Raw genomic sequence first — 72,089 nt, 5'->3', positions numbered from 1 at the left:
TAAGGGGGAAATCCTTTAAGACCGAGATGAGAAAAACATTTTTCACACAGAGAGTGGTGAATCTCTGGAACTCTCTGCCACAGAGGGTAGTTGAGGCCAGTTCATTGGCTATATTTAAGAGGGAGTTAGATGTGGCCCTTGTGGCTAAAGGGATCAGGGGGTATGGAGAGAAGGCAGGTACAGGATACCGAGTTGGATGATCAGCCATGATCATATTGAATGGCGGTGCAGGCTCGAAGGGCAGAATGGCCTACTCCTGCACCTATTATCTATGTATCTATCTATTTCTTTAATTGAAATCTGTGCTCCTAATTCATCTCGTTCCACCGCATCAAGTGGCGGAAGATTACAGTTATCAAGAAAGTTTGTAATTTTTCTCATTTCTGTTGATGTTTTGGATGTATATAAATTTTGATAGAATTGGGCAAATCTTTCGTTAAAGTCTGTTGGAAGTGTCAACAATTCACCTTTATCTGATCTGATTTTTTTGAATAGTATGGTCTCATTCAATTTTCCACTATTCTTTCTCACTGCCTCCCCACTCCCTAATGCTGACTCAGTCCTCACTTTCCCCATCCATCACTCATCTTTGTCCCTGATTCCAGTAACTGCCAATACTTCCTCCTCACCCCCATTCTCCATCCCCAATCCTGCCACTACTCCTAAGTGGCCCTGGTAAAGTTGCCCAATGGATCCCGATGCTGGCTGGCTGCCGTCTCCAGCGTGCTCTAGGTAGGTTGATGGGTCATCCTTTATGATTTACCCTCTCTGGGAAGATGCTTCATACTGCGACAAAAACCTGGACCCTGCTAGGTAGCAACAACAGCTGGATGGACCACTATCCATCCTGATCCATCCTTTCCATCAGCCTAGCCCGCAAACAACAGTGGCAACATAACTACAGCCATGAGAAATCAATGCTGGAAGCATCTAGGATGAGCTGACTCAAAGGCAGCTCGTCTCAGGCAGTGTCCCACGACAACCTGACAACTCACTATATAAGGCCAGCTTTACAATAAGACAAGGACGCCAGATCCACCCAAAGGCTAGATAAATTGGAAACATATCTCCAATTTAAGTCTTGTGCAAAGCATTGAAAAGTATCACACATATTCCAGCTCAAGGGATTAAGAAAAAAACATGATAATCAATATAAATAAAAAAAACCCTTTCATCTCGGTTCAAAAGCAAGTAATGAGCCTTAATGACCACCGTCCAGTGGCCTCCACCATCATAATTGTTTTAAAAGCCTGTTAATCACACACATTAACTCCAACTTCCCAGACAGTCTTGATCAACTGCAGATTTCCTATTGTCAGAACAAATCCACGGTAGACACCATCACCCTAGACCTACACTCATCACTGAAACATCTGGATAACATCTATTTATTGACTATGGCTATGTCTTCGATATCATGATCCCAACCAAACTCATCTCAAAACTCCTTGACCTAGTAGTCAGCACCCATTCCTGCAACTGGATCCTTGACCTCCTGACCCATATAACATAATTTGTGAGTAAAAGAAGGAAAACATCCACCACAACAATTATAAACACTGGTGTCCCGTAAGGATGCATTCTCGGCCCCTACTGTACTCCCTATACACACAAAACTGTGCAGCCAAAATCTGCTTTAGCTCCATTTACAAGCTTGCAGATGACACCACAAAAGTGGTCCAGATGGTGAACAACGATGAGACGAAGGGTGATAGTCAAGACAAGACCTCTCCTGCTTCTTCTTCTTCTTTCTTGTGGCGTGCACAGCCTAAAGTTGTAGGACAACTTGTTCTATTTTATCTTCCGTTTGTGCACGTCGAGTTGATTGCATTAGTCGAAACAGGGCGGAGCACGTGAAGATTGCAATCTTCCACCCCAACCTCTCCTTGAATGTCAGCAAGGCAAAGGAGCTAGTTATTGACTTCAGGTAACAGGTTGGTATTTGCACCCCAGTCAGCATCAATTGTGCAGAAGTGGAGATGGTCGAGATGGTCGAGAACTTCAATTTCTTAAGTGTAAATATTACCAACAATTTGTCCAGGACCAAGTACATTGAAGCGATGTGCCTTTGGAAGGCTAGAAACCACTCTGCGATCTGGAGCGAGAGAGAGAGAGAGAGAGAGCAGAGGTAGAGTTTGGGGCTAGGGACAGCGTACACAGTGTAGGCAACACCTGTCCCTATACCTTCCTCCTCGACTCCATCTAAGGACCCCGACAGTCCTTTCAGGTGAGGCAGAGGTTCACTTGCACCTTCTCCAACCTCATCTACTGTTCCAGATGTATATTGGTGAGACCAAGAGCAGGTTCGATGATTGTTTCGCTGAACACCGTCGTTCAGTCCGCCTAGACCTACGCGATCTCCCGGTTGCGAAACACTTTAACTCCCTTTCCCATTCTGACCATACAATCCTGGGCTTCCTCCACTGTCAGAGTAAGACCAAACACAAATTGGAGGAACAGCACCTCATATTATGCTTGGGTAGCTTTCAACCCAGCAGTATAAGTGGTGATGTCTCTAACTTCAAGTAACCCTTGCTTTCCCTCTCTCTCCATCCCTCCCCCATCCTAGTCCTCCAACAAGTCTGACTATCCTCCTGATTACATTTTACTTTGCATGCCTCGTTATCAGCTTCCCCTAGCAAACAATGATCTATTCTATATTTTCCTTGTTCTTCGTCCCCTTTGATCTCTCGTTTTCATACCCTTCAATACCCCTTGTTTCCCTCTACCTGATCTCATTTTAGTTAAGTGTATAACAACAAAATAAGAAGGAATGCCTTTTCTCTAGCCTGCATTACAACTTCACATGCGACTGCACATCCGTTTAGATATTTTGTCATCCGGTTCAGCACGTTATGGAATACCTCCTCCAAATCCATAGATTTGATTACTCTGGACATAGGTAATGGTTTCTGCAGCTTGATATAATTGTGGTGTTCATTGGCTCCATAGCAGATAGCTGAACATTCTGCAGGCTATGTTACTATCTGCTCCCTTCCGATGTTTGCATATGTGTGTCAGGCCCAAAAGAAACAGTTTTGCTTCAGCTGCATCTTTAGCCATCAAAATGCAAGTGCTCCTTCCAAGACCACAAGAAATTGTAGCGAATTGAGGCTGTAGCCCAGACCATCGTGCAAACCAACCTCCCTCCCAATGACTCTATTTACACCTCATGCTTCCTTGGCAAGGCCACCAAAATAATCAAAGATGAATCGCACCCTGGCCATATCCTCTTCACCCCTCTCCCATCAGGCAAAAGGTATAGCATTGGGAAAACCCACACCTCTAGATTCAGGGACAGTTTCTTCTCAGCTGTTATCAGAGAACTTAACCTTCCTACCAACAACTAGAGAGCAGTCCTGAACTACTATCTACCTCATTGGAGACCCTTGAATTCTCTTTGATCGGACTTCAATAGCTTTATCTTGCACTAAACGTTATTCACTTTATTCCTTTTATCATGTATTGGTACATTGTGGATGACTCGATTGTAATCGCTCGATTGTAATCATGTATTGTCTTTCCGCTGACTGGTTAGCATGCAACAAAAGCTTTCCGCTGTACCTCGGTATACGTGACAATAAACTAAACTCAAACATATGTGATTGACTGCATTCGCAACTCTTTGCAATACCCGACGGTCTTGGGCAAAGCAAATCACAGATCACCAATCTGTGATACATCCAGATAGAATGTGTTTTTATGGTGCAGCTATAACAATCGGTAAGGGTCATTGGACTCATGCCAAATTTCCTTAGCTTTCTGAGGAAAGGAGTCAAATGGTGTGCTTTCTTGGCCATGGTGTCTATGCTGTTCCATAATTGCCCACATGAGGGCAGTTGTGATCATAATTCATGATGGCAGCTAACAGCAATGTCGGATTAATTAAATTGTCCTGTGGTAGACAAAATTAAATTACATTGAAATTAGACCCAATGCAGACTCATTCAATCTAAGTAATTCTGTGCATGTAGTTCATACGCATTTATTATACACAGAATTAAATTTACTTGCAGCATCCTATTCAAATTTCTTTTGAAATAGAAACAGAGAAACATAGATAATAGGGCAGTAGTAGGCCATTCGGCCCTTCGAACCTGCACCGCCATTCAATATGATCATGGCTGATCATCCAACTCAGTATCCTGTACCTGCCTTCTCTCCATGCCCCCTGATCCCTTTAGCCACAAGGGCCACATCTAACTCCCTCTTAAATATAGCCAATGAACTGGCCTCAACTACTTTCTGTGGCAGAGAATTCCACAGATTCACCACTCTGTGTGAATTTCTTTTTCTCATCTTAGTCCTAAAAGACTTCCCCCTTATCCTTAAACTGTGACCCCTTGTTCTGGACTTCCCCAACATCGGGAACAATCTTCCTGCATCTAGCCTGTCCAACCCCTTAAGAATTTTGTAAGTTTCTATAAGATTTCTATAAGATCCCCCCTCAATCTTCTAAATTCTAGCGAGCACAAGCCGAGTCTATCCAGTCTTTCTTCATATGAAAGTCCTGACATTCCAGGAATCAGTCTGGTGAACCTTCTCTGCACTCCCTCTATGGCAAGAATGTCTTTCCTCAGATTAATCCTCAGATTAATTCCTCAGAGAAATCTCCAATATTAACCTCCCTAATCAGTGTGTAATTGTAAAGTTAATGCACGTAATAATGTTATGATTCCACCTAGAAACCCATCCCAAATAAAGAAAATATTTCCTGGTATCATTACCAAAACTTTGTGATAGTCTCTGCCTCTCACTCACTGGTAAATCGGGCGAAACAGTGATGCAGTGGTATAGTTGTTGCCTTGCAGCGTCAGACCCGGGTTCAACCCTGACCACCTGTACAGAGTTTGTACGTTCTCCCTGTTACCGCGTGGGTTTTCTCCAGATGCTCCGGTTTCCTCCCACATTCCCAAGGCATGTAGGTTTGTAGGTTAATTGACTTCTGTAAATTATTCTTAGTGTGTAGAATAGAACTATTCTATGTGATCACTGGTCTACGTGGACTTGGTGGGCCGAAGGGCCTGTTCTCCCGCTGCATCTCTGAACTAAACTATACACCTCTGATTTTTCCGTGAATATCTTGTGATTTAACAGTATTGGGATTAAGTTACCTTTGGGGTGCAGTTACAATAATATACAATCAATGCAAGGTAGTTTGGTTTAAAAAAATCACTAACTATAATTAAAAAGCAATATCAGGGCTTGAGATAACTGTAGCAAACTGGGCAAATCTGCAGTAATGTGCAGTCGTTCATCAAATTCCTTAATGCTCAGTTGTAAACTGAGATTCCTCCATTGGATTTTCATGCTATTGACTGGACCAAGAATATATTCAGAGCTTTGTATTCAATTTGGATTGGCAAGTAACCAAGACAAGTAGCCCGAGCCCACTGTACCAAGGAATTCCAGTATGTTGCTCTGTTCAGAGAGCCTCTGCTGCATCCAACAAGACGTTTGGAATTGGACTTTGACCAATGAAAACAGGCCTGGCAATCAGTGATGTAGCCAGCATGATTGCTCAAAGTTACAGATACCTTAGATATGTACATTAGGGGCGTAAAGCATTCTGAAGGATCATTTCAAGAGCTCTCTTGTCTTAGAAGATCGTTTAGCTACCCCAACAGCCTCAGCAAAAAGGAGTATTTTTTGATTATTTTGTCTGTCTGATGCCAAACCTAGCTTGATCTGAGTGTTAGACACAAAGTGATGGAGTAACTCAACGGGTCAGGCAGCATCTCTGGAGAAAAAGGACGGGTGACATTTTGGATCAGAACCCTTCTTCAGATCTGAGTGTTGCCTGATTCCACATTTATGATAAGCAGCCCCACTCTATCCATATTTCATACCAGCACCACCCGCCCACTACCCCTGTCTAGCCCATCTACCCATAGTCCAGCAATACCTGGCCACAACCTACTCCAATTGCCTCACCATTTGCCCACTATTATTCCCACACTTTGCCATTTAACCACATCATTCCACAGGTCTCTATGTTCCCCAAAACATTCCCTATAAATATCCCTTCCATAACCCAATGCAAACATCAACTCTTCCCAAGCACCCCACAGAAAGCCATAGACCATTGTACATAGCAACCTCCCCTTCATCACCAAAATCCCATCCTCAGGAGACACCAGAAGCCCCCCTGAAAATCTCCAACCTCCACCCCTGGCCATATTCCAACCCAACTGAAGACAAATGCAACACTCCAATGTTCTAGAGTGCACTTCATCCACTCTTGCTGAAAGCTGAGCCCACTGCAACCACCCCTTTCCTAGCTGACTCCACCAAGGCCTTTTAATTCCTTTAGCATTTTGATCAAGTGTGCTGTTTGCACGGCATTAAAGCTGACTCTGAAAATAGTGTCTGGCCAAAATCAACTCCAGAATTTAACAAGTTGCTATTAGGAGAATTCTGAAATCAATCCCACTAACTCAGTAGCAATCCTCTTGGCAAGAATTCACGCTCCTCCCACAATTCTATTAAAAGTCCTGCTTCGTGAACGATAATGCTAAGACAGGTGCTCTTATTTGTTTCTCTACTGACAAAACCATTAAACAATTCTATGTAAGGTCTAATGAACGAATGTAAAAGTTACAGATTCTTGATCTGAACTTTTGCAGTAGTGGGAATGTATTCACCGATACCCATCCCATACCCAAATAATAATTTGAGAGTCTTTTTGAGGTCAATGCCATTGATAATCAAATGAGATATGAATTGTCAGGTCGGTGGGGACACTGCGAGATGGCTGCCCTGCCAGCAGCATGTTCGTTATTTCAACATTTTTTGTTTTTTTTGGTGTGTCTAGTGTTAGTTTGGGTGCCTCTCGGTATGTCTTACGTGGGGGGTGGGGGTGGGGGGGGGGGGGGAGGGGAGAGGAAGGGAAAGGGGGAAACCGCTTTCGGCCACCTCCTCCAAAGAGGCGACTTTTTCCATGTCGCCTCCCTCGCGGCCTAACACCATGGATTGGAGCAGCCTTTCCTGGAGTCGGGCCCAGAGCATCGGCAGTGGACTTTCCATCACAGAGCGGCAAACCCTTGCCGGAGGTCGCCAGAGATGAGTGCTCCAATCGCTGGCCTGGTGTCATTGACATCATGGGACTGTGGTCTGCGGAACATCTTGCCAGGGGCGTGAAGTGGCCTTATCAACCGGAGCCTGGGATCCATGGCCGGAGAAGAGCTCCAACCACTGGACCGCGGCCTATAACATCCTGAAGCCGCGGTCTACGGAGCTTCTAGCCACGGGCGGGGCGTGGACTTACCATCCGGAGCCTGGGATCCATCGCCGGAGAAGAGCTCCGACCGCCGGCCTGCGGCCTATAACATCCTGAAGCCGCAGACTCCGGTAGGAAAGTGCCGATTCGGGACCTCCACCGGTGTGACGGCTACGGAGGGTCTATGGCCCCAACCACGGGTGAAAAAAAGAGGAGGACTGGCTGAACTTTGTTGCCTTCCACCACAGTGAAGAATGCTGTGGTGGATGTTTGTGTTAAATTTTATTGTGTACTAGACTAAGTGGGAGCCGTTGGGTCCCAGCATCACACAGGAGGGCTGGTCATCCAACGCAATATTCCACCTCTCCACCAATTCTAATATTGGTGGCCATTTGGGGGGAGGGGGGGAGCTTTCTGGAGCGCTAGTATGGGTGTTGTGGGCCGAAGGGACTGGTTTCCAGAGGGCTAGTATGAAAATTGTGCGCCAAATGGATTATTGGGCAGGCGTCTCAGTCGATCAAGCCTGATGTGCTGGCAACTCACTCACGGTTGGTGGGCTGGTAGTTGACTCACGGCTAATCCTTGAAATTCTATTTCAAGCAGGGTATAAGGCCACCAAATTCAAGTGCAGTTTCATACCATTTGAAACAGGGTGCAAAGCCACTAAAGACAGCGAGTCGTGACCTCTCCCTCCTCCATCTTGCAGCGACTGAGCCACACCCACATTTCCGGGTTTTATAACCCCTCCCCCCCCCCCCCACCGGAAAAGGTGTGGCTTTCATGGAGTGATTGACAGGAGAGAGATTCTTAACATTTAAAAAAAAACTAATAACACTTTTATTTTTCATTCATGGGAAGAATTCTCTGCATCTGCTCAGCGGAGGGGGACTGAGTAAGATGGCTAAAAATCACAGCCGTAAGTGGTAGCGTTTTACCTAAAATCAATATACAGTGCAAACAGGAAGTAAGTGCATTTACAGTAGTGCCTTTTAACTTCAAGCCAAAACACCCAAGCCACCATTTGCAGTAAGTAATGCCTTTCAACTTCAAGCCATTGCATCCAAGCCACAATTTTCAATAAGTGGTGGCTTTCAACTTCAAGCCACACCCAAGCCATCATTTGCAGGGAGTAGTGCCTTTCAACTTCAAAGCTCCCAAGCCGCCATTTGCAGTAAGTAGTGCTTCAACTTCATGCTACCATTAGCAGTAACTAGTGCCTTTCAACTTCAAGCCAATGCACCCAAGCCACCATTTGCAGTAAGTAGTGCCTGTCAACCCCATGCCACCATTTGCAGTAAGTAGTGCCTTTCAACTTCAAGCCAAAGCACCTAAGCCACCATTTGCAGTAAGTAGTGCCTTTCAACTTCAAGCTACAATTTGCAGTAATAGTGCCTTTTCTACTTCAAGACAAAGCTCCCAAGCCACCATTTGCAGTAAGTAGTGCCTTTCAACTTCAAACCAAAGCTCCCAAGCCACCACTTGCAGTAAGTAGTGCCTTTCAACTTCATGCCACCATTTGCAGTGCCTTTCAACTTAAAGCCAAAGCACCCAAGCCACCATTTGCAGTAAGTAGTGCCTTTCAACTTCAAGCCACAATTTGCAGTAAGTAGTGCCTTTCAACTTCAAGCCAATGCACCCACGCCCCCATTTGCAGTAAGTAATGCATTTTAACTTCAAGCCATTGCACCCAAGCCACCATCTGCAGTAATTAGTGCCTTTCAACTTCAAGCCACACCCAAGCCACCATTTGCAGTAATAGTGCCTTTCAACTTCAAGCCATTGCACCCAAGCCACCATCTGCAGTAATTAGTGCCTTTCAACTTCAAGCCACACCCAAGCCATAATTTGCAGTAAGTGGTGTCTTTCAACTTCAAGCCACACCCAAGCCATCATTTGCAGTAGGTAGTGCCTTTCAACTTCAAAGCTCCCAAGCCATCATTTGCAATAAGTGGTGTCTTTCAACTTCAAGCCACACCCAAGCCACCATTTGCAGTAAGTAGTGCCTTTCAACTTCAAACCAAAGCTCCCAAGCCACCATTTGCAGTAAGTAGTGCCTTTCAACTTCAAGCCAAAGCAACCAATCCACCATTTGCAGTAAGTAGTGCCTTTCAACTTCATGCCACCATTTGCAGTAAGTGGTGTCTTTCAACTTCAAGCCACACCCAAGCCACACCCAAGCCATCATTTGCAGTAAGTAGTGCCTTTCAACTTCATGCCACCATTTGCAGTAAGTAGTGCCTTTCAATTTCAATACACACCCAAGCCAACCGGGGGGGGGGGCTTTCTGGAGCACTAGTACGAATCATTTTAGAAACAATAGACATTTTTTTTGCAAGCTTTAGAACCAATAGTCTTTTTTTTTTGCAAGCTTTAGAACCAATAGACATTTTTTGCAAGCTTCAGAACCAATAGAGACGTTTTTTGCAAGCTTCAGAACCAATAGTGACACTTTTTTGCAAGCTTTAGAACCAATAGACATATTTTTGCAAGCTTTAGAACCAATAGACATGTTTTGCAAGCTTTAGAACCAATAGACACTTTTTGCAAGCTTTAGAACCAAGACATTTTTTTTTGCAAGCTTTAGAACCAATAGACATTTTTTTTGCAAGCTTTAGAACCAATAGACATTTTTTTTGCAAGCTTTAGAACCAATAGACATTTTTATTTGCAAGATTTAGAACCAATAGACATTTTTTTTACAAGATTTAGAACCAATAGACATTTCTTTTGCCAGCTTAGAACCAATGGACATATTTTTGCCAGCTTAGAACCAATAGAGACATATTTTTTGCCAGCTTTAGAACCAATAGAAATACTGTTGCCAGCTTTGGAACCAATAGACATTTTTTTGCAAGCTTAGAACCAATAGAGAATTTTTTTGCAAGCTTTAGAACCAATAGAGAATTTTTTTGCAAGCTTTAGAACCAATAGAGACACTTTTTGCAAGCTTTAGAACCAATAGACATTTTTTGCAAGCTTTAGAACCAATAGACATTTTTTTGCAAGCTTTAGAACCAATAGACACTTTTTTTGCATGCTTTAGAACCAATAGAGACACTTTTTGCAAGCTTTAGAACCAATAGACATTTTTTGCAAGCTTTAGAACCAATAGACATTTTTGCAAGCTTTAGAACCAATAGTCACTTTTTTTGCAAGCTTTAGAACCAATAGACATTTTTTTGCAAGTTTAGAACCAATAGACATTTTTTGCAAGCTTTAGAACCAATAGACACATTCTGCAAGCATTTTAGAACCACTAAGGGCACTTACATTTGAGTAGACATGTGTTCAGTGTTATTCACAGCTCAGAGAAACGTGACCCTCTGCCTTCCTCCATCTTGAAGAGTGAGTGAGGCACACCACTTCCTATTTTTATAGTCCCTCCCCCTGCCGCCAGTGGGGGCAGCACAGAGAATGGGGAGTTTTGTAAAAACATTAATATCTCTGTAATTTTTAATTGACGGGGAAAAATCCTCGGCACACATGCGGCGGAGGGGGGCTCTGAGCAAGGTGGCCAAAAATGACGGCCGTAGGTGGTGGCGTTCTCTCGGAAATCGCAGCACAGATGGCCAAAACCAGTCAAGAACAGACTTTTAGTAATATATACTAGACCAAGGGCTCCCACAACGCAGCAGTTCCCTACCCGTAACCCCCACGGGAGACGTGGTCCTCCAACTCAAGCGGCTCAGGAATGAGCAGTGCGGCTGGTTTTAAATGGCGTCTTTGAGGCGAGATGCGGGCGCCAGCAGCCGTTATGGTCGCTGGTCAGCAGGAGGCGACAAAATGAGTGAGTGGGGGGGGGGGGGGGAGAAGGATTTAATGAAAAATGTGGACATAAACATAACGAAATCTAATGAGGAGTGGATAGTTGGAATGAAAAGTGAAATGTCTACCGAAATGGCTGCTTCTATGGGTGAGAAGCCAGTTTATTTTTGAAATATTGTGGGGTGAGGGGGGGGGGAGAAGGATTTGATTAAAAATGTGTACTTAAACACGACGAAATATAATGAGGAGCGGATACTTAGAAAGAAAAGTGAAATCTCTACCGATATGGAAAAGATCTCGGCGATTGTGCGTCTGGATTCGGCGTGGCAAGGAATCAAAGGAAGAAATGCAGCCGGCAGCCGTACATGTAAATGGATCCATTCCTATTGGACATCTGCGAGCATCGGCCATTCCGATTGGACATCTGCGCGTATTGGGCATTGTGACATCACACGATGGAACGAATCGAAAGGCAGAAAGGCAGCCGGACGACAGGCGATAGCCACAGAGTTTTATATAATAATAGATAATATAGATAGATTGTGTGTTCTTTTTAAGTGTATCACTGCTGGCAAATTCATTTAACTGCATGTGATGTGCATGTGACGAATAAAATTGACTTTGACTTTGAGACTGATCCTGTATGATAGTCCTGAGATAATCTGTTGCCGTCCCTGATTTGTCCCAGTCTTTTATCGCCTCCTGTTTATTTTACCCCCTCTACTTTCCGTCTGATGAAGGGTTCAGAAACCTGTTTTTCTCCATGAATGCTGCCTGATCCGCTGAGTTACTGCAGCATTTTGAGTCGAACTTTGGTGTACACCAGTATCTGCAGTTACATAGAAACATAGAAAATAGGTGCAGGAGGAGGCCATTCGGCCCTTTGAGCCAGCACCGCCATTCATTGTGACCATGGCTGATCGTCCCCTATCAATAACCCGTGCCTGCCTTCTCCCCATATCCCTTGACTCTACTAGCCCCTAGAGCTCTATCTAACTCTCTCTTAAATCCATCCAGTGATTTGGCCTCCACTGCCCTCTGTGGCGGGGAATTCCATAAATTCACAACTCTCTGGGTGAAAAGGTTTTTTCTCACCTCAGTCTTAAATGACCTCCCCTTTATTCTAAGACTGTGGCCCCTGGTTCTGGGCTCGCCCAACATTGGGAACATTTTTCCTGCATCTAGCTTGTCCAGTCCTTTTATAATTTTATATGTTTCTATAAGAACCTCCCCCTCATCCTTCTAAACTCCAGTGAATACAAGCCTAGTCTTTTCAATCTTTCCTCATATGACAGTCCCGCCATCCCAGGGATCAATCTCGTGAACTTACGCTGCACTGCCTCAATCACAAGGATGTCTTTACACAAATTAGGAGACCAAAACTGTACACAATACTCCAGATGTGGTCTCACAAGAGCCCTATACAACTGCAGAAGAACCTCTTTACTCCTATACTGAAAGCCTCTTGTTATGAAGGCCATTAGCTTTCTTCACTGCCTGCTGTACCTGCACGCCAACTTTCAGTGACCGGTGTACAAGGACGCCCAGGTCTCGCTGCACCTCCCCCATACCTAACCTAACCCCATTGAGATAATAATCTGACCCCTTGTTTTTGCCGCCAAAGTGGATAATCTCACATTTATCTATATTATACTGCATCTGCCACGCATCTGCTCACTCACTCAACCTGTCCAGGTTACCCTGCAACCTCCTAACATCCTCTTCACAGTTCACACTGCCACCCAGCTTTGTGTCATCCGCAAACTTGCTAGTGTTGCTCCTAATTCCCTCTTCCAAATCATTAATATATATGGTAAACAGTTGCGGCCCCAACACCGAGCCTTGCGGCACTCCACTCGCCACTGCCTGCCATTCTGAAAAGGACCCATTCACTCCTACTCTTTGCTTCCGGTCGGCCAACCAATTTTCTATCCATGTCAACACCCTACTAAATACCATGTGCTCTAATTTTAGTCACCAGTCTCCCGTGCGGGACCTTATCAAAGGCTTTCTGAAAGTCTAGATACACCACATCCACTGGCACCCCTTCATCCATTTTACTTGTCACATCCTCAAAAAATTCCAGAAGATTAGTCAAGCATGATTTCCCTTTCATAAATCCATGTTGACTTGGACTAATCCTTTTAACTGCGATCTAAGGTCCCTCCTACACGAGTCTGACATTTAAAATTGTGATCCAAAAATAACACCATTCTTACTATGTTCTGCTGAGACTTTCTTGTTGATACTGCATTCTCTAATATCATAGTCACCTGTGCAAGCAAATCTATAAAATTCAGGATTCCGCTGGAAAAAGTGATTTGCAAACATCTTCTTTCTAAGAGATGCATCACGGAATCCATGCTTAGAAAGTCAAGCAGAGTAACACGAGTATTGCAGGCCAACCTTTCTCTGACCATTAGTTCAGCACACACAATAGCTCTCCAGTTTCCCAGCACAGTCTCTACCACCATATATATTATGTCCTTACTTGTCCGTGGGAATTGTTTAAAGGTGTTCACCATGTCCTCTCAAGCCTCTTTGTATGGGGTTGTAAGCTCTTCTGATAAGTTCTTAACATATTTTTAGATTATTTAAAGTTTAGTTTGGCAGACGTTAGAGAAGCCACAGGGTAATGCCCTAGGCCAAACCATCTTCCGTTGCTTCATCAGTTGCAGGTTCAGAGATAGTTGTTGATTGCACAATGTTGATTCACTGTTGATTGCACAATGTTCAACACCATTCACAACTCCTAAGATAAAGTAGTAGTCCTCATCCAAATTAATCAAGACATGGACAATAACCTGGCCTAGGCAGATAAGTGGCAAGTGGCAAGTAACATTGGTGCCACAGTGAGGATATCCAACAAGGGGAAATCCAGCTATTATCCTAAGGCATTCAGTTTGCATTAATGTCACTGTTAACATCCTGTGGGTTGCCACTGACCGTAAACTGAACTGAAGGAGCCACTCACACAATGTGGCTATAACGCAAGGTCAGAGGCAAGGGGACCAGGGGACCTGCGGTGAGTAATCACCTCCTAGCTCCACAAACCATGTCAACTACCTACACGCCAGGTCAGGAGTGTGATGGAATATTCTCCACTTGCCTGATCAATGCAGCTTCACTAACACTCAAGAAGCATGACAGCATAGCAGCCCGTTCAGTAAGGTGCTTGAGAGGCCGGCGAAACTTGGGCAAAGTCCTGGCAGACTGCAACCGAATGCAAGATCCGACGGACGACGACTGAATGCAGTGGAACACGTGGACTGCAGCCGACAGCAAGACCCAGCGGACTATGGCCTGCACAGGATAGCCTCCGCACCAGCCCATGCTCTGAGGGCCCGGCCGACCACAGACTGGAAGCGGAGCCCACCGAGCCGCCACTGCTCATCCCCCGAAGACCAGAGACATGGAGGATGCACCAGCGACGACGACAGATGCGACGGGAGAGGAGTGAGGCCAGTAAACGAGGAGAGGGAACTGAGGTCAGGCCTACCTCACCTTCAAGGTCGGCTGCGGGAGGCGCCCCCGAGGCACAAAGGTGAATGGGTGAGGTGAGGAGGGGACATTGATTGCTGGTCAACCAAGGTAAGTGATGGCTGGAGACCTGCAGCAGTCTGGGGCTTACCTGAATTGGGCACTGCTCTTAAGAACTGGAGTGTGAACTGGACATGGAAAATAGCACCAAAACATGGTGACACTCGCATGCAGGGTCAGTAGACTATTTCTGCACAATTACTAATCGGGTATTTAAAGGCAATACTATGCTGGACCGTTTGCAAGAAAATAATTTCACTGAGCGTTTGCACTTCACACATGTGATAATAAAGCACCATTGAAGCAATGCCACATCTGCAACCATTTATTCAGTCCACCACTGCTGCAATGTGACAGCAGTTTGTATCTTCTCCAAGACGCACTTCAGCGACTCATTGAGTCTCCTTGGATAGCACCTTCCAAACACGCAGCTTCCACCAGCTAGAAGGACAAGGGCTGTAAAGGTGTGGAAACACCATCACCTGGAAGTTGCCCTCCAAGACAATGCCATCCTCACCTTATATTCCTGTTCCTTCTAGGTTGCTGGGTCTAAATACTAGAATTCCTTTCCAAATAACATGGTGGATATACCCACACCTCAAGGACTGCAGTGGTTCAAGAAGCAATTTCACCAGCACTCTATCGAGCAACTAGGGATGGGTAATTGAAGGCTGGCTCAGCTTGTGAAGCCCACATTTCTTGAGTGAATAAAAAAAGGCAGGTGGAGTTTATTGGGAACCTACTGTACAGTGAGAACAATGCAGATACAGCATGGAAACAGGCCATCCGGCCCACCGAGTCTGCAATGACCAGCGATCACCCATCCACTAGTTCTATCCCACGTACTGGGAGCAATTTAAACAAGCCAATTAACCTACAAACCCGCTGCATATCTTTGGAATGTGGGAGGAAACCGGAGCACGTGGAGAAAACCCACACGGGCACAGGGAGAATGTACAAACTCCATACAGACAGCACCCGCAGTCAGGATTGAACCCAGGTCTCTGGCACTGTGAGCACCAACTCTACCTCTGCATCATTGTGCCACCCTCGCTGTGCCACTATGTTGCTCTAGTGATGTAGTTCAGTACCACACTCAGTGATGGACAGCTGTTAAACCATTCATGCATTTTATCAGAAATACCTACTTCTTTTAAAGACTTTTTCTTCCATTTTTATTTGATTCATTGCCCTGAGGTAATGCATATGGAAGTCTCAATGCTCTTGTTAAACTTGACAAGTTGCAATAGTCAACCATTAACATTAATCGTGGGTGAAATTCAAAATTATTACTTTTTAAAAATTATTTTTATTGGATTTCACAATTCTGGTGTGGCTTTACCATATAACCATATAACCATATAACAATTACAGCACGGAAACAGGCCATCTCGACCCTTCTAGTCCGTGCCGAACACATAATCTCCCCTAGTCCCATATGTCCCATATACCATATACACATAATCTCCCCTAGTCCCATAGTCCCTTTCTCCCCAGTTCCTACAAAATACAGTCAGATTGGACCATTGATAAAATACATGCTCGCATTTAAGATGTTGTGATTATTAATTTCCCTTTATAATTACTGGACACATTTCTTCAGGCCCCTTTTTACTACTTTTGGTGCAAATTAATGTGGCAGAGAGCCAGGTTCCCTGGCAATGAAGGGAAATACCCAAGGACCCACTGCTGAGCCTGAAGAAGGGTCCCAAATCGGATTGTCGCCTGCCCATTTCCTCCGGAGATGCTGCCTAACTGCTAAGTTACTCCAGCACTTTGTGTTTTGGTCCAGCATCTTAATTACTGTACTAACATGCATATTGTCAATGGTCTGTATGACTGTATTTAGTAGAGAAGGCCACACCAGAATTGTGAACTTCAGTGAAAAAAGAGAATTGATTCAAATTGTATCTCTACTGCTGGCTGATTGTAAAACTAACTGTCCCATTTCGCCAGCAGTCTGTGTAAATGATGAAAGTCAAATGTAACTGAAGAGAAAAGTAACTGGGATATGCACCTTTTGCTCAGATCTGTTTTGAAAGGATTTAGCCTAATCTGTGAAGCCATTGATCACAGAAGTATAAAGTTGCCTCGAAATGCTGGATGCAGTCCACTAAAATCTGCACGTTTGCCGTGGTAACAATTAAAAGCATGAGGATAACATAAGAAATTCAGGAAGAGCTTTTCAACCAAACTTTGGGAAACGCTTTACATAGATTACTAGTATGGGCAGCATCAAATAATTATCACAGCTGTCAAGTCGATTCCTGTCAACAAATTGGATTTAAATCTATTGCCCATTAAACTGGGGATGCTTGTAGATTGGTAGACTATATGAAATGAAACCTAATATGGTTTATTTGGTGTCACTAACGTGTCCATGCCAACAGGTGGCTTTGTAGTAAAAGAGAGCATCCTTGTATCAAGCAGCAGATGTGAAATCAGGAAAACATAGTGCAAAAAGACAAACAAGCTGGTTTAAGTGTGATTCTTCATTTGGTGCCAGAGCACAAGGAGTAGCCAGACAGTCGTGCAGTGAGATTCTTCCTTTGTAATAGTAGCAGTTGTTATGGTTCAAGAGAAGGCCAGGGTCAGGAAAAGCCAAATCACGAAGACTTGGAAGAGGATTGAACACGGCCTCTGACGGTAGGATAGTGTTGCTGCTGTGAATGTGGCTGCCTCACATCTCCAGCGAACTGAGTTTGATTCTGACCGCTGGTGCTGTTCACGTGGAGTTTATATATACTCCCTGTGACCATACAGGATACCCCCTGGTCTGCTGGTGAACATTCACATCCCAAAAACTCACAGCTTGCTTGGTCAAACGGCCACTTTAAAATGAACTTCGAGTGTAGATGAATGGTAGAAATTGGTGGAAGAGTAGGTTATAGGGAAAAGAATAATGGGAAGGCGGGGTGGGGGTGTAATGGGAAGGAGGGCACAATGAGAAGGAGGGTGCAATTGAATTGCTGTGCAGCATGAATGTGATGGGCTCCATGGCCTCCTATGTCATAAGGAAATAATAAATCTCACAATGAGAGCAGTTGCTGAGTTGGAGCCTGTTTTATTCCATAGCCACCATCCTGTCTATGCTGTTACAAGAAAAAAAAACGGGGAGAGGTAAAATATGCCACAATTCATTAGATTCCACACTGCACCCGTGCCGGTGAATAATTTTATCATTAAAATGCCTCAACAGTTCCTCCTAAGCCAGTGCTCCAGAGCTATTCACGGTATTGTAAGAGAAAGTCTGAGTGAGGATTTCATGAACATTTATTTACACAGTCGCAACATTTTCTAGTTCTGACGTCTTCTAGTACGAGTACTTCTAGTAATGACGTTTGAAAAGGCCACGAGGTTTCTACGCTCCACAATTGAATGTGTGAGTGTGTCTGGCTGGGGGAGAGAATGGAGCTCACAAGGTGCAGCAAAAGCAAATCCATTCATTTCAACAGAGAAACGGATGCTAGGGAGAAAGTAAAATGTAGGTAAAATGCAATTAAAATGCTTTGTTATTGTTTATTTTTATGTTTAAGTGTTTACAGCATTCTGGCTTTTGATTAATTAGTTTCGACTGTTTTTGAACATCAGAAAAAGCACGGCTTGGTCCATGAATGTTTTGTTCATGTGTGTTGCCTACCCCTACTCAGGGCTGACAACTCTCACGCTTTGAGCGTGACACTCACGCATTTCAGCCAATTCTCACGCCCTCACGCTGAAGACAGAATTCTCACGCTGTCTTCAGTCCCTGCACAGCAAAGATCCTATAGCGGAGCTATAGGATCTTTGCTGCACAGTTTGTCTCTTTGCGCCACATGACAGCGATCTACACTGATTGGGGAAGCGCGTCGGTCCCGGGCAGCGGGTGTCAGCGCTTTTGTGCGCTTCCGGCTGCTGCGGCAACCTCGCTCCATCCCTCCCTCCTGCCCTTGAACTCACACGGCAGCGCAAGCGCCGCCAATCCACGCTGCACCGTGCCCGCCAGACTCCCCATTAGGCGGCCGGGGAAAGAGAGGGAGGAGAGAGGGAAGGGAAGGGAGAAAGAGAGAGAGAGAAAGAAAAAAATGGAGGGATGGAGGCAAAGAGAGACAGGGGAAGGGAATGTAGTAAGGGAAGGAGAAAGGGGAGAAAGAGGAAGCGTGAAGAAAAAGAGGGAGGGTGAGGAAAGAGAGTGAGGGGGAGGAAAGAGGGAGGGATGGGGGAGGAAAGAGGGAGGGAGGGGGAGGATGGAGGGGGGGAAGGAAAGGTGTGTATGTGTCTGTTTCCGTGTGTGTCTCCTTGTGTGTGTGTGTGTGTATCTACCTGTGTGTGTGTGTGTGTGTGTGTGTGTGTGTGTGTCTCCCCGTGTGTGTGTGTGTCTGTCTCCCTGTGTGTGTGTGTGTGTGTGTGTCTGTCTCCCTGTGTGTGTGTGTGTGTGTGTGTGTGTGTGTGTGTGTGTGTGTGTGTGTGTGTGTGTGTGTGTGTGTGTGTGTGTGTGTGTGTGTGTGTGTGTGTGTCTCCCTTTGTGTATGTGTCTCCCTGTGCGTCTGTTGTCACATCCTGGCCTTAGACAGGGCTGCCAACTCTCACGCTTTGAGCGTGAGAGTCACGCATTTCAGTCAATTCTCACGCTGATGACAGAATTCTCACGCTGTCTTCGGTCCCTGCCCAGTTTGTCTTTTTGCGCCATATCACAACGATCTGTGCGGTCTGGGGAAGCGCGTCAGTTGCCGGCTGTGAGTGACGTCGCATCTCTTCTCTTCTCTCTTGGTTGGATGTGCAGCCGCCGACAACATGAAGCAGCCGGAGGTAAAACTAACCAGGTGAATCGGTTGTAAAACATGGGGAGGACCACAACGAGGCCAAACATATAGGACAGGGTTCGGCAACCTACGGCACACGGGCTGAATCTGGCCCGTAAGCCGAAAAACCAAGTTTTTTTTCAATTCGTTTTCGCAGGGTCGGGGCAGGCGAGCCGACCTGAGAACTGCAGCCAGTCCCTGGGACGCGAGCTGATCTGGGAACGGCAGCCAGTCCCTGGGCACGCAGAATGCCAACTTGAGTATTATGGACAAATTGGGCCAGCCACGTACATGTTGTATAACTCTGACTCTATAAAGATCTGAATGGGCTTAGAATGACCATTTAAGCAAAATTGCCCCCACTTTCCCCATTTTGATTCTTGAGATTAATATCCCTTTGCTCTGTTAACAGCGTTAAAGTACTTATGAGGTCGAGTCAGGAAAGGGAACATGTTATTTCTTTTTAGTTTGCTTTAATTTGTTAGCTGATTGTTTGTTGAGTGCCATAATTTCTGAAATGGTCGTAACTTAACTGTTATAAAGCAGTAATAAGTGATTTTTGTCCAAACAATTGGAACTTGCATAAAATGTTTGCATTATTAGCAGGACTGCCAACTCTCACGCATTGAGCATGAGACGCACGCATTTCACAAAATTCTCATGCTCTCACGCTGATCACAAAATTTCTCACGCTCAAATATCTGCGGGTGCTGAAAGTTCAAAATAAAGCAAAAATTGTTTTAGAGGTGAGTAAAAACCATGAGGGGAATATCAGGTAAATGCATAGTCTTTTTCCCAGGATATGTGATTCAAGCACTAGTTTAAAGCTTGGTTTAAAGCAGGGCTATCAAACTACCAGCACCAACCACCCTCCCCCTTCCTCCCTGAGGCACGGCACACCTCCCACCCTCACCTCCGGCGGCTCTATGTCCGTCGACCGCTCTGTCCACACCCCATGGAGTTTTACCCCGGCCCGGAGCCAGGAGCGGACCGGCTGAGTGGGGGCGTTGGTGCCGCCTCCGGAGCCTACTATGGGAGGGGGAACACCCCCTCCCACACCCTCCCGCCCTCGGTCGCTACGCTCCCTCGCAATTTCTCACTCTCAACTCTCACCCAATGTTGGCAGCCCTGCCCTACTCCAGGCCTCTGTCCCACATGCCATGATCATCATATATAAAACATCACCATAGTCCAACAGACATAAACGTTGCAGCAACAAGTCTTTTTTTGGCTTCAAAAGAAAAACAAGATTTGTTTCTAAAGTAAAAACCTAATTTTATCTTTAGTTTTTTCATAAGTTGCTGGATATGAGGTTTAAAAGAGAGAGAATCGTCAATTATAATTCCCAGATATTTATATTGAGACACATGATCATGCTGCACAAGGGCCTGTCCCCATGTCAGGGCTCATGATTTAGGATCAGGATAACACTTACGAGCAGGTCAACACTGGCAAATTTTGCAGTGGATAGACACAATGTGCTGGAGTAACTCAGCAGGTCAGGCAAGATCTCTGGAGAATATGGATAGGTGACATTTCAGGTCAGGGCCTTTCTTCAGACCCGAAGCATTACCAATCCATTTTCTCAAGAGATGTTGTTTAACCCACTGAATTACTCCATCATTTTGTGTCTATCTTTGGTATAAACCAGCATCTAAAAGCTAATTTTTATTAAAATCCACTGATGTTTGGTTTGCATGTAGATCAGTAAAAATCACAGACAACCAAACGTAGACAGTAGATCTATACCAGAAATCGCAGACAAAAAAGGTTTTTGGTTGCCTTGTTTACATTAATCACTTAGACTGTCATAAAACTAGTTATAAATATTAACGTTTTTGTGTCATGCTCAAGGCACCTTTTGGTGATATTGAAACAACAATGACACCTAGTGTTCAAAACATAGAATGCAATGATCTATTTCACCAATTCCTGGCTATTTTCTACACTTTGACCTTTGGAGAATTGTTATGGTATTAATTCAAGACTGCCCTCAATCAATAGGAACGAAATGTTCATAAGGACCCATTAAGTAGCTCAAGTTAACTTGAAGAACCACATTGTTAATTTCCATTTAATTTCCATTGAAATGACTAAATAAAATATTCAATGAAGACCTACCAACCATCTGCAAAATGTTACATTTGTTGTAAATAAAAAGATGCTGCAACAATATCTTCAGTTACATTTTCCAAATTATTAATTTATGTCACAAAATATCTTGTTAGCTCTACAAATACATATAAATGCTAAATGTTTTCTACATATATTGTGTTAGTTGAATATTTTCTTATCAATAGTCGTCAGTGCTGTGAGGTCAGGCAGGGGGCTGTGTCATTGGACTTGCATTTTGAAATTACATTCTCTCTGCCACTTAGGTTGGGCTGAAACATGTTCAATCCGTGTCGTGCAAGAATACAATTCAGGCTGGGGAATCTGCTACAATAATTGAACTTACAATATTGAAGATGGCAACTCAGTCCACTCTGCTTTTACCAGCACTTCAGTTCAAGGTATGCATTCTAATCTAATTTTTCTACTCTTTCTGCATTTGCATTTATTTCCCTTCTCAAATGCACACGGCTCTTTCCCCAACTATCTTTTCTCCTCAAATGTGAAACATCCAGCTTACCTATTTTCTTACTATAAAACCTCAAATTGTTTCCTTCCTACCAAACTGGCCCAATTATTACCCCCATGTCTCAGGAAAAGCAACATGCCAAATCTGTTGTACGCTCCAATTTTCCCTTGAAACAGGTGTAAGATGCTTGCATTTTTATTAGACAAAAGCATCACAGCAGAGAAACACCATTTCCTTGTGTGAGCATTTTTTTAAAGGTGCAGGAAAGATCAATTAGAATGTGTGAAAGCTACCGTTCACTTTAGCCAGAAGCTAAACGTTAGTGGAAGCTGAAAATTCAGTTAGTTGAAGGAATAACAGCTTTAAAATCAAAGTACCAGTATTCAGCACAAATACCCAGAAACTGGAGAGAATTAAGCAGCTACCTGTATGTTATAGTTAACTTATTGCAAATCAAGGAGGAGTTTCCATTTGACCTCCTCAGGGAGAGTACGAATAGTTATTTTTTCCTCACCACACGCAGTAGTAGAAACAAGATCGTGCTTTGAACCACAGTGGGGCATTCTGAATTATGTACGGATGTGTACCTTAGATGCACCATACAAGGGACAGAAGTTAGGTCTCGACCTGAAACGTCACCTATTCCTTTTCTACAGAGATGCTTCCTGGCCCACTGAGTTACTCCAGCATTTTGCGTCTATCTTCCATACATGGGACAAATAAATGCAGCTCTCATAAAATTATTAAAGCAAGTACGGGTGGCAGAGGTTATGGGGAGAAGGCAGGAGAATGGGGTTAGGAGAGAGATAGATCAGCCATGATTGAATGGCATAGACTTGAATGAATAAATAAGTTTATTGGCCAAGTATTCACATACAAGGAATTTGCCTTGGTGCTCAGTGACAACACGACATACAGTGACAGTTACGAATGACACATAAAACACTAAACATTAATAATAAAACATCATTGATCAAACATGTGAACCAAACAAAATACCAGAGCAAAAGGAGGCTACAGATTTTTGGCTATTGAGTAGCTACTACTTGCGGAGAAAAAGCTGTTTTTATGTCTGGCTGTGGCAGCTTTGACAGTCCGGAGTCGCCTTCCAGAGGGAAGTGATTCAAAGAGTTTGTGGCCAGGGTGCGAGAGGTCAGAGATGATCTTACCCACTCGCTTCCTGGCCTTTACAGTGTACAGTTCATCAATGGAGGGAAGGTTGCAGCCAATAATCTTCTCTGCTGATCGGACAATTCGCCGCAGCCTCCAGGTTTCGTGCTTGGTGGCCGAGCCAAACCAGACCATGATGGAGAAGGTGAGGACAGACTCTACGATGGCTGTATAGAATTGAACCATCATTGCCTGTGGCAGATTGTGCTTCCTCAGCTGCCGTAGGAAGAACATCCTCTGTTGTGCCTTTGTGACTGTGTGGAGTCGATGGTAGCCCCCACTTATGGTCCTTGGAGATGATGGTTCCCAGGAACTTAAAAGACTCCACAGATGTGACTGTGGTGTTGTTGATGGTGAGTGGGGTGAGGGGACAGGGAGCTCTCCTAAAGTCTACAATCAATTCCACTGTCTTAAGAGCATTGAGCATTGTTGTGATGGCACCAGGACGCCAGCTGTGATACTTCCTGTCTGTCGGCAGATTCCTCCCCATCCTGGATCAGTCCAATCAGGGATGTGTCTTCCGCAAACGTGAGAAGCTTGACAGAGGAGTCTGTGGAGGTGCAGTCATTGGTGTAGAGAGAGTAGAGGAGAGAGTATGCAGCCTAGCGGTGCTCCTATGCTGAGTGTTTGCGGGTCCGAGATGTGCTTTCCCAGCCTCACATGCTGCTTCCTGTCTGTCAGGAAGCTGATGATCCACCGACAGAGGGGTTCAGGCACAGTCAACTCGGAACGTTTGGAGAGTAGTAGCTCTGGCACAATGGTGTTGATTGCAGAGCTAAAATCAACAAACAACATCCTCGCATAGGTTCCCTGGCGGTCTAGGTGGTGTAGGATGAAGTGCAGGCCCAGGTTGACTGCGTCACCCACAGATCTATTGGCCCGATATGCAAACTGCAGAGGGTCCAGCAGGGGGTTTGTGATATTTTTCAGCTTGGCCAGCACAAGGCTTTCAAGTGTCTTCACGATTACAGAGGTCAGTGCGACAGGCCTGTAGTCATTAAGACCAGTAATCCTTACCTTTTTGGGTACAGGGACAATAGTGGAGACTTGAAGCAGGCAGGGATAGTGCAGGTTTGCAGTGACTGGTTAAAAATGTCTGTGTAGACCGGTGGCAATTGTTCAGCACAGAGCTTGAGGGTAGAGGCGGAAACATTGTCCGGTCCTGGAGATTTCCGGCTTTTCTGTCTTCTGAAAAGCCTCTCCACCTCCTCTATTATTATCCTTGATGATGGAGAAGTGATGTTGTTCAGCACAGAGGCAGTAGGTAATTGGATGTGAAGTGGTGATTGGAGAGGGGTGGGTGGGAAAGGGTCCAGTCTTTTCCGATTGGAGTCTTGCTTTAAGTATGTGTGAAGTGGTGAATGGGGAGGAGTGGGTGTAGAAGGGCCCAGCCTTTGCAGACTAAGGTCAAGCTGTGAGTGGGTGTGAAGTGTTCAAAAGGGAACTGCAGATGCTGGAATATCGAAGGTACACAAAATTGCTGGGGAAACTCAGTGGGTGCAGCAGCATCTATGGAGCGAAGGAAATAGGCGACGTTTCGGGCCGAAACCCTTCTTCAGACTGATGGGGGGTGGGGAAAGAAAGAAGGAAAAGGGGAGGAGGAGGAGGAGCCCGAGGGCGGGCGGATGGGAGGGTGGGAGGAGACAGCTAGAGGGTTAAGGAAGGGGAGGAGACAGCACGGGCTAGCCAAATTGGGAGAATTCAATGTTAATGCCATAAGGACGCAAGGTCCCCAGACGGAATATGAGGTGCTGTTCCTCCAATTTCCGCTGTTGCTCACTCTGGCAATGGAGGAGACCCAGGACAGAGAGGTCGGATTGGGAATGGGAGGGGGAGTTGAAGTGCTGAGCCACCGGGAGGTCAGGTTGGTTATTGCGGACTGAGCTGAGGTGTTCGGCGAAACGATCGCCCAACCTACGCTTGGTCTCACCGATGTAAATCAGCTGACATCTAGAGCAGCGGATGCAGTAGATGAGGTTGGAGGAGATACAGGTGAACCTTTGTCGCACCTGGAACGACTGCTTGGGACCTTGAATGGAGTCGAGCGGGGAGGTGAAGGGACAGGTGTTGCATTTCTTGCGGTTGCAACGGAAAGTGCCCGGGGAGGGGGTGGTGCGGGAGGGAAGGGAAGAATTGACGAGGGAGTTGCGGAGGGAGCGGTCTTTGCGGAAGGCAGACATGGGGGGAGATGGGAAGATGTGGCGAGTGGTGGGGTCACGTTGGAGGTGGCGGAAATGGCGGAGGATTATGTGTTGTATTTGCCGGCTGGTGGGGTGAAAGGTGAGGACCAGAGGGACTCTGCCCTTGTTGCGTGTGCGGGGATGGGGAGAGAGAGCAGTGTTACGGGGTATGGATGAGACCCTGGTGTGAGCCTCATCTATGGTGGCGGAGGGGAATCCCCGTTCCCTGAAGAACGAGGACATTTCCGATGCCCTGGTATGAAATGTCTCATCCTGGGAACAGATGCGGCGTAGGCGGAGGAATTGGGAGTAGGGGATGGAGTCTTTACAGGGGGCAGGGTGGGAAGACGTGTAGTCCAGATAGCCATGTGAGTCAGTGGGTTTGTAATGTATGTCGGTCAGGAGTCTGTCCCCTGCGATGGAGATGGTGAGGTCAAGGAATGGTAGGGAAGTGTCGGAAATCGTCCAGGTGTATTGGAGTGCCGGATGGAAGTTGGTGGTGAAGTGGATGAAGTCAGTCAGTTGTGTGTGGGTGCAGGAGGTGGCACCAAAGCAGTCGTCAATGTAACGGAGGTAGAGGTCGGGGATGGGGCCCTGGTACGTCTCGAACAAGGATTGTTCAACGTGCCCGACAAAGAGGCAGGCGTAGCTGGGGCCCATGCGTGTGCCCATAGCTACGCCTTGTGTTTGGAGGAAATGGGAGGAGTCAAATGTAAAGTTATTGAGGGTGAGGACCAACTCCGCTAAGCGGAGGAGAGTGTCAGTGGCTGGGTATAGGTTGCTCCTCTGGTCGAGGAAGAACCGGAGGGCTCTGAGGCCATCCTGGTGGGGGGTGGGGTGGGAAAGGGTCCAGTCTTATCGGGAGTGGGTGCAGAAGGGTCCATTCTTTGCAGACTGTGTCTGCCTGTGTTTGTTGAGGAGGGAAATGGGGTACCAGGGTTACGTTTCTGCTTGTCAAACCTGCAGTAGAACTCATTCAGGTCGTTGGTCAGCTGACGATTGTCCAAAGAGCGGGGGGGCTTTCCTCTTGTAGCAGGTGATTTCTTGCAAGCCCTTCCAAACTGTCACTAACTGAGAACTTGCTCCCCAACGTCTCAGAGTACCTTTCCCTGACAGCTCCGATTCCTCTTCTCAGCTTGTACTTGGCCTGCCTGTAGAGGTCTGCATTCCCGCCCCTGTAGGCCGCCTCTTTAGACTGTCGGAGCCGTCTGAGTTCTGCAGTGAACCAGGTCCGGGTCCTAGTTGGAATGCAACTGTCCTCTCAAAAGCTGACATACTCATCGAGGCTTGTGGTTGCTTCCTTGAACACATTCCAATTCGTGCAGTCAAAGCAGGATTGTAGGTTTTCAATGCCCTCGATTGTCCACCTTTTTGTTGTTCTGACCACAGGTTTAGCAGATTTTAGTATCTGCCTGTAGGTCGGAATAAGTTGAACTACACAATGATCAGAGAGACCCAGACCCGCCCGGGGAACAGAGCGATATGCGTTCTTGATTGACGTGTAACAGTGGTCAAGTGTTCTCTCCCCTCTGGTGGGGCAGGTAACATGAAGTCTGTATTTTGGAAGGTCATGGCTGTGGTTAGCTTTGTGAAAGTCCCCCAAAACAATGACCATGGAGTCCAGGAAGTCACTCTCTACCCTCATTACCTGGTCAGCGAGTTGCGTTTGCGCCTCACGTATGCAGGCATGGGGAGGGGGGCGGGGGGATGTAAATTCCAGCGAGAATAAAGGAGTTAAAGATGGAAAAAATGGCCTAATTCTACTCCTACTCCTTATGACCTTATTGCTGGTTGTGGGAACTTGGTCTGGTTACCTGAAATTGTAAAATTTGCAATGGTCCTGGAGCATACTCCCCCTGGGTATTCTACAATCCAATGGCAAGAACATTGAATTTTCCAGTTTCAGATGACCCACATTTCCTGTATCCTTTTCTCCTGCCGTCTGATCCAGCCAGGTTCTTCCCTCCACCACCTGGTTCCATATACCCATCACCCACTCACATAATAACTACTAGGTCTCCTAATCCCTTCCCCAAATGGATCCATCTGCTCATCATCCATCTCGTAATGGTTACATTTATCACCTTCTTAGATTTCAGCATCTGCAGTTCATGCATCAACACTTATCATCTCCCAGGCTCCATCTCATTTTTTCACATTCATAAGTGTGTCCTTGTCGGCTCCGGAAGCCACGGTCTCGGGTAGGAAGGCGGCCGTTCCAGGGTTCCCATGCCGCTGAGAGGACTCTCCCAACGCCGGCGAGGACGACCTGGAACATCGGGCCTCCGTAGAGGCAACTGTGGAGGCCTCAATAGGCCTGACTATGGGTGGACATTGAGGATGGGACTGGACTTTGTGCCTTCCCCCATAATGGGAACCATTGTGGGGGGATGTTTTTATGTTAAAGCTATTTATTATTGTTATGTTTGTATTCTTTTTTTATGTGCTGCATTGGCAAAAAGAATTTCACTACATCTAGGTGTATGTGACAATAAATCAACCTTTGAACCTTTGAACCTTTAGGAGCAGAATTAGGCTTTCGGCCCATCAAGTCTACTTCGCCATTCAATCATGGCTGATCTAACTCTTCCCCCTAAACCCCAGTCTCCTGCCTTCTCCCCATAACCCCTGACCCCTTATACCAGCTATCTCCCCTCTACACTCAGTTCTGATGCAAGGTCTCAGTCCAAAACATCATCAATTTCTTTACCTCTGCAGATGCTGCTCCACCTGCTGAGTTTCTCCAGCCATTTGATTTTTTTTTTGCTCCTTACACAAAAGCAAAGACAATCTTAGATGCAGGGTGATGTGTGGCATAATAGCAATATGTAAGACAACAGCACGCAAAGAGATTCCTTAAAAAGGATTTTATTTTATGACCATGAGAGGAATCGATCCATTGGCAAGACTGTAATGGAGCTCTAGTTGGTACTCCAGTTTTCCGTGTTCCTTGTTTAACAGAACCGTGGAACCATTTCTCAGGCAAAGTAAATGTTCAGTATCGATTAACCAGGTGGCCAGTCCATTTCACGCCCACCTAATACATGGAGGTGAATGTGGAAGACAGACTGCCCACCATCCTGGCCTTCATTCAGAACAAGTCTGTAGCCATTCGATAAGCCCAGTTTTGCTGCACATTTTTTACCAACGATCATCAGGTGTCCAAGAAGCTGCAAGATAGTCAAAGAAAGAATAGAAAGTAGTTTTACAAATATACTAAATCATTTACACCAGATCAGATGCAAAAACTATCAGTTACTAATAAACATAGTAGGCTGCACAGGGACACAGCTGGTGGAGCTGCTGCCTAACAGCGCGAGAGATCCAGGTTCAATCCCAACCTCGGGTGCTGTCTATATGGAGTTTACATGTTCTCCCTGTGACTACATGGGCTTCTTCCGGATGCTTCCATTTCCTCCCCAACCCAAAGGCATGTGGGTGTGCAGATAATAGTATGTTAGGAGTGGATGAGAAACTGGGATAAGAGTGTGAACAGGTAATCAATGGTCCGTGTGGACTTGGCAGCCCAAATACCCTGTTTCCATCTGTAACTATAAGGGCCTTGAGAAATTGCTCAAATGGATGTTGGCCTCAAGGCATTGTTTGATACTGCTGACCACACATAAAGTAGAATGCTACTTTCAGTCTGTATTTCTTTTTTAAAAGGGTACAGATAGATGTTAGAACGATAGATCAGGCTCAATAAATTTACGTAGAACCTTAACGCGAAGCATTCACACAAATAGTAAAACCAGAAGCGCACCATGCTGCCCAAGGACAGGTGATCAAGAGCTAAAGGCACAAAAAGCTGGAGTAACTCAGCGGGACAGGCAGCATCTCTGAAGAGAAGGAATGGGTGACGTTTCGGGGCGAGACTCTTCTTCAGACAATCAAAAATAGTTTTTTTTAAAATCTGCAGCAGATTAGCAATTGATGACAGCAAGAGAATGGTGTCAACGACAACAATTTATGACAATGATAGCAGATCTTAATTTTGCCTCGAAAAATTGGCCGCAGGTATTAAGAGCCAACAGATTTCTATTCTGATGAATCACCATCTTCAGAAAAATTGATATTTTTTAAAACACATCTGCTTTCTCCAGTAATATAATACTTGATTCAGGGGGATCAGTATCAATCTAGAAATCTAACGCTACAAAAAAGAACTGCAGAAGCTGGAAATCTGGAATGAATACTAAGTGTGGAAAATAACCAGCAGGTCAGTGAGTTATTTCACACACAGAGTTGTGAGTCTGTGGAATTCTCTGCCTCAGAGGGCGGTGGAGACCAGTAGAGACCGGTTCTCTGGATACTTTCAAGAGAGAGCTAGATAGGGCTCTTAAAGATAGCGGAGTCAGGGGATATGGGGAGAAGGCAGGAACGGAGTACTGATTGGGGATGATCAGCCATGATCACATTGAATGGCGGTGCTGGCTCGAAGGGCCGAATGGCTTACTCCTGCACCTATTGTCTATTAACTTTTCTGCTCAGTGACTCTTCAGCCCTGTCTTTATACCTTTCAATTTAGACGGCTGCAGGGTGATTCACTCGGTATTTAAAATGATCATCTTCTTCCAACCTTCTATCAAAACCAAAGATTTTTCCCAAGGATAGACAGTATGCCATATTTGCAAGTTAGCCTCAGCAGTATCCTGAACTGCGCATGGCCATTCTATGCCAGTTGGCAGATAGAAAAGATTTTGCCTCTTGCTGCAATCATAGTTCTCAGGAATGGTAAAGGGGCTTTTTCACGGGGCGACTTGACGCAAGAGTTAACCAGAGTTTAACATCGTGGGAACCTCGTGCGATAACAGTACGGCATTCGTGGACCACCGTGGACCACCGTGGCGCTAACGGCAGGTAATCGTGTAACTTGGTGACTCGAGAGAGAAAATTCAAGCAAGTTTGAATTTCTCCAAGAGTGACTTGTACACTTGTGGTTGAGCATTGCAACATTATATGAACGTAGTGGCCAGTGCGATATCCGTGCGATATCCGTAATAACTCTTGCGGTTACCGTGGGAACTCCTGCGACGGTGAACCCGGAAGCTGGACAGAGGGGACAGAAGGTGAGTAAAAATTGTCTTCTGTGGGATTGAATTTAAAAAATAAAGATTTGCATCCGCATATGGACATCAACTTATTCATGAGTTATGTTAATGAGATTCAAGAAAAGAACTATAATCTTTAAAAGGGACTTTAAAAGGGACTTTACTGAAAGGTCCCGCATTTTTATGGTCCGTGAGAAATTTTTCACATGTACTTCTTTGAGAGATACAGCTCGGAGTCCTCGCCGACTAGCGATCGATGCCTTTCCGAAGCAGGGTCCGGAACGCTACCAATCAATGTTCTCCAGAGACCCGTGTAAGGAGTGAACTGCACATGCTGGTTTAAACCGAAGACAGACACAAAAAGCTGGAATAACTCAGCAAGTCAAGCAGCATCTCTGGAGAAAAATAGCTGATGTTTCGGGACGAGACACATCTTCAGACTCAATTCCGATTAGGATGTCTGAAGAAGGGTTCCGATTCGAATCGCCACCTATTCTTTTTCTCCAGAGATGCTGCCTGACCCGCTGACTTACTCCAGCTTTTTATGTTTTTCTTCCCAGATCTGACTTACCTGCTGAGTTACACCAACATTTTGTGTCCTTTTGTGCGTATTAACCAGCATCTGCAGTTCCTTTAGACATTACCTAACCAGATTTTAGAGATATAGCGCGGAAACAGGCCCTTCGGCCCACCGAGTCCGCGCCGACCACCTATTCTTATCCGGCTTCAGAACGGTTCTTCCTTCCATTCGTTTGGGCACTGACCCGACCTACCAACCTACCTCAATGCGGACATTGGACTTTTTCCCCCTGGAACTGTCCTGAAAACATATATTCTGAACTCTGGTATTTTCCTCTTCGCTCTACCTGGTGTTCTTGTGCATGTGTCGGAAGGAACAGCAGATGCCGGTTTAAAGAGAATGCTGGAGTAACTCGACGGTTCAAAATGCTGGAGTAACTCAACGGGACATGCAGCATCTCTAAAGAGAAGGAACGGGTGACGTTTCGGGTCGAGGCCCTTCTTCAGACTGTACATGGCTTGGTTATATTCATGTATAGCATTTTCTGATATGATTGTATAGCACGCAAACAAAAGTTTATTCCCTGCATAGAATCATACAGCGTAGAAACAGGCCCTTCGACCCAACTTGCCCACACCGACCAATATGTCCCATCTACACTAGTCCCACTTGCCCGCGTTTGGCCCATAACCATCTAAACCTATCCTATCCATGCTTCAGTCTAATGCGTCTTAAACATTGCGACAGTACCTGCCTCAACTACCTTAACGGATAGCTCATACCATACACCCACCACCCTTTGCGTAAAATAGTTACCCCTTAGGCTCTCATTAAATCATTCCCCCCGAACCTAAACCTGTATCTGCTGGTTCTCGATATGAGACAATAATAACAAACCAAAGCGAGTTAGGACATCAACGGGGAGATCCTGGATAAACCCAAGGTAGCCACAAAATGGAGGAACTCAGCGCAACAGGCAGCATCTCTGGGGAGAAGGAATGGGTGACATTTCGGGTCGAGACCCTTCTGATATGCTGCCTGTCCCGCTGAGCTACATGTTGTGTCTATCTTCGTTTTAATCCAGCATCTGCAGTTCCTTCCTGGCCGAACCCGATTGAAAGATGAGAGGCTGGGCGATAGAGCACTGGGTGTGACAAGGATCAGGCTTCAGTAAGCAAAGTAAAGAGAGGTGGCAACGTTATGGAAATGAAGCGGCTAATCCGAGTGATGGCGAGACGGTATCCTCTAATGTGTCGGAAAGAACTGTGGATGTTGTTTGCGCCGATGATAGACACAGTAATACTGGAGACAGACATAAAATACTGGACGGGCAGCATCTGGATAAAAGGAATGGGTGACGTTTCGGGACGAGACTCTGAAGAAGGGTCTCGAACCGAAACGTCACACATTCCTTCTCTCCAGAGATGCTGCCCGTCCCGCTGTGTTACTCCAGCATTTCGTGTCTATCTTCCGTATGCTCTGTGATGGTCATCTCGGAGTCAAGTGGCAACTCTGGTCTGTAGACACGAGGAACTGCAGATGCAGTTAAACATGTCTCAACGAGTTTCTACATCTCAAGCTCATACCTGCTTTATTATCAAGCTATAAATTAAAAATCACTCACCTCTGCATCAGAATCTTCCGCTTTAGATAAGTGGGATATGGGCTTCTTGGGAACCACTAGAAAATGTACTGGAGCTTGTGGTGCCATATCTTTGAAGGCAACACACTGTGAAAACATTATCCATTTAAGAGTCAAAATTGTTTTATTGTCACATGTCCCTAAATGGATCAATTAAACATTACTCGCAGCAGGACAGTACATTCAGAAAGTATTCAGGCCCCTTCACTTTTTCCACATTTTTTTACGTTAGTCTTATTTTAAAATGTATTAAATTCATTTTTTTTACATCATCAATCTACACACAATACCCTAGAATGAAGAAGCAAAAACAGGTGTATAGAATATTTTGCAAAGTAACTAAAAAGTAATAACTGAAATAGCACATTTACATAAGTATTCAGACATTTGCTATGACACTCAAAATTGAGCTTAGGTGCGGCCTTTTCCCCATTGATTATCCTTGAGATGTTTTGACAACTTCATGGTCCACTAGTGGTAAATTAAATTGATTGTACATGATTTAGAAAGGCATACACCTGTCAATACAAGGTCCGACAGTTAACAGTGCATGTCAGAGTAAAATCCAAGCCATGCAGATGAAGGAATTGTCCGCAGACCTCCGAGTCAGGATTGTGTTGAGGCACAGATCTGGGGAAGGGTATAAAACAATTTCTGCAGCATTGCAGGTCCCGAAGAGAAAAGTGGCCTCCGTCATTCTTAAATGGAAGAACTTCGGAACCACCAGGATTCTTCATAGAGTTGGCCGCTCGGCCAAACTGAGCAATCAGGGGAGGCGGGCCTTGGTCAGGGAGATGATCAAGAACCCGATGGTCACTCTGACAGAGCTCCAGAGTTCCTTTGTGGAGATGGGAGAACCTTCCAGAAGGACAACTATATCTGCAGCACTCCACCAATCCGACCTTATGGTAGAGTGGCCAAACGAAAGCCACTCCTCAGTAAAAGGCAAATGACAGCCCGCTTGAAGTTTGCCAAAAGGCACTTAAAGGACTCTCAGACCATGAGAAACAAGATTCTTGGGTCTGATGAAACCAAGATTGAACTCTTTGGCCTGAATGCCAACCAGGCACCGCTCATCACCTGGCCAATACTATACCCAAGGTGAAGCATGGTGGTGGCTGCATCATGTTGTGGAGATGTTTTTCAGCTGCAGGAACTGGGAGACTGTTCGAAGGAAAGATGAACAGAGCACGGTACAGAGAGATCCTAGATGAAAACCTGCTCCAGAGCGTTCTGGACCTCAGACTGGGGCAGAGGTTCACCTTCCAATAGGACAACAGCCCTAATCACACAGCCAAGACAATGCAGGAGTGGCTTCGTGACAAGTTTGTGAATGTCCTTGAGTGGCCCAGCCAGACCCCGGACTTGAACCCGACCGAACATCTCTGGAGGGACCCGAAAATAGCTGTGCATCGACACACCCCATCCAACCAGACGGAGCTTGAGAGGATCTGCAGAGAAGAATGGGAGAAATTACCCAAACACAGGTGTGCCAAGCTTGTAGCGTCGTACCTAAGAAGACTTAAGGCTGTAATCGCTGCCAAAGGTGCCTCAACAAAGTACTGAGTAAAGGGCCTGAATACTTAAGTAAATGTGATATTTCAGTTGTTTCTTTTTAATTACTTTGCAAAAAATTATAAATACCTGTTTTCGCTTTTTTATTATGGGGTATTGTGTGTAGATTGATGATAAAAAAAAGAATTTAATCCATTTTAAAATAAGGCTTTAACGTAACAAAATGTGAAAAAAGTGAAGGGGTCTGAATACTTTCTGAATGCACTGTATGTAAACATAGTACTGTACTCTGTGAACACCATAATAAACATAAAAGGAATTAGTACAGGTGCACAACCTTTTATCCGGAGTTCCGGAAACCGAAAAACTCCGAAAACCGGCCATTTTTTCCAGGATGTCGTCTGCACACCAAAGCTCGCGTTTGCCGCCAAACTTGACCCGAAACGACCCACGGTCAACCCAGGTCTGTACTACTGTAGCGGCTGCCTCCTCCCCGGAGACCGGGGAGACACTTAAACATCTGTAAATCATTGCTTAAATGTTAGTCAGTTAGTTTGGAGGGCTTTTATGTGAGGGGGGGGTGAAGGGGGAAACTTTAATTCTTAGTCCTCTACCTGGTCGGAGAGGCGGGGAGCGGTCAATGCCTTACCGGGTCGCCGTGCAGTAAGCTCCGGAGCGCTGTGGCCGCCGACTCCCAGCTGGGGCTGCGGGCGTCCGGCGCCGGTTTTAGCTCCGACCCCGGCAACTCTACCCCTGGCTGCGCGGCGCTCCAAATCCAGCGCCGCCCGCGGCCGGACGCCCGCAGCCCCAGCACCGCTGTGGCCGCCGACATGTTGTGTGTCGGCGGCCACAGCGCTCCGGAGCTTACCGCACGGCGACCCGGTAAGGCATGCCCGCTCCCCGCTGGTATCCCAGCGCTGCGACGCCGCCGACACACATCGCGGAGCTGGGGCTGCGGGCGTCCGGCCGCGGGCGGCGCTGGATTTGGAGCGCCGCGCAGCCAAGGGTAGAGTTGCCGGGGTCGGAGCTACAACCGGCGCCGCCCGCGGCCGGACGCCCGCAGCCCGCAGCCCCCAGCTCCGCGATGTTGGGAGTCGGCGGCCACAGCGCTCCGGAGCTTACTGCACGGCGACCCGGTAAGGCATTGCCCACTCCCCGCCTCTCCGACCAGGTAGGGGACTAAGAATTAAAGTTTCCCCCTTCACCCCCCCCACCACATAAAATCCCTCCAAACTAACTGACTAACATTTATGCAATGATTCTCCGGGGAGGAGGCAGCCGCTCCAGACTTTTCAAGCCGCCCGCGCTACCTACCTAATCTACGCTAAAAATCTTCCATTCGGAAATCCGAAAAATTCCGAGATCCGACAAGTGTCTGGTCCCAAGGCTTTCGGATAAAAGGTTGTGCACCTGTATATATATTTTTTAAAACAACCAATAATAGTGCAAGACAAAAACAATGACCCCAACTCTATGTAGTTTGGAGCTTATTTGGAGGTTGTAGTGTTTAATATCGCCTGATGGTTGTGGGGATGTTTAGTCATTTTGAAATGATAATTATTTCTCTTTCCACTAATGAGGATTTTGTCGCACTTAGTACACAAGTAATTTCAACGTGATGATTACTGACTCAAAGAAGGTCAGTTCTGGGAAGGAAAATGTTAAAAGACTGGTTTGTGCAAAAGCTTAAACAGCAAATCTCTCCTAGTTAATAAATGTTAGTAATATTACTTATGAAAACACAAAGTGCATTTGAATTCATCAGTCTCAGTAAATTGAAAAGTTAAAATCCTGTTCCACTGTACGAGTTCATTCAAGAGTTCTCCCCGAGTTTGCCCACGATTCGAACTCGGAGAATTACGGTAATGGCCGCTCGTAAGTACTCAGGGCTCTCGTGGACATTTTTCAACTAAAACTAAAAAATCTTCACGAGTCTTCACGAGCTTACCTGCCGTTAGCGAGTCTTCCCAAGTACCTGCCGTTAGCTTTACAAGCCGCTAAGAGATGTCCCCGAGCTCCGAAGTACCCGCCACGTTCATTCTACGTGCTTACCACGAGTTTGATTTTTTTTTTAAACTTGGGAGAGCACTTGAATGAACTCGTACAGTGGGACAGGGCCATACAGCAAATAAGTATGCAGCTTTAAATTACCTTAGAAAGAAAACAAATCAGTCTATTTCTGATTGGGTAAAACCACTTTAAAAAGACACCAAGTTTCTTGAGTCAGGCTAGTGAAAGTAAGGACTTTTACGTGGATTATTCAGTCAGTGAACAAGAAGCAATACCTGCTATTGATCTTGAAGAAAGCTGTTTGGTGTGCTCTGTGGCGTAATTTGTCATTTTATAACATGCGTTGCGTTTTGGTGCCAACTACAGACAATCAATGGTTTACAGAAGCTGCAGAACAGCTATTCAAACTAACGAATTCTAAACTAAAAAGTAAAAACACCATTTTTTTAAAAACCTTTTAAACATTTTATGCAAGGCAAAATATAAATTGGACACAACGTATGGAATTAATGTACAAGATTAAATGTTAAACATAATGTTAAAAAAATTACGCAATGTATTCTGAGGAAGGAGGTTCTAGAATTACAACATTTGATTTTCATGGGAGATTTTAATCTACATATTGATTGGACAAACCAAACTGACAAACCTATCATTGATGAAAACATGCTGGATTTTTTGAGCAGTACACTGTGGAGCCCACCCACAAGTGTTGGGCTATTTTGGAAATGGTCCAATTTAACGTGGAAGGATTTATAAGGGACTTTCTAGTTTAGGATCACCTCCTAGAGTGTAGTGAAAACAATTTGAAAGAACTGTTTCTGTAGGTCTATAAGCAGCGTCTTCAATTTATACACGGGAAATTATAATGGTATGACCAAGTTGTGGTCTAGCGTGGTCCAGGTGAATAAGAGATAGCTCAGTAGAGGAACAATGGCACATATTCAAGCAGCTGGTCTATAATGCTCAGCAAGACGTTCGTTATCCCTATTTTAAAAAAGAGGGATTCAATGAGAAAGAGGAACAATCCCCAGTTATCAAAAGAGGTAAAGAATTATGTTGAATTGTAAACTAGCATATACAAGGTGGCAAAGCCAATTAATAGTAGACCAGGCAACTGGGATGATTTTAGGATCCAACAGCAGAAACCAAAAATGCTAATATGAGAGAAATTTAATTTTGAGAGAACTCATGCATGTAGAATAAAAACAAGCTATAAAAGATGCTACGGATTTACAAATAGAAAGAGGGCAGTCAATATAAATGCTAAGAGTAAAGGCTGGTGAATTAGTAACAGCAAAGAAATGTTTTGCTTCAGTCTGCGCTATTGAAGACATTGCTAATATACACACAATATAATTTGGGCTGATTTTCAATGACGTGGTTAAAAAGTACAAACATCCAAATTGCAAAGTATAAAATATTAAAGAAACTCAGAGGACTAAAAACTACTGGGTTGTCAGGATCTGATGCACTGCAATGTAGGGTTTTGAAGCAAGGGACTGCAGATAGTGGACCCATTGGTTGAACATATTCATAACTCACTAAACACTGAAGATAACAGAAAACTGATAAACAGCTGTTGTGACACCCTTGCTCAAAAAAGAGAAAGGCAGAAGATAGTAAACTACAGGCCAGTTTGTTTAATAGCAATTATTGGCAAGACACTAGAGTCAATAATCAAGGAGCCAATAGCTAATCATTTAGGAAAGCTGCATATAATGAAACCTAGTCAACTGTTTAATGAAAAGCAAATAATGTTTGAAATATTTGCTCCAATTCATTAAGCTTGTAACGGGGTACGTTTATAAACAAGAACATAGCTGCAGTGTACTTGGATCAACATCTACAAAAGTACCACATAGAAGGCTGCTGCATAAATTAAAAGCCCACGCTATCAGGGGAGGTGTATTAGAACAGATTGAAAACTAGTTGTCTCATAAAAAAGTTGAGGAAAAAATGGGTCCTTTTCAGAATAGGAGGTGGTAATCAATGGAATACTGCAGTAGTTCAGTTATTCCTGGAGGAAGCAACAAAATACAGGTTTCCAAGGATATGAAAATATGGAAGAGCATGTTGTGATAAGAGTACTGGATTCTGCAAGCGGATATGAGTGAGTGGTAAGATTAGCAAATTAGATTTGTTACAGTTGTACAAGACATTGGTGTATATGTCCTTGAAGTATTCTGTTCAATTTTGGTCAGCCTGCTATAAAAAGAATGTAATTAAGCTGTAAAGAGTGTGGAGAAGATTTATGAGGATGTTGCCAGGCCTGGAGGGACTGAGCGGGCAAGCTTGGATGTTATTTTGGGAGAAAAGGAAGATAAAAGGGCAATTTTATAGAGATGTACAAAATCATGAGGGGAACTGATAGGGTGAAGTATTTTAACCATGATAAAGGAATCAAGAACGAGAGGACATTGGATGAAGATGAAAGTTTAAAAGGAACCCGAGGGGCAACTTGAACAGGTACATGGATAGGAAAAGTTTAGATGGTTATCAGCCACCTACCGGCAAATGGGACTAACTTTGATGGGGCAACTTGGTCAGCATAGACTAGTTGGGCTGAAGACCAAGTTTCCATGCTGTATGACATGATGACTAAATTAGGTTTAACATGAGAAAGTGCAAGGTCATGCTCTTTGATAAGAGAAATAAAAGACGATTTAAAGGGAGAGAGAATGCAAGTGTGTGAAATACTGAGGGATCTTGATGTTCTAGTGCATAATCAGCCATGATCATATTAAAGAACCGGCTTGAAAATGTTCTTGTTCCATTCCTTGCAAGCTTGAGAAAAGCTTCAATGCATTTAATACCTGTAAACATCTCCCAGGAGCTATCAAAAACATATTAGGGCAAGTGATCAAAAGCTTGGGATTGGGATATTATTTTAAGGAACCTCTTAAATGGTGGTGAAAAAATAAACAACTTTAGTGAAGGATTTCGAGCACTTAGAAATTGTTAGTAGCTGAAGGTATGACTGTGAATAATGAAATTAAATTTTCAGCACAATTGTTAATGAGGCCAGGTATCTAGGCCAGGAGATTGCTTATTATGCTACTCAGTACTGATATTGTTTCGCCAGAGATGAATGAATGAATGAATGAATGAATGAATGAATAAAAACTTTATTGTCATTCGGATATACACCTAGACACAGTGCACCTTGAACCAAATTTCGTTGCATTTGACTCTCCAAATCAGGTAATAGTAAAAGTGCTAGGTGCGTCCATAAAAATGCCTCATGTGCATGGTTCTGTAAAATAAATATATATAAAAAGTTTTTAAAAAGTGTCGATATTTAAAAAGTTCTAGCCTCGGTTTTGTTGATTGTTCAGTAATCTTATGGCCTGGGGGATGAAGCTGTTGCAGAACCTGATTGTCCCGCTCTTCATGCTGCGGTACCTCCTCCCAGAGTTAAGCAGTATAAACAGTCCAAATTGTGGGTGTGTGGGGGCTCTGGTAATGCCCTTAGCTCTAATCAGACAGCGCTTGTACCCCATGTCCATGATGGAAGGAAGAGAAGTCCCAATGATTTTTTCCGCTGTCCTCACCTCTCTGAAGGCACTTCCAGTCCGCAGCTGTACAGCTGCCGCACCACGTAGAGATGCAGCTGGTCATGACCGACTCAATTGTGCTTCTGTAGAAAGTGGCGAGGATGGGAGGGTGGAGGTGTAAACTTCTCAACCTGCGGAGGAAGTACAACCGCTGCTGTGCCCGTTTTGCCAGAGATGTAATGTTTGTGGACCAGTTTTAGGTGTCCGTTATATGCACCCCCAGGAACTTGATGCTTTTCACCTGCTCCACTGCTGAGTTGTTGATGCAAAGTGGAGTGTGACTGGGCTGAATTTTCCTTCTGAAATCGACAACAATCTCCTTGGTTTTGTTCACATTTAGGAGAAGGTTGTTCCTGCTGCACCAGCTCACCAGCTGTTCCACCTCCTCTCTATATGCCTGGTCGTCGTTATTGCGGATGAGGCCCACTACTGTTGTGTCATCCGCGTATTTGATGATATGGTTAGTAGTGGACCTGGCGACACAGTCATGTGTCATCAATGTAAAGAGCAGCGGACTCAGGACACAGCCCTGAGGGGAGCCGGTGCTCAGTGTGATGACCGAGGAGGTGTTCTTCCCCACCCGCACAGACTGGGGTCTTTCAGAAAGGAAATCCAGGATCCAGTTGCATAGTGTGGTATTGAATCCTAGGGGTGCCAGTTTGCTCACCAGATGCTGGGGGATTATCGTGTTAAATGCTGAGCTGAAATCAACAAACAGCATCCGCACGTGGGTGTTCTTCTCCTCCAGGTGTTGTAGGCTCAGGTGGACTGCAGAGGAGATAGCATCCTCTGTGGAGCGGTTCGGGCGATAAGCAAACTGGAACGGGTCAAAACTGGAGGGGAGTTTAGAGACCATGTGCTGCTTAATAAGCCTCTCAAAGCACTTCATTATTATTGGTGTGAGTGCTACGGGGCGGTAATCATTCAGGCAGGTTATTGTAGACTTTTTGGGAACTGGTACGATGGTGGCTGTCTTGAAACATGATGGAACAATGGCCTGGTTCAGGGAGATGTTAAAAATGTCTGTCAGAACCAGAGCCAGCTGGTCGGCACATCCCCTAAGCAGACGCCCCGGTATGTTATCCGGTCCGGCTGCCTTTCGCTGGTCAATGCCCTCCAGGATTCTGCGGACTTCAGCAGTTTCAAAAGACAGTGTCTGTTCTCCTGGTTGAGGCTCTAATTTCCTCACTGTTGTGGTGTTCAGTGCCGCAAACCTGCCGAAATGATTATTTAGTTCATTTAGAAAGTCTGTGTCATCCTTACAAGACATCTGAGGGGCCTTGTAGTTTGTTATGGCCCGGATGCCTTCCCACATGTTCCTGGTGTTGGTATCATCCTGGAAGAAACCCTGGATTTTCTGTCCGTGGGCGCGCTTTGCTTTCCTAATTTCGCGGTTGAGGTTGGCTCTCGCTGTTCTCAGAGCCCCCAAATCACCAGATTTAAAAGCCGCATTTCGTGCTTTCAGCATGGCACGCACCTCTGCAGTAATCCAGGGTTTGTGGTTGGCCCGGGTTGTGATGTTCCTGATGACAGTGATGTCCTCCATGCACTTCTGTATGTATCCCGACACTGACATGGCATACTCATCCACATTGATGTTTTGGTTGTGAGTGGCTGCTGTTCTGAACATGTCCCAGTCCGTGCACTCAAAGCAGTCCTGGAGTGCTTCTGTAGCTCCCTCAGACCAGACTCTAACCTGCTTCACAGTGGGTTTCCCTCTGATCAGCAGGGGCTTATAGGCTGGGATGAGCATTACAGAGAGGTGGTCAGAGGAGCCGAGGTGAGGTGAGGCCGGGGTACTGCTCTGAAAGCCTGCTTGATGTTACTGTAGACCCGGTCCAGCGTATTCTCTCCACGTGTAGCAAAGTCCACATATTGATGGAAATGAGGGAGGACAGTCTTCATGTTGGCCTGGTTAAAGTCCCCAGCAACAATGACAATGCCCTCTGGATGATTTATTTGCAGCTCACTGATGGAACGGTAGAGAATACGCAGAGCCTCCTTAGTGTTGGCTGCGGGGGGGATGTATACAGCAGTAATGCTAACCACAGTAAACTCCCGTGGCAGATAGAATGGCCTGCATTTCAGTCAAAAACTCTATGTCCGGAGAGCAGTGGCTGGAAACAGCGGTAGCATTATTACACCAGCTGTTGTTTGTGTAGATGCACACACCCCCACCCCGGGATTTACCAGTCAAAACAGTGTCCCTGTCGAGCAGGAAAGTTGTTAGCCCCCCTAAGCTAACAGCCGCATCAGGTACAGATGGGTTTAGCCATCAGGTACAGATGGGTTTAGCCATGTCTCTGTCAAAACTATAACGCAGCAGTCTCTCACCTCCTGAGATCCAGATGTAGATAATCCATTTTATTTTCCAGAGAGCGGACATTCGACAGGAGAACGGATGGGAGCGGTGTCCTCCACGGGTTAGCCTTTAGCCTCGCCGTTAGCCCCCCTCGACAGCCTCGCTTCTGTCTTCTGTAGCGCCGCCTCCGTGTCCTTCTGTAGCGCCGCCTCCGTGTTCTTCTGTAGCGGCCAGTGTTTGTGAATGTCTCCGCAATTCTGCAGGCCGCTGGGTCCTCCCGACACAGCAGTCCGAGACAGTGCAGGCGTTCCTCGAGTACAATGTCCACGTAGTCTCTACTGCTTAACCGTTGTAATCTCAGTAATGCCCCATGATCGTACGTTAAATTGCAGCCTGCCCGCTGCAAGTTATGAAGCCGGACCTTAGAAAACTTATCGCTACCCCTAACGAGAGTCAATGCAGCCGCAGCCAACCAGGGCGCCGCCATCTTTTAAAAGGAATGTAAAACTGAGGCTTTGCTTGACCTATCCTTTACAAAGGATGAGGTTGTGCAAAGGAGATACAAGGAACTGCAGGTGCTTATTTACAAAATAAATGAGAGTGTTGGCGTAACTCAGTGGGTCTGGCAGCATCTCTAGAAAACATGGAAGGTGATGTTTCGAGTCAAGACCCTTCTTTGGACCGATTGTGGTTGGGGGAGGGAAGAAAGCTGGAAAAAAAGTTGGGCAGGACAAAACCTGGCGAGTGATAGGTTGATACAGGTGAAGAGGTGGATAGGCAGGTGGTTGGCAAATGGTCAGAGATGAAAATACAAAAAGTGTGAGATAAGGATAAAAGAGGCGTTGGGCGAAATGGTTGCCAAGACTATGCATGGTCTCGCCTATGTAAAGGAGGCCACATTGGAAACACCGAATGCAGTTGACAGGATTAGAGGAGGTGCACATGAATCTCTGCCTCGCTTGGAAGGACTGCAGTGGTCCCTGGATGGATGCAAGGGAGGCGGTGTAGGGGCATGTGTTATATCTCCTGTAGTTACAGGAGAGAGAACCTGGTGAGGAGGTGGTAAGGAATGAATGAGCCAAGAAGTTGCAGAGGGAGCAGTCTCCGCAGAAGGCAGAAAGGACTGGGGATGGGAAGATGTGAAGTGGTAGGATCACGATGAAGGTGGCATTAATGTCAGCGAATGATGTGTTGGATTTGGAGGCTGGTGAGGTGAAGGGGAAATTCTATCCTTATTCCATCATGGGTGAGGGGGAGCAAGAGATTGTACATGTTAGCACCTTAAATAAAGTTATTTGGGCAACCTCAATTTTGCAGATTGTAGTGAGAAGGTACCAAAGAATTCTAAAGTTGCAAAAAGTATGATAGATTCAACAGAAACTGACCAGAGGCAGGCAAGGGCTAACATACAACAATTAGTAATTAAATCCTGTAATGCTATTAGTTATGCCTTATACTCTTCAAGATCCAAAGGAATTGCTTCAGCAAAGTTCTCCAAATCCACTGGTAAGATCCACCCTAATGAGCAGGCACATTACAGGTGACTGCTGGAAGTTGAGAAGAGACCTGATAGAAGTATATAAAATTATGAGAAGCAGAAATTGGGTCAACACAGGGTGGTGTGTGTGTCTGGAATGTGCCAGTAGTGGTGGTGAAAGCAGATATGATAGTGCCATTTAAGAAGCTTTTAGTTAGGCACATGGATATGCAGGGGAATGGAAGAATAGGGTCATGTGCAAACGGATGATATTAATTTATTTTGCGATTATATTCGGCACGGTCATTGTGATCCTGTTCCCGTGCTGTAGTTCATAAATTCATGAGCGATAGGAGCAGAATTAGGTCATTCGGCCCATCTAGTCCACTCCGCCATTCAATCACGGCTGATCTATCTTTCCCTCAGCCCATTCTCCTGCCTTTCCCCCCCATAACCCGACACCTGTACTAATCCTGTCCTAATCACTACTGTACTGTCCTGTCTGTCTGTCTAACATTACATTCCCAATGCAAGCACTCCAACTGATGCTCTAGCACAACGAAGGGTTCCCAGGAAGGTGCACACACAATACGACGAGCATTATGTATTTACTCCTGCCCCTCCTTCCTCGCCCCGTCTCTGTGACAGGGCAGGGACTACAGAACCGCATGCGATTCCTTGGTCACCTCGGAAATACAGAAAAGGCGGCTCATTCTTGACCCAGATGAACTATTTAAAACACTGAAATCGATACGTTACGTAAAGATTGAGTGCTTCATTCGGTTTAATTTTGCAACAGTAACACTTGAAGCTCACACATCGTGCCACCAAAGACTGCAGTAACACACCCCAGATAAATATTTGTATTTCATTGCTATCAATTTTAGAGTAATGAAATGAAACGGGTGTTGACAATTTCAGGGATGCTGCAACCGCCTTTCCCGAACGAAATGCAAACGTCTTGCTAGATCAGAGCACGAAAGAGGGAGAATTGGGCGAGGATTCTGAAATTAAAAAACAAGCACGGATATATTATACTCCACGACCTCCTTTGGTGTCATCTGTAAGTTACGCTTGCAACATTTACAAGAAACCTTGCAGTAGAAGATGCGGCCTTGGATCCTGCCAAACCTTTCATCCTTCCAAAATACGAATGCAATGAATAAATGCAAACTTGCAGCCACCCCGCAACACGAGTAGGTGCGGTGAGAGCAGGGAGGGAGTGGGGAGCCGGCGATAACGGGAATCCCCTGCCCACGTTCCCCGCAAGTTAAGCTCAGTTGGCAAAACGAGGCAAGCCTGGCGACAGGGGGTTGGCCACAGCCGCTGCTCAGCAGCCTCAAGTTTCACATTCACTCCTTTACCTTGTCGTCTTCGTGGATGAATTCGCATGGGATTTCTTTACGGATGATTTTGCCAAAAACCGTGTCACCACCAGCTACGCCGGCCATGGTGCCACTATATTTGCTCTTTGTCCGCAAACCCCGGCACTCAGCCCGCCCCGGAGGAGCTGCCAGTCATCTCAGCCCGACCATCCCATTGCTGCTGAGAGGCGGAGGCGCGGTGATAGATTGCTGTTTGCAGCAAAGATTATAGAGGAGCTCTATAATCTTTGGTTTGCAGCCTTGCTGCAGGGGCTGTCGTTTGGTCATTTTGTCGTTTGCAATAATCATGCAAATAATAAGTTCCTGCTCAGGTTCAAGATTTCAATGACTGCGGATGTTGAAATATTTTTATTGAGTTCTCTAGATATTGTGTACATTTGTAACATGATCTTTACTCCCACTTTTGGTGAACTCAACAAACGTGAACTTGAACTTGGTTGCAACTTGTTCATCATTGATTTAGTTCCCAAACTGGTTTGATTTAAACTTGCTTTTTTGGTGGATGGATGTAAACTTAATTTTAATGGCGAGTATTTTTTCTCTCTCTCTATTTGTCTTGTGTCTGCAACATACACCAGAGAATCCAACCAACAGAAATTACAAAAAAATCCTGAATTTTGTATTCAGGACAAATTGCCAACATACTATGCTTTTACCATTAATGTGCCTGATTGAATGTGGTGCAATGGTTTCTTTATTTTAACGTGTTCCAAGGTAGAGTGATTTTTTTGTATACAGTTCAGCAAGACTATCACCATAAATGAAACCCATCCCCCAGCTAGTACAGAAATCCCAGTCATATGCAAGAGTCACTATCAAAGATATTAGAGGATCCTCTAGTATCTTTGGTCACAATTATGGGGCAATTTTACAGTCCCAGCTGCAGCTAGCCACCAAGGCCAGTTGCAGGCGTTTTTCTATGTATTCTGTGTTTAAATGATGGGTAGTTACTACAATCTCACAATTTGTATGCATTTTTAAACCAAATTTATCATTGGATAGATAATTGGTTGCATGGAAGGAAGCTGAGGGCGATTGTGGAAGGTTACTTTTTGGACTGGAGGCCTGTGACATAGAAAACAGAAAAATAGTTGCAGGAGTAGGCCAATCGGCCCTTCGAACCCTTGGTGTGCCTCAGGGTTTGGTGCTAGGCCCATTGCTGTTTGTCATCTACAGTGCCCCCCATAATGTTTGGGATAAAGACCCATAATTTATTTATTTGCCTCTGTACTCCACAATTTTAGATTTGTAATAGAAAAAAATCACGTGTGGTTAAAGTGCACATTTTCAGATTTTAATAAAGTATTTTTATACATTTTGGTTTCACCATGTAGAAATTACAGCAGTGTTTATACATCTCCCCCCATTTCAGGGCACCATCATGTTTGGGACACAGCAATGTCATGTAAATGAAAATAGTTATGTTTAGTATTTTGTTGCATATCCTTTGTATGCAATAACTGCTTGAAGTCTGTGATTCATGGACATCACCAGTTGCTGGGTGTCTTCTCTGGTGATGCTCTGCCTGGCTTGTATTGCAGCCATCTTTAGCATATGCTTGTTTTGGGGGCTAGTCCCCTTCAGTTTTCTCTTCGGCATATAAAAGGCATGCTCAATTGGGTTCAGATTGGGTGATTGACTTGGCCACTCAAGAATTGACCATTTTTTAGCTTTGATGTGGTCTCACCTGCATAAGATGTTGGTGAGACCACATTTAGAATAGTGTGTTCAGTTTTGGGCACCATGTTATAGGAAAGATGTTGTCAAGCTGGAAAGATTTACGAGGATGTTGCCAGGACCCGAGACCCTGAGCTATAGGGAGAGGTTGAGCAGGCTAAGACTCTATTACTTGGAGCGCAAGAGGATGAGGGGTGATCTAATCGAGGTGTATAAAATCATGAGAGGAATAGATTGGGTAGATGCACCGTCTCTTGCCCAGAGTAGGGGAATTGAGAACCACAGGATATGGGTTTAACATGAGGAGGGAGGGGGGGGGAGAGATTTAATAGGAACCTGAGGGGGGGGGTAACTTTTTCACACAAAGGGTGATGGGTGTATGGAACAAGCTGTCGGAGGAGGTAGTTTAGGCAGGTACTATCACAACGTTTAAGAAATATTTTGATGGGTACATGGATAGGACAGGTTTAGAGGGATATGGGCCAAATGCAAGTAAGTGGGACTCGCATAGATGGGACATGTTAGCTAGTGTGAGCAAGTTGGACTGAAGGGCCTGTTTCTACACTGTAAGACTCTATGACTCTATGAGGTTCCAGTCTAGCAGTCTAACACATCGATTTAGATCTCTGGATGTTCCAAAGCCTCCAAAAGTCTCTGGACCTGATGATATACCTGGTCACGTTCTTAATATCTGTGCAGACCAACTGGCTGGAATTATGGTGGACATCTTCAACCACCCATTACTGAGGTCTGAGGTTCCCTCCTGCTTTAAAAAGGCATCACTAATACCGGTGTCCAAGAAGAGTAAGGTGACATGTCTCAATGATTACCGACCGGTGCACTAATGTCCGTGGTGATGAAGACTCCGTACACTGTAAGACTCTCTCCTATCTCCTTACCCCTTGTCTTCTCCTAGTGGCTAGAGGGAACAATTCCTTGAACGATATAATAATCTGCCACTATACTAACCACATTCTCCCCAAAACCCCCAACACCTGTACTAATCAAGAATCTATCTTTCCCTCGCATAAAAATAGTTTAAAATATTAATTGACGGCCTCCACAGCCTTCTGTGGCAAAAATTCCACCGATTCACCATGTTGTGACTAAGGAAATTCCTCCTCATTTCCTTTAATTTTGAGGCTATGACCTCTAGTCCTAGACTCTTCCACTAGTAGAAACATCCTCTCCACATCCACTCTATCCAAGCCTTTCACTATTCTGTTCATTTCAATGAGGTCCCCCCTCATCGTTCTAAACTCCAGCGAGTACAGGTCCAGTGCCGTCAAACGCTCATCATAGGTTAACCCAATCTTTCATGGGATCAGTCTTGTAAACCTCCTCTGGTCCTTCCTCAGATATGGTGCCCAAAATTGCTCACAATACTCCAAATGTGGCCTGACAAGCGCCTCATAGAGCCTCAGCATTATATCCCTGTTTTTGTATTCTAGCCCTCTTGAAATAAATGCTAGCATTGTGATTGCTTTCTTTACTACAGATTCGACTTGCACCTCCTCCGACCTCATCTACTGTATCCGTTGTTCAAGATGAGGACTCTTATACATCGGCGAGAGCAAACATACACTGGGCGATTGTTTCGTCCGTCTGAACCTACCTGATCTCCCAGTTGTTAAACACTTTAATTCTCCTTCCCATTCCCAACAGACCTTTCTATCCTATGTCTCCTCCATTATCAGAGTGAGGCTAAACACAATTGGAGGAACAGCATCTCATATTTCGCTTGGGCAGCTTACAGCCCAGTGGTATGAATATTGATTTCTCTCACTTCAGGTAGCCCCGGCATTCCTTCTCCCTCTATCCCAAGTCGCACCAGCTGCGTTTTCGCCCAACAGCTAACCATGGCCTGTTTCCTTTATCAATGCTACTTTTTTAACGTATCTTTTATGCATTGTTCTTTATCTCTCTACATCATCGTCTATTTCTCTCGCTTCCCTTATCCCTAACAATGCTGAAGAAGGTGTCTCGACTCGAAACGCCACCCATTCCTTCTCTCCAGAGATGCAGCCTGTCCTGCTGAGTTACTCCATCTTTTTGTGCTTATCTTTGCAGATTAACTGTTTGGGAATCGTGCACCAAGTCCCTTTGCACCTCCGATTTCTGGATTCTCTTCCTTTATTCCTTCTACCAGAATGCATGACTCCACACTTTGCTACTCTATATTCCATCTGCCACTTCTCTGCTCACTCTCCCAACCTATCCACGTTCTTTTGCAGAGCCCTTGCTTTCTCTACACTACCTGCCCCTCCACCTATTTTCGTATAATCCGCAAACTTGGCCACAAAGCCCCTCATACAAATGTCAGCACCGACTCCTGTGAAAATCCGCTGGTTGCTGGCAGCCAACCAGAAAGAGCCTCCTAATCTACTGCATCTGTTGTTCCAGGTGTGTACTCTTATACATCGGCAAGATCAAATGTAGACTGGGCGATCGTCTCGCTGAACACCTTCGTTCAGTCCGCCTGGGCCTACATGATCTCCCGGTTGCTAAATACTTTAATTTTTCTTCCCATTCCCATGCTGACCTTTCTAGGCCTCCTCCATTGTCAGAGTGAGGCAATGAGTGCAGTGTAGATTCACAAGGTTAATTCCCAGGATGGCGGGACTGTCATATGTTGATTGAATGGAGAATCTGAGTATGTATACTCTGGAATTTAGACGGGTGAGTGGGGATCTTAATGAAACATATAAGATTATTAATGGATTGGACATGCTAGAGGCAGGAAACATGTTCCAGATGTTGGGGTAATCCAGAACCAGGGGCCACAATTTAAGAATAAGGGGTAGGCCATTTAGAACGGAGATGAGGAAAATTTTTCTCACCCAGAGAGTTGTGAATATGTGGAATTCTCTACCTCAGAAGACAGTGAAGGCCAATTCTCTGGATGCTTTCAAGAGAGAGTTGGATAGAGCTCTTAAAGATAACGGAGTCAGAGGATATGGTGAGAAGGCAGGAACGGGGTACTGATTGTGGATGATGAGCCATGATCGTATTGAATGGCGGTGCTGGCTCGAATGGCATACTCCTGCACCTATTGTCTATTGTCTAAACGCAAATTGGAGGAACAGCATCTCATATTTCGCTTGGGCAGCTTACAACCCAGGGCGATCATGGTGGCACAGAGGTAGATTTGCTGCCTTACAGCAAAATGCAGCACCAGAGACCCGGGTTCGATCCCGACTACGGGTGCTGTCTGTATGGAGTTTGTACGTTCTCCCCGTGGGTTTTCTCCGAGATCTTCGGTTTCCTCCCACACTCCAAAGACGTACAGGTTTATAGGTTAATTGGCTTGATAAAAATGTTAAATTGTCCAAGTTGGTGATATGCAGAGTACTGCCCTGCCGACTACAAAATTCAGAAGGTTCAGAAGGTATGAACTATGATTTCTCTAGCTTCAAGTAACCCCTGTATTCCCTCTCTTTCCTTCCCTCCCCCAACCAAGTCATTGTACTATTTCACTGTCGTCCTGTTAAGTTTCATTGTCAGTATAATTCGTTCTCACCTAACCCACAGCCAACAATAACCTGTTCAAGAAGGAACTGCAGATGCTGGAAGATCGAAGGTACACACCAGGGCATCGGAAATGTCCTCGTTCTTCAGGGAATGGGGATTCCCCTCCGCCACCATAGATGAGGCTCGCACCAGGGTCTCATCCATACCCCGCAACACTGCTCTCTCTCCCCATCCCCGCACTCACAACAAGGGCAGAGTCCCCCTAGTCCTCACCTTTCACCCCACCAGCCGGCAAATACAACAAATAATCCTCCGCCATTTCCGCCACCTCCAACGTGACCCCACCACTCGCCACATCTTCCCATCTCCCCCTATGTCTGCCTTCTGCAAAGACCGCTCCCTCCACAACTCCCTTGTCAATTCTTCCCTTCCCTCCCGTACCACCCCCTCCCCGGGCACTTTCCGTTGCAACCGCAAGAAATGCAACACCTGTCCCTTCACCTCCCCCCTCGACTCCATTCAAGGACCCAAGCAGTCGTTCCAGGTGCGACAAAGGTTCACCTGTATCTCCTCCAACCTCATCTACTGCATCCGCTGCTCTAGATGTCAGCTGATTTACATCGGGGAGACTAAGCGGAGGTTGGGCGATCGTTTCGCCGGACACCTCCGCTCAGTCCGCAATAACCTACCTGAACTCCTGGTGGCTCAGCACTTCAACTCCCCCTCCCATTCCCAATCCGACCTCTCTGTCCTGGGTCTCCTCCATTGCCAGAGTGAGCAACACCGGAAATTGGAGGAACAGCACCTCATATTCCGCCTGGGTTGCTTGCGTCCGGATGGCATGAACGTTGAATTCTCCCAATTTTGCTAGCCCTTGCTGTCTCCTCCCCTTCCTCAACCCTCGAGCTGTCTCCTCCCATCCCCCCGCCCTCGGGCTCCTCCTCCTCCCCTTTTTCCTTCCTTCTCCTCCCCACCCCCCATCAGTCTGAAGAAGGGTTTCGGCCCGAAACGTCGCCTATTTCCTTCGCCCCATAGATGCTGCTGCACCCGCTGAGTTTCTCCAGCATTTTTGTGTACCGCCAACAATAACCTGTTTCCTTTATCATTGTTACCTTTTTGCATATCTTTCATTCATTTGTTCTATATCACCATGATCACATTGAATGGCCATGCTAGCTCGAAGGGCCGAATGGCCTATTCCTGCACCTATTGTCTATTGTCCCGAAACGTCACCCATTCCTTCTCTCCAGATCCCTCGGTGCATCTTGGGTCTGTCACGGGTCCAGGTGCCGGCCTGGCTCCGGGCGCAGGGTGGTCGCTATTTTGACAAGGCGGTTTGTCCCTCGGCGGCGCCCATCCGGGGGAGTCTTCGAAGCGTTTGTTGCGTCACGGCGGGCCGGGCGGAGGCGGAGCGGAGGATAATGGACTCGCGGGTCAAGGTCAGCCCCGGGACCGGCGCGCGGGGCGCAGGGTGGGGGCTGCAGCCGCTGCATGGCTCGCGTCTCCCAGTGCAGATTCACCGCTCGGGTCTCCCAGTGCAGATTCACTGCCCATGCAAGTCACTGGCATTCTGCTTGGGGGTGGCATTCAGCTTCACACTGTAAACCCTGCAAAATGACTTACAAATGCAAGAAAGGAGTAATCAACCGAATACCTTTCCAGTTCGCAAACATTACTCGAGTGGTGGGCTATTTCACCCTTCTCATCTAAATGCCCCCATTCGGGTTAATTCATAGGAATATGCAAACGTTTAAGGGTGTTACACAGATGCCATTAGCATAATTCTAATCAGTTTTGCTTTAAAACCCATTCGGTTTAGCTGCAGTCATTCCTAAAAGTAAATTATTTAATCGACCTAGAATTGTTTTGGACGCTGCCTTTTTCTTTGACCCTAGTTCTTCTGATGCTATAAAGATATACACAGAGTGCTGGAGCAGCTTATCGGGTCAGGCAGCATCTCTGGAGGAAATCGATAGGTGACATTTTGGGCTGGACCCTTCTTATGATGCTGTTGAGTCAAGTATTTGGTTTGACAACATTTTCCCCATTCACTTGGAACCAGGGATGGTTTGCTACACTACGATCCAGACCTCGCATGCTGTCTGTATGAAGTTTGCACGTTCTCTTTGTGAGTGCATGGGTTTTGTCCAGGTGCTCTGGTTTCCCCCCTCATCCCAAAGACGTACGGGTTTGTAAGTTAATCGTCCTCTGTAAATTGCCAGAGTGTGTATGGCGTTGATGTAAATGTTGCATAACGTAGAACTCGTGTGAACAGGTGATCGATGGTCAGTGTGGATTTGTTAGGCTGATGTGCAATAGATAATAGGTGCTGGAGTAGGCCATTCGGCCCTTCAAGCCAGCACCGCCATTCAATGTGATCATGGCTGATCATCCCCAATCAGTACCCCGTTCCTGCCTTCTCCCCATATTCCCTGACTCCGCTATTTTTAAGAGCCCTATCTAGCTCTCTCTTGAAAGGATCCAGAGAACCTGCCTCCACAGACTCACCACTCTCTGTGAGAAAAAGTGTTTCCTCGTCTCCGTTCTAAATGGCTTACTCCTTATTCTTAAACTGTGGCCTCTGGTCTGGACTCCCCCAACATCGGGAACATGTTTCCTGCCTCTAGCGTGTCCAAACCCTTAACAATCGTATATGTTTCAATAAGATCCCCTCGCATCCTTCTAAAGGATGTTCTAAAGGGCCTGTTTCCATGCTACATTTCTGAACTTAATTTTGCTGAGTGACAAATGCTTGGGTGTGTTTATTTTTGTACTCTTGTACTAGCTTCAGTAACTGCAGTGCATTTTGCACTGGTTCACAATGCTGCTGTCGCACACTGGTGAAGGGGATGAATGTTTATAGTGCTGTCACATGTACTGAAATGCAGTTAAAAACTTTGTTTAACATGCTATCCAGAAAACTACCATATGCGAGTAGGTGAAGTACTACAAAAGAGAAAAAATGCAGTTCAGGATATAGTGTTACAGTTATGGGGAAAGTGCAGGTTAAAAACAGGGTGCAAAAGCTGCACAAGGTACATTGAGAGTTTATTCTTGCTTAATGTCAAGTTTAGTTTAGAGATACAGTTTCCACAACAGGCCCTTTGGCCCACCGGGTCCGCACCGACCAGCGATCCCCGCACATTAACACAAGCCTACACACACTAGGGACAATTTACACTTATACCAAGTATACAAACCCAAGCAAATTAACCTACAAGCCTGTATGTGTTTGGAGTGTGGGAGGAAAACGAAGATCTCGGACGATACCCATGGGGAGAACGTACAAACGCCACACAGGCAGCACCCGTACTCTGGATCAAACCTGGGTCTCTGGCGCTGTAAGGCAGCAATTCTTGAGTTTTGTATGAGAGTTGTGTTTTCACCTCTTCTGTACCACATGTCTGATCGGAGAGCGGAGAAAAGGGAATGACTGGGGTGAGACTCATCTTGATTATGCTGGTGGACTTGCTGAGGCAATGAGAAGTCAATGGAAGGCAGGTTGGTTTGTATGAGGGTCTGGGCTGTGTCCACAATTCTCCACAATTTCTTGTGGTCTTTAATGGAGCTGTTCCCAAATCATGCTGTGATGCATCCCGATAAAATGCTTTCTGTGCGCATCTGTAGAAGGTGGTAAGCATTGTTAAGGACATGCCGAACGTCCTAAGGTGTCTAAGGAAGTAGAGGTATTAGTGTCCTTTCTTGGCCATTGCTTCGATATGGCTAGTCCTGAACAAGTTACTGGTAATATTTACTCCAAGGAATTTGAGGCTTTCAACTTCCTCTACTTTGACAACTTCTAACCTGCTAGGTTTGCTAACCTGCTAACCAGTGCGTAGTTTGATTCGAGGAAAATGTTTCATTTTCTGAAGAGCTTTGATGGACTTCAAGTTGGTGCAATCTCTACAGAACATCCCCCTATATGATGGATGGAAGGAAAGTTGTTTATGAAGTAGCTGAAGATATTTAAACCTAGGATACATCCCTGACAAACTCCAGTTTAACGAATTGGTCAGCAACAACCACTTTGAGCAAAGTGTGAAGGGCCTGTCCCACCAGCATGAGATTGCATGCGTCTAGCGCGACCAAACGTGGTGGCTTGAGGCGTACGGCCTCGCGTGGCCGGTCCCACTTCCAACCGCGGAGGCATGTGGAGTTGTGCGGGGTGGTCCCGCCATCATACTCACCAATCAGCTGGGCAGGAGGCGGGTCGACTGAATTTGGACGTCACACGGCGTCGGGCGGTTTACGTCCTCGCGCAACGGCACGCCGGGGGTTGACGTCATCGCGCAACGGCACGCCGGGCATTGACGTCATCGCGCAATGCCACTCGCTAGGCGTACGCTGTCAAGAGGCTGCGTATGGCGTTGAGAAGCTGCGTACGGCCTCATTGCGGCTGCGGGCCGACTGGCCGTTGTCGCGCGGAATTTTTGGACAGTGTCAGTTTTTCGGAGCCCCGCGCGATGTCGGGACCAGCCCCGCACAACTCCATACGGCTCCGGCAATCAAAGTGGGACTGGCCCCGCGAGGCCGTACGGCTCAAGCGACCATGTTAGGTCGCACTAGCCACATGCAGTTGCATGCTGGTGGGACTGGCCCTTGACTCTTATCAGTGGAGCATTTAACTCTTGATGCTGAGTGACTTCTGTTGCACAAAGTCTCCTTGATGCCATATTTGGTCAAATGTAATATGCGTTTAGATCACGCTGCAAAGTGGGCTGAGACTGATTGGTTGAGACAGAATCAAAAGTGAGCTTTGGTGAGCAATTTATTGGCAAGTTCCACACAATGACATAACATGGCGTGACTTGCTGATGATTAAAAGTATAAGTCTTGGCTAGTAGTTAATTGGATTGAATTTGGCCTGTCACAAGGCGTACATTAGCAATTTTCCACATTGCCAGAAATATATCAATATTATAATTCTTAGTGTAACATCTTGTTCAGCAATGCATTCTGTTCTGAAGAGCAATTCTTCACCAATACAGCCAGAATACTGTGCTTCCAATTGCTGCTGCAATATCAAGTACTCTCAGCAATTCCTTTGTGACATTGAATGAAGAAGGTTGTAGAGCGAAATAAAAGATTAACCCTTGTTTCTGTGGAAAGCATCTTGTCCGGAAACATCACGATTTGGTTTGGGAACTGCTCTGCCCAGGACAAGAAGGCTCTGCAGAGAGTAGTGCGTTCGGCCGAACGCACTATGGGAACTACACTCGCCCCCCTGCAGGAACTATACATCAGAAGGTGCAACTCCAGAGCCAACTAGATCATGGGAGACCCCTTCCACCCCAGCAACGGACTGTTCCAGCTGTTACGGTCAGGCAAACGCCTCCGTTGCCATGCTGTGAAAACGGAGAGGATGAGAAAGAGTTTCTTCCCAGAGGCCATTAGGACTGTAAAGTCCTATCCCTCCAGGGACTAACTTTACTGTACCTTTTTACTATTGTGTCTTTTTAAAATTGCTGGGGTTTTTTTATTTTTTTCCTCCCACAAATATGAAATATGTGAATATGTGTTTCTGTTCCATTCTGTTTTGTAATTGTTTTGCACAATCCGCAAGCATTGCCACTTTTCATTTCACTGCACATCTCGTATATGTATGTGACGAATAAACTTGACTTTGACTTTGACTGGCGAAAGAGATTGAAAATGGTTCAATTTTGCATTTGGATTGTGCATGCTGGCCCACTGCTGACAATACAGTTCTTATAGAAACAAGGAACTGCACACGCTGGATTACAAAAAAAGATGCAAAGTGCTGGAGTAGCTTAGCAGGTCAGACTAAGAGGGGGAGTCAACGAGAACATGGATGGGTGACGTTTCGAGTCAGGATCCTTCTTCAGACTCTTAATTTTTTTTTAAAGTCCTCAACAGAGGCTTGACCTTTATTTCCTTCATCCCACACCTCATTGAGTTCCAGGCTCGGCATGATGTAGAGCTCTTCCGTCGCCTCCACCTCTGGGCCATTTTCTATAGTGAGTCCTCACCTCCCAGTGACGACCCCTTCTGTCCGCAACATTCATCTTCCTCGTTGACTCCCCCTGCTGGCCTTCTACCCTCTCTGGAATTATTAAGAGACTGAGGAAGGGTCCCGACCCGAAGCGACACTTATCCATGTTCTCCAGGAAAACTGCCTGACCCACTGAGTCACGCCAGCACTTTGTGTCTTTTTTAGATGTTCTAGTAGTTGCTTTCCCCCACAGGCTTTTTACTTGTTCACTATCATTCAGTTAGTTGTGAGAGGATAAGAGGTTTGTTTTTATTTTAAATCTTATTTATTAATCATTGGATAGGTGAGCATTTAGTTGTCCTCAGAAGCGATGCTGAGCCAGCTAAACTGACCTGGTGAAGCTGCTTCCAGACTACTATTGGGTAGGCAGTTCCTGGATTTAAATCCAACAGCAGATAAGCAGTGACGCTTCCAAGGAAAGATAGTATGTATCCTGGAGGGGGAAAAGCAGGTAGTGGTGTGCAAAAAAAAAACACTTTTTGAACAAAGAGCAGTACAGCACAAGAACTTGCCCTTTGGCCCATAATGTCTGCCTTATGCCTATCTAAAGGCCTATTAAACGACCCGATTGCATCTGCGTCCACTACCACCCCGGCAGCGTGTTCCAGGCACCCACCACTCTGTGTATATTCAAAGAAATTGCCCCGCAGTCTCTTTTAAACCTAGCAGCTGCGTTTTCTAATGGTTCACATTTTGACTTGTAGTGGGGGAGGGGGGGAGTTTCTGACTGTCTATCCAATGTATGCCATTCAAAATTTTATGTACTATATTCAGGTCTCCCCTCGACCTCCGACATCCCAGAAAACAATCCCAAGTTTGTCCAACCACTCTTTATAGCTAATACTCCCTAATGCAGGCTATATGACTTCCTAACTCTTATCGTAGAAGTCTCGACTGATGAAGGCAAGCATACCATATACCTACTTAACCAATGTATTGTGTTACCACTGTATCCACCCGTGTTGTTTCCAAGTTGGACCACAAAATTCTACTGTACATTAATGTTGAAACTTTCTACTTGCATTCGACCTCCCAAAGTGCAACACATCATTCTTGCTCGGATGGGTCAGGGCTCTTTGGTCATAATGCCATTGAAAGTTATGGGTAAGTGACTGTGTAGCACAACAGATATCTGGCAACCACTCAATGCAACGTATCTTTTTGCTTTGGAAGGTATTGCAACTTTTCAAGTCTTTACACAGAACGAGGCAAGATGTGTTCAGAGGTGATAATCAGGCACTAGAAGGTAAGCTGAATTATTATTGAGTTGTGTAAATGTTATTCTTTGAATATAGGGATAATAAAATTAATCATTTTGTCAGCACCTGCTACAAGTAACAATTTCTTCACACTGGAAATAAAAAAATAAAACTTATTTAGAAATTACTACAGTTACATTGCCTTCCAAAGCTGTGCCTTTTTTTAGTTTAGTTTAGTTTAGACATACAGCGTGGAAACAGGTACTTTGGCTCACCGGTACGCGCCAGCCAGTGATCCCCGCACATTCACACCATCCTACACCCACTAGGAACAATTCTTACATTTACCAAGCCAATTAACTTACAAATCTTCCCCATTGCAATGAAATGTGAGATGGATAATAGTTAGTATGCAGCTTATGAACTTTTTTTTATTCTGCTAAGTTTCCAGCTGTCAAGGTTGAAAAAAAAAATGGTTGATTTATTTCTCCAACTAAAAATCATTTATTTCCATCCCTCCCCTGTGTTTCCTGCCGAGTCCCAAGTTCAGCTATGACTCTGACCAACTATAAAGTACTAGACCAGGTGCGGACCCGTTGGGCCCCGTCACCCAAGGCTGAATATTCCACCACTGACCCATAGCCCCCAACTGCGCATGCGCGGCTGACGGGTTCCCGTTGTGATGCCAGAGATTCCCGTTATGACACGAGTCACGGCAACCCTCCATCAAATGCGCCTCGACATCCCTCTTTCTACCCCTATCCTCCTCCATTCCCCCTCATCCCCCAACACTCCCTCCCCCTCCTCATCACCCTCCCTCTTCTTTCCCCCTCCTCCTCCCATCCCCCACTACCTCCATCATCTCTCCATCCCTCCTTTCCCCTACCCTCAGTCACTCACTCCATAACCCCTCTCCCCACCCTACCTCACTACACCCCTCCTCTACCTCTATCTCCCAGCTCCCCCACTCCTCACCTCCCCCCTATCCCACCCCCTCACAATGAAAGTCACAATTTTTGTTTTGTAAATGAAACCTCCCCCAAGAATTTGATTAAAACTGAGGGGTTTTTTTAAATCGCGATTAAAAAAAAAATGTAAATGAGTATCGGGATCCCATTGTGACGTCATTCGCTACTAACGGGCAGTGCAAGTGGAAAAGTGATTGTTTTGTAAAAGTGGTTTTTGTAAAGTTTAAAATGTGAATAACTTGTAAAATATAACATCAATCTGAACAAAACTTGCCACAGCACACCACAGGACAATAGTGAGTAAGGTGTACCAAAAATAGTGCTATCGTGTACTGTTTTGGTGTAGTTTCAAAGGTATGTAAGGTAAGTCTTTCCTGATTGACAACGTGTTTTAATATTCCTGTTGAAATGTGCATCTTCATTCAGATATTTACTCTTTATATATAGGATGTAAAACTGCTAAAAACAGGAATTACAGTCTGAACTTGGCATATTAGCTCTGATTTTGGAAAGACCTAAAGATTTAAAAAAAAAAAAAAATGGATGCTTATGATCAATCTCTTCCTTGATAGGTGACCAGTTAATTGGCTATGAACCAAGAGATGATTTTAGCAATTAGGGTTGGATTTCACTACTTGCTTTTTGGTGAAAAACAATACAAGATTCAAAAGGTAGACAAAAATGCTTGAGAAACTCAGGGAGTGATGCAGCATCTATGGAGCAAAGGAATAAGTGATGTTTCGGGTCAAAACCCTTCTTCAGAAACGTCACCTATTCCTTCGCTCCATAGATGCTGCCTCACCTGCTGAGTTTCTCCAGCATTTTTGTCTACCTTCGATTTTTCTAGCATCTGCAGTTCTTTCATATACAAGATTCAGAGATTTCCAAATGTTTTTGGCAGTTATATCAGATGGACTTCATTTTCAGGTATCATCATTGTGCACACAGAATATTGAATTGGGTACTCTCAAGTACTCTTTGAATCTCTGTGGAATATAGACGCCGTGGAGGCATTGTATGGAATTATGTAACTGGTTTGGACGGATGGTGGAATGGGAGAGGTGGAGTGTCTATTTGTGAATAGACACAACACCTAATCGATTCCCTCCATAGATGCCGCCTAGCATGCTGAGTTCCTCCAGTACTCTGTGTTTTTTATTTAACTCTGAAATTGAAGATAGACACAAAATGCTGTAGTAACTCAGCGGGACAGGCAGCGACTCTGGAGAGAAGGAATAGGTGACGTTTCGGGTTGAGACCCTTCTTCAAACTGAACTGAACTCTCGTCGGTGAGAGTACTTGTGATGGTCTGAAGAAGGGTATCTACCCAAAACGTCACCCATTCCTTCTATCCAGAGATGCTGCCTGTCCCGCTGAGTTACTCCAGCTTTTTGTTCTTCTTCAATAGGAAGGAACTGCAGAAATGCCAAATAATTCCGGGAATAATGGAGAGGGAGAGAGAGCTTTAGAAATTGTGTGCAATTTGTTGGCCATGAAATAATTACTGTAACACAACGTTTTTTAAGTGAATATTGCACTGAAACCAGCTTTGTGCCCTGTTTTGTAGCTGCAAGACTGAAGATTAATTCTGAATTCCGGAGCCACGTTACTGAATCATCTCCGGAGCAAATAACCAAGGTCTATTCAGTGCGGTAATAATTACAAATGATTGCTCTTCTAAGAGTGTTTGGTTTTCATATACAACGAGTATGAACCAGAACAAAGAATTCCTTGTTGAAGTTTCACAGGCACATTTGATCCAATAATAACAACAATAAATGTATGATTAATTATCAATTATTCTAACTAAATCAAAATAGATAGTAAAAAAACAAAGTATATAGAGCAATGATAGTAGTGCAAAGTTTGCAGTGGTTCGATGGGGATGAGGTAGGATTGTGGTTAAGGTTATGCAGGGTAGTTCAGGAGCCTGATGGTTGATGGGAAGAAGCTGTTCTTAAACCTGGAGGTGATGGTTCTCGTGCTTCGGTATCGCAGTGACAAGAGTGTGTAGCCATGGTATTGATGATGTTAGCTGATTTGAGGCAGTGATTCCCAAAGATCCCTTTGATGGTGGGGATGGGCCGGGGAATCAACCACTTTCTGCAGCCTCCTTCGTTCTTGAGAGATTGAATTACCTGTCTAGACCGTAATGCATTTTATCAATTAAGTGTGTGTGTGTGTGTCTAACTCGGAGAGTTTAACTTCACTGGTGAGGCATACATGAATGGAAGACACGATAGAGCAGCAGTTAGTGCTGCTGTCTCGCAGCACCTGTGACCCAGGTTCAGTCCTGACCTTGGATGCTGTTTTGTGGGGTTAACCATTGTCATTGGAACCGTGTACATCTCCACCATGTTCTCTGGTTTCCTCGCACATGACAAAGATGTGTAAGTTAAATGGATTTGGGAAATTGACTTTCATGTAGGGAGGAGGGAGAAGAGTTGATGGCCGCTTGCAAGAAAACATGTTACTGGGAAATAAGTGGGGGAAAGGGACTGATGGGATTGCTCAGTGCCAGCATTGACTTGATGGGCTGAATGACTTCCTGCCTTATGGGTAAAGGAACATAGAAATGTGAGATTGTTTTCATAACAGTTACAAAGTTAGATTTGGAAGATGAGGAAAAACATTAGTTTTGGTTTATTATTGTCACATGTACTAAGATGCAGTGCAAAGCTTTGTTTGGTCTACACGAGTACAGTCAAACCACATACAAATATAACAATAGTGCAAAGAGAAAAATACCAGAGTGCAAAATATAATGTTACAGTGTTAGAGAAAAATTGCACGGTCTGCATTGAGTTGGGTTGGAAGATCGGGACTACCCCCTAACCTGTGGGAGAACCGTTCTGAAGTCCGATAACAAAGGAGAAGCAGCTGTTCCTGAATCTGGTCGTGTAAGTACTTTCAAGCTTTTATACAATACAATACAATTTTATTTGTCATTTGAACCTCATAGAGGTTCAAATGAAATGTTGTTTCTGCAGTCATACACACAAGAAAAAGACCCAAGACACAACACAATTTACACAAACATCCATCACAGCGCATCTCCTCCTCGCTGTGATGGAAGGCAAAAACTTATCTCTCCCCTGCACTCCCCATTCCCCTCCCGATGTCAGAGTCAAAGCCCCCGGCGGGCGATGGTAATTGTCCCGTGGCCATTAACGCCGCGCCGGGTGATGCAAGGTCGCGCTCCGGGTCTTGTTGTTGGAGCCCCCGGCGTGCGCTAGAAAAGTCCCGCAGCCATTCAAAGCCACGCCGGGCGATGGTAAGTGTCCCCGCTCCAGGTACTCTTCGACCCCGCAACTCGGGCAGGAGAAGTCGCCGTTGCGGAAGCCCCGAAAAGTGGTCTCCCAGCAGGGACCCGCGGGCTCCCGGTGTTTCTGTCCACCAGACCTGCGGTTGGAGCCTCCGAATCTCCGGGGGTCGGGTCGCAGCCGAGCGCCACCACCGCTCCACCCGCTCCGAACTCGGCCAGCTCCGCGATGGTGGGTAAGTCCGCAGCTCCGCGACTGGAGCCCTAGGTCGTTCCGGTTGGAGGCCGCTCCACGTTGCTCAGCCCCAACGACAATGGAGACCCGACAGGGAAAAGGTCGGGTTCTCCGTGCAGGGGAAAGATTTTAAAAGTTTCCCCACCCCCCGCCCCCCACACACACATATACCCCGTCAAAAAAAAAAAACTACATTGAAACGAGACAAAAAATAATAAAAAGACAGACGGACTGCAGAGGCCGCTGCGACGTGAGTTACGCCGCCCACCGGAAACCTACAACCTTTTGTATCTTTGGCTCAACAGGAGAGGAGAAATGAGAGCGACTAGGGTGAAAAAGTCCTTGATTGTGTTCGCTGGTTTGCCAAGGCAGCTTGAAGTGTAGATGGAATCAATAGTGGGAAGGCTGGTCTTTGTGATGGACTGGACTATATTCACAACTCCCTGCAGTTTCTTGCGGTGTTGGGCATCATGTTGCCAAATTAAGCTTTGATGCGTCCTGATATAATGCTTCTATGATGCATCCGTAGAAGTTGGTGAGAGCCATTGGAGACATGCTGAACTTCCTTAGATTGCTGCGGTATTACCAGCAGAAGAATCAATAACTATAGGAGATGGATAGAATATTTTCTCCATTCAAGATGGTGGATACAGGAAAAGGAAGGTACTGGTACACGGGCTAGGGTCTTAACTCCTGTGCCCTCAGAAACCCTATTGGGGGTTTGAGAACAGCTGGGGCTCAGAAGCTGAACGATGGCCATCGGGTGCGCAATCGCATATCACTGTGTCCGGATCGATATGTTGGTGGAGTGGGCCGCAGGAGGCCCTGCATAACCTGGGGCTCGAGTGGATCAGGCACAACTCCGAGGTGGAGTGCGTGAATCGGACACGGCCTCCGCCTGCACGGAGCAGCAGAGCAGTGGTGGAGGATATCAGCAACATCCCCTTTCCAGGCCAATCCCTGCAACTCCAACCCAGTGCTGCTGCCTGCACAACAGGCCTTTATGGCCAAGTTAAAACACTACATATTTAACAACTTTAGACCCGAGTAATACAAAGTGGCACCGGAAATTCAGCAACGATTGACAGCGTACTGTCTCAGTCTAATCTAATATTCCTACACTCTTGTACTGAAGTGTGATTGTGCTTATGTAGTACATTTTTTATTGAATTATTATATGCAAAAAAGGAATTCCGCTACCTCGGTACATATGATAAAGTACCATTGAATTGAACCATCGATTGGCTGAAAATCGCGACAATGATGAAGGAAATGGAATGGGGATTAATGGATAAAGACTGGTATAATTAAAAGTAGATTGCTCTGTGCTGTGAAATTGTGCGGGTCATGCATATCATTTTTCTTCACTTCTGGAGAAATCCATTTAAAACAATTACTTGCAGCATTCTGCTGCCTTTGCAACCATATGAGATTCTAACACTTCCTCCACAGTTCCAATCCCACCGCATTGGCTGGAGGTCTGTATGTGTTACATGGTCTCTGTTTTTAGCTTTAAACAAATTATTGATGTGTTTAATGTTGTTTTATTCACAGTTACTTAAATTAGGGTCAGATGTAGAGGTTACTCTTCGGAAGACTGTAATCCAGGGAGTTCACACGAACCATAATACCATTTGTAAGTAAAACTCTTACCTTATTGTATATGTTGAAATAAATGAACAATCTGGTTCGTAACACAGTGTTTGCATGTTTTTGTTTTCTCTGTCTTGCTCATATTGGAACCAAACATACAATGGAATAATTTAGAAATGTACTTTAATTATTCTCTCAAATTTTGTAGGGTGACACAGTGATGCCACAAATAGACTAAAGAAAGCGTGAAAGGGGAGACTAGAAATGTTTTTTCTTTAATAGTTACTGGAACATGAATGTCCTATCTGAATATGTTGAAAGAAAGACCAAAATGAACTTTATATAAAAGTAGAGCATTGAAACCATGTCCTGGGCCTTTTGGTGGGCAGGGCAAGTTGTGCAGTGGATACAGAGGCACTTTGAGGGATAAAGCAAGTTAATTGAATCGGTGAGGACATGGCAAATGTGATGCAATGTGGAAAAATGTGAAGTCATCCATTGTGGCAGATAAAAATAAAGGCAGAGATTATTCTGGAATGGTTTGAGATGGAAAATTGTTGCTATTCAGAGGGACCTGAATATTCTACCCCTACTCACTGAAAGGTCCAGGATATGGTTTCAACACTCTTACAATTTTTATTTTGCCTTCCAATACACTTCAGATATGACATTCCATATTCTAGTAACCTGTTTTATTTAATTCTCATCTTCATTCTCTCTCAGTCTAAATTTCTCCCATTTAACTACTCGTGCAAATAGTTTTTCTGAGCACCATATTTTAATCATCTCAGTCGTGTTGTAATCGAAAGAAGCCCAGTTTCTGTGGTGTGTTCTCATTATTAAAGCTCAGTATCCCTGGTAACAATCTCACCTGTACTGTCTAGACTGTAAGTAATCATGGCATTCACACATAGAGATCACCAGCCTACAGCCTTTCACTGAAAAGCATAGTCAGGGCTCTCGCTTAACTTTTTTTCCCTGTTGCCAGCCGGGCAACCTTGGCAGCTTTTTAGGTTGCCAAATGACAGTTTAGGTGGTCATTTAAGATGGCTTGCATGACGCGTGCTCGGACGAAGTGCGTAGTTACCAAGTCGGAATTATGCATTCACATATTATTTCTGCTTCAAATAAAGTCACAAACTAACATATTCACCAATCAAGACATATATACCACAATGACGCAGCAAAATTTAATATACGGTATCTCAACTCTTTTTACACATTGCAATTAATGCAATTTTTATTATTTCTTTCCACTTCCAAACAAAAATGTGGTTGGATTATTCAGCGTATGATCAACCTGTGTCAATAAATCCTGGACCTTGATAACATATATGCTTAACCATGCACACTACAAGCATGTTTTCTGTGAAGGACCGAACATTATCATGACATGGCCATAGCATGGGTCGTTATTGCTATCGGTACAGAGAGAGGAAGGGGCAGAGGAGGTGGGAAGGAAGGCCAACGCTCCTCGGACAACACATGTCAGGCACATAAATCGCAACCAAAATATAGAGGGGACCGCGGACAGAATATCTTAGCGGTCGCGCGCGCATGCGCACACACACACACACGTGAGGCTTCTGTGAACGGTAATTTCAGCTCAATCCAGCGCTAAATGCAGCTCAACTACCTGTCTCGCCTACAGCCCCGTCTCAATCCAGACAGGGCTGTTGGTTAACCTGGCGGGACAGGCAGAATGAGCTGGGTTTTGCGCTGGCTGTGGGCCTGGGGGCACCGCGCCCATCTGACTCCCGACGCCTCTGGCTACCCCTGGGCATGTGAAGGCTCTCGGGTGGGTGGGGGGGATGGTCCAGTGACGGTTCGGCAGCGATTGCAGCGCCAGAGAGCCGGGATCGATCCTGGCTGCGGTGCAGGGCTGCCAAGCGTGTTTTGGCTCGTCTCCCTCCTCCAATCACCCCCCCCCCCCACCCCTACTCTACTTCCGCCTCTGACCGCCACCTCCCTCCTCCAAAGGTTTGTTTTGAAAGAGCCGTTGGCGGAGTGGCAGCAGCGGCCGTTATCAGGCCGGGCGTGGTGCGGGAGGAGGAGATGGAGCCGTCGCCGCTGCTGCTGTGCGGGGCCCGTCATTCGCTCCGACCTTCCGTAACGCCACACTTTCCCACAACCGTCGCCGACACAAAACGTCACGTTCCTTTTCTCCAGAGATGCTGCCGGACCCGCGGAGTTACTCCAGTTTTTTGTGTCTATCTTCGGTATAAACCAAGTTGCCAAGCCGGGCAAAATGACTCGGTGTTTAGGTTGCCTGGCGGCACTTTGAGTGGTCATTGGCACCCGGGCAACCGTTAATTTCGAGCCCTGATAGTGTGGTTGGCTGGCCTCTGACCTGATTATAAAATATGCAACCTTAATTCCATTTTAATGGCATTGGTCATTTTTATCACTTAAAAAAACACCACATAAAATGGCTTCTACAAATACTTTTACATACATTGAACAGCTCTGACATGTTTCCAGTGCAGCAAATGATGCTAACTCAAATTAGTTGTTTTGTGGGGAACTAAGGAATTGTAAGGGTAAAAAGACCCTAATGGGACTAATCTACAGGCCCCTAAACAGTAGCCTGGACATAGGGCGCAAGTTGAATCAGGAGTTAGAATAGGCATGTAGCAAAAGTAATGCTGTGGTTGTTATGGGAGATTTCAACATGCAGGTAGACTGGGAAAATCAGGTTGGTACTGGACACCAAGAAAGAGACTTTGTAGAGTGCCTTTGTGATGGATTCTTAGAACAGCTTGTATTGGAGCCTACCAGGGAGAAGGCAATTCTGGATTTAGTGTTATGAAATGAACCGGATTTGATAAAGGAACTTGAGGTTAATGAGCCATTACGAGGCAGTGACCATAACGTGGTCAGGTTTAATCTACAATTGGAGAGGGAGAAGGGTAGATCGGAGGTGTCAGTGTTGCAGTTGAATAAAGGGGACTATGGGGCCATGAGGGAGGAGCTGGCCAAAGTTGACTGGAAAGGTACACTAGCAGGGATGACAGTGGAACAAAAATGGCAGGTATTTATAGGAATAATACAGAAGGTGCAGGATCAGTTAATTCCTAGGAGGAAGAAAGATTCCAAGGGGAGCCATGGCTGACAAGGGACGTCAGGGACAGTATAAAAATTAAAGCGAAGAAGTACAACGTAGCAAAGATGAGCGGGAGGCAAGAGGATTGGGTAATGTTTAACGAACAACAGAAGCTAAAGAAAAAGACAATACGGGAAGAAAAGATGAGGTAAACATAGAAACATAGAAAATAGATGCAGGAGTAGGCCATTCGGCCCTTCGAGCCTGCACCGCCATTCAATATGATCATGGCTGATCATCCAACTCAGTATCCTGTACCTGCCTTCTCTCCATACCCACTGATCCCTTTAGCCACAAGGGCTACATCCAACTCCCAGAGGTACGAAGGTAAGCTAGCCAAGAATATAAAGCAGGATAGTAAAAGCTTCTTTCGGTATGTGAAGAGGAAAAAATTAGTTAAGACCAAAGTTGGACCCTTGAAGACCGAATAAGGTGAATTTATTATGGGGAACAAGGAAATGGCAGATGAGTTGATCAGGTACTTTGGATCTGTCTTCACTAAGGAGGACACAAACAATCTTCCTGATATAGTAGTTGCCAGAGGATCTGGGGTGACGGAGGAACTGAAGGAAATCCACATTAGGCAGGAAATGGTGTTGAATAGACTGATGGGTCTGAAGACTGATAAATCCCCAGAGCCTGATGGTCTGCATCCCAGGGTACTTAAGGAAGTGGCTCTAGAAATCGTGGATGCATTGGTGATAATTTTCCAATGTTCTATAGATTCAGGATCAGTTCCTGTGGATTGGAGGGTAGCTAATGTTATCCCACTTTTTAAGAAAGGCGGGAGAGAGAAAACGGAATTATAGACAAGTTAGTCTGACATCGGTGGTGGGGAAGATGCTGGCGTCAATTATAAAAGAAGAGATAGCCTCACATTTGGATAGCAGTAACAGGATCGGTCCAAGTCAGCATGGATTTACGAAGGGGAAATCATGCTTGACTAATCTTCTGGAATTTTTTGAAGATGTAACTAGGGAAATGGATAAGAGAGAGCCTGTGGATGTAGTGTACCTGGACTTTCAGAAAGCATTTGATAAGGTCCCACATAGGAGATTAGTGTGCAAAATTAGGGCACATGGTTTTGGGGGTAGAGTGCTGACATGGATAGAGAAGTGGTTGGCAGACAGGAAACAAAGAGTAGGGATTAACGGGTCCCTTTCAGAATGGCAGGCAGTGACTAGTGGGGTACCGCAAGGCTCGGCGCTGGGACCGCAGCTATTTACAATATACATCAATGATTTGGATGAAGGGATTCAAAGTAACATTAGCAAATTTGCAGATGACACAAAGCTGGGTGGCAGTGTGAACTGTGAGGAGGATGCTATGAGAATGCAGGGTGACTTGGACAGGTTGGGGGAGTGGGCAGATGCATGGCAGATGAAGTTTAATGCAGATAAATGTGAGGTTATCCACTTTGGTAGCAAAAACAGGAAGGCAGATTACTATCTAAATGACGTCAAGTTGGGAAAAGGGGAAGTACAATGGGATCTGGTGGTCCTTGTACATCAGTCTATGACAGTAACCAAGCAGGTACAGCAGGCAGTGAAGAAAGCGAATGGCATGTTGGCCTTTATAACAAGAGGAATCAAATATAGGAGCAAAGAGGTCCTTCTGCAGTTGTACAGAGCCCTAGTGGGACCACACCTGGAGTATTGTGTGCAGTTTTGGTCCCCTAATTTGAGGAAGGACATTCTTGCTATTGAGGGAGTGCAGTGTAGGTTTACAAGGTTAATTCCCGGGATGGCGGGACTGTCATATGCCGACAGAATGGAGCAGCTGGGCTTGTACACTCTGGAGTTTAGAAGGATGAGAGGATATCTCATTGAAACATATAAGAGTGTTCAGGGCTTGGACACACTAGAGGCAGGAAACATGTTCCCGATGATGGGGGAGTCCAGAACCAGGGGCCACAGTTTAAGAAAGTAAGCCATTTGAGGGAGTGCAGCGTAGGTTTACAAGGTTAATTCTAGGGATGGCGGGACTGTCATCTGCTGAGAGAATACACATAGAAAATAGGTGCAGGAGTAGGCCATTCGACCCTTCGAGCCTGCACCACCATTCAATATGATCATGGCTGATCATCCAACTCAGTATCCCGTACCTGCCTTCTCTCCATACCCCCTGATCCCCTTAGCCACAAGGGCCACATCTAACTCCCTCTTAAATATAGCCAATGAACTGGCCTGAACTACCTTCTGTGGCAGAGAATTCCAGAGATTCACCACTCTTTGTGAAAAATGTTTTTCTCATCGCGGTCCTAAAAGACTTCCCCCTTATCCTTAAACTGTGATCCCTTGTTCTGGACTTCCCCAACATCGGGAACAATCTTCCTGCATCTAGCCTGTCCAACCCCTTAAGAATTTTGTATGTTTCTATAAGATCCCCCCTCAATCTTCTAAATTCTAGCGAGTACAAGCCGAGTCTATCCAGTCTTTCTTCATATGAAAGTTCTGACATCCCAGGAATCAGTCTGGTGTATATATTTCCTCAGATTAGGAGACCAAAACTGTACGCAATACTCCAGGTGTGGTCTCACCAAGACCCTGTACAACTGCAGTAGAATCTCCCTGCTCCTATATTCAAATCCTTTTGCTATGAATGCTAACATACCAGTCGCTTTCTTCACTGCATGTGCACCTGCATGCCTACTTTCAATGACTGGTGTACCATGACACCCAGGTCTCGTTGCATCTCCCCTTTTCCTAATCAGCTACTATTCAGATAATAGTCTACTTTCCTGTTTTTGCCACCAAAGTGGATAACCTCACATTTATCCACATTATACTGCACCTGCCATGCATTTGCCCACTCACCCAACCTATCCAAGTCACCTTGCAGCCTCCTAGCATCCTCCTCACAGCTAACACTGCCCCCCAGCTTCGTGCTGGAATGGAGCAGCTGGGCTTGTACTCTCTGAAGTTTAGAAAGATGAGAGGGGATCTCATTGAAACATATAAGATTGTTAAGGGTTTGGACACGCTAAAGGCAAGAAACATGTTCCCGATGTTGGGGGAGTCCAGAACCAGGGTCCACAGTTTAAGAATAAGGAGTAAGCCATTTAGAACGGAGACGAGGAAACACTTTTTCTCACAGAGAGTGGTGAGTCTGTGGAATTCTCTGTCTCAGCAGGCGGTGGAGGCAGGTTCTCTGGATGCTTACAAGAGAGAGCTAGATAGGGCTCTTAAAAATAGCGGAGTCGGGATATGGGGAGAAGGCAGGAACGAATGGCCTACTCCTGCACCTATTGTCTATTGTGGGACATTTTAATAACCTAGACTCTATTGACGGAATGATGGAATGTAAGTGTGCATGACCAAATTAGACTGGATATCATGGTAATAATTAGGAACAGCAACCTCTTTCTCTACTCCACCACAAGGTGCACTGTTTGCAGGCTTCCCCGGCATCATTTCTTAAATTAGTATTGACAAGAATTCCAACAAGTTACAAACTTTTCTCACAAGGTTTTCTGGCAATGAGTGCCTATTGCACAAGTTTTTCATATTTCCATAGCCATATATCTTGCTTATCAAACCTTCTGTCTTGAATTTTATGTATATGGATTGTGGTTCTGCTAATAAATATTTGAATGTTAAAAAGAGTTTAAACTTTTCTTAATTTTTTGATATTTCAGCTCCAATATATACATTATATTTCAAACTGGCCTAGATCCTCCCATTATAATATCTATGGGGTGTTGGTGTTACAGTCACAGAATTTTGGATACAAGTTGTAATAATTTTTGTAAAATGATGTTTGTGTGAAGCCCTAAGAATAAATGATATAACTATCAATAGAGAGAAATATAAGAGTTAGAAGATGTATAGTTCATAGTTTATAAATTATTGGGCTGATTGTGCTTTGTTTCCCCTGAGAAGTGGTGGAGAACAGCACCGTGTTGTCCTGGTCATGACTTCCACTCGTATGCATTGAAGCATATAAGGCGGGAAACGCCAGGGGTCAGATGCTTGCACATCCACTCTCTGATGCAGTGCCAAACTCCCTGAGCCTAGTGAAGGAGTGAGTACATATGCTCCAAACCAAAGGGTGAATACGCAATATCTAGCCTTTCAGCATTATGCTAACCTTCAACAAGGCCCCATTCATTTGAATGGAGAAGGGGGGGGGGTTACTGACCTAAATGGAAAATATATATGGAGACAGGTAGTTGAGTTTCTTTACCCAACCAGTTTTTATATTTATATTGGTGAAATATTTTAAATTCATTTATATATTTCATTTATTTTAATTTAAATGTCTGTTAGTTGTTCAGAAACATTTGTGAAGTTTCTGGAGCATGTGCAGTCAAATGCCCATCTGAGGTACGAGGCAAAGCGTCTGGATCTGCCTCCTGAGGCCTAGTTGCTGTTTATGAGCTGCTCTACTACATGGGGCAGCTGCAGCAACATTACATGGGGCTTGATCTGTCCTGTGGCATCATGCTGTCAAGAGGATTCAGCAGAGGCAAGTGGAAGACATGGGCTTGGACCAGTATTTTCATTACGGTTGACACTCTCTCAGAACTTGGTATTCCTTTATGTCGAGGACCATCAAATTCTTTCTCAAGGGACATCTCCATTGATACACATTTAATATCTGTATTCCACTGTATTCCTTCTTAAAAATAACATTTTTTTCTTATTTTGTTGATTACAGTGCTTAGACCCAGAGAAGATGTTCTCCTGACTAATGTGCCTTACAATGACAATCCTACAAAGAAAACTACATAGAATAAGCAATATTTCAGCGACGCTTTGAACTTGTATTGTTATTGAAATGATGTAATGTTGTCCAAATTAATCTTCTGAACTAAACGTAATCAGATGCAGTTACACGGCACCTAATTTGTTTTTACTCCGGACAAAGTAGTTATCCGTGTAGATGCCCCCGACTTTGTAAAAGTGTAGAACCACTTTTGGTGTACAATAGTTGTCCACGATTAAAAATTCCCAACTTTTGGAAGTTCCTCAATGTGTGAAATATGATGTAAAATTACAGTGTTACATTTTTGGGAATGTTTTCTATCCTTAACCACTAAAGGAATTAAATGTTTTTGATTCAGTAAGCTCAACTGAACAGCAGTCTAATTGTTAAGAGACCATGTGCTAACTTGTAGAAATATTACTGAATTGAAAACACAATTGAAATATTTGGATGAGAGAAATACCATTGTTCATTCAGTTTACTTTCTTCTATTCTGGTGATGGCATAATCTATTTATGGCCCATACATTGCAATTAGTTTCTATTGGTTATTCAACAAAGATGACGCAAGGCAAACATCAGCAATGGACATTTTGGGAGTGCTGGATTATCAATTCTCCCAAGCAAACCACAATTTGAAATTGCATCTCAAATTACTTCTGCTGTACCTTGCCTGTGCCTCCATCTTGTACCTCATGGTTTCCAGCTCCAATTCCCTACCTCCCAGTTCGGACCCAACCCGGACTATAGATACTGACTGGCTATCTGCTCCCATACACGGCAATTCTCCTTCCGTGCTCTGTGATCTACTCTGGCGACCTTGCATCACCCGACGTGGCTTAAATGGCCACGGGACAATTCGCCATCGCCCGCCGGGGGCTTTGACTTTGACTCTGACATCGGGGGGGGGAGTGCAGTGGAGAGAGAAGTTTTTTTGGCCTTCCATCACAGCAATGTGATGGATGTTTATGTAAAATATGTTGTGTCTTGGGTCTATTTGTTTGTAATGTATGGCTGCAGAAACGGCATTTCGTTTGGACCTCAAGGGGTCCAAATGACAATAAATTGAATTGAATTGAATTGAATTGGCTGCGATGCGCCGGCACCAGCAGGACCTCGCTTTGACTCTCCCAAAACTTTGGGCCGCACTCACCCAGACCTGCAACG

The 72,089-nt window shown here is 45.3% G+C and overlaps 2 protein-coding genes across 2 annotated transcripts; one reads left to right on the top strand and one right to left on the bottom strand.

The window, feature by feature from the left end:
• Positions 1–28,088: 28,088 nt before the first annotated feature.
• hint1 (histidine triad nucleotide binding protein 1) lies at positions 28,089–45,054 on the bottom strand. Its single transcript, XM_033017770.1, has 3 exons — positions 44,675–45,054; positions 32,432–32,536; positions 28,089–28,406 (listed from the first exon to the last, which is right to left on the bottom strand). Exons 1-3 carry the CDS (start codon positions 44,759–44,761, stop codon positions 28,242–28,244), a joined length of 357 nt encoding a protein of 118 aa, XP_032873661.1. The 5' UTR covers positions 44,762–45,054; the 3' UTR covers positions 28,089–28,241.
• Positions 45,055–51,164: 6,110 nt separating this feature from the next.
• Positions 51,165–71,377, top strand: lyrm7 (LYR motif containing 7). The gene is made up of 5 exons (XM_033017768.1): positions 51,165–51,282; positions 57,030–57,102; positions 59,591–59,661; positions 63,075–63,156; positions 70,876–71,377. Exons 1-5 carry the CDS (start codon positions 51,265–51,267, stop codon positions 70,947–70,949), a joined length of 318 nt encoding a protein of 105 aa, XP_032873659.1. The 5' UTR covers positions 51,165–51,264; the 3' UTR covers positions 70,950–71,377.
• The last annotated feature ends 712 nt before the right edge of the window (positions 71,378–72,089 follow it).

The sequence above is a fragment of the Amblyraja radiata genome, chromosome 3, assembly GCF_010909765.2.
Source record: "Amblyraja radiata isolate CabotCenter1 chromosome 3, sAmbRad1.1.pri, whole genome shotgun sequence".
NCBI classification, from domain to species: Eukaryota; Metazoa; Chordata; class Chondrichthyes; order Rajiformes; family Rajidae; genus Amblyraja; species Amblyraja radiata.
The sequence above is the reverse complement of the archived record's forward strand: the minus strand, read 5'-3'. Positions and strand labels throughout refer to the sequence as shown.

Coding starts and splice junctions, on each gene's coding strand:
- hint1 (XM_033017770.1), bottom strand. CDS start 44,761: ATGGCCGGCGTAGCTGGTGGTGACACGGTTTTTGGCAAAATCATCCGT. Junction 32,537..44,674: donor TCATCCACGAAGACGACAAG/GTAAAGGAGTGA, acceptor ATGTTTTCACAG/TGTGTTGCCTTCAAAGATAT. Junction 28,407..32,431: donor CGGAAGATTCTGATGCAGAG/GTGAGTGATTTT, acceptor ACTATCTTGCAG/CTTCTTGGACACCTGATGAT.
- lyrm7 (XM_033017768.1), top strand. Junction 57,103..59,590: donor TGATAATCAGGCACTAGAAG/GTAAGCTGAATT, acceptor CCTGTTTTGTAG/CTGCAAGACTGAAGATTAAT. Junction 59,662..63,074: donor CTCCGGAGCAAATAACCAAG/GTCTATTCAGTG, acceptor TTTTATTCACAG/TTACTTAAATTAGGGTCAGA.